This window comes from Cyprinus carpio, chromosome B9 (assembly GCF_018340385.1).
Source record: "Cyprinus carpio isolate SPL01 chromosome B9, ASM1834038v1, whole genome shotgun sequence".
Classification (NCBI taxonomy): Eukaryota; Metazoa; Chordata; class Actinopteri; order Cypriniformes; family Cyprinidae; genus Cyprinus; species Cyprinus carpio.
The window spans coordinates 16,667,999-16,740,087 of record NC_056605.1 but is presented as its reverse complement, the minus strand read 5'-3'; the positions used below and the strand labels follow the sequence as shown (position 1 = coordinate 16,740,087).

The 72,089-nt window shown below is 37.8% G+C and overlaps 1 protein-coding gene across 4 annotated transcripts; it reads right to left on the bottom strand.

Moving 5' to 3' along the window:
- Positions 1–12,253: 12,253 nt before the first annotated feature.
- On the bottom strand, positions 12,254–57,481 carry acvr2aa (activin A receptor type 2Aa). Of its 4 annotated transcripts, none has more exons than XM_042731179.1 (12): positions 56,348–57,481; positions 41,245–41,455; positions 38,910–39,061; positions 32,647–32,801; positions 26,812–26,835; positions 22,329–22,472; positions 20,711–20,854; positions 19,932–20,077; positions 18,245–18,359; positions 17,432–17,570; positions 16,191–16,321; positions 12,254–16,097 (listed from the first exon to the last, which is right to left on the bottom strand). In XM_042731179.1, exons 1-12 carry the CDS (start codon positions 56,400–56,402, stop codon positions 15,903–15,905), a joined length of 1,611 nt encoding a protein of 536 aa, XP_042587113.1. In that variant the 5' UTR covers positions 56,403–57,481; the 3' UTR covers positions 12,254–15,902. The 4 variants fall into 4 exon arrangements, with proteins under 4 accessions (XP_042587113.1, XP_042587114.1, XP_018929717.2 ...); XM_042731180.1 differs by having other exon boundaries at positions 38,952–39,061; XM_019074172.2 differs by lacking the exon at positions 26,812–26,835.
- Between the last annotated feature and the right edge of the window lie 14,608 nt (positions 57,482–72,089).

Genomic DNA, 72,089 nt, shown 5'->3' with positions numbered 1-72,089 from the left:
ACTGCTGACATTTGGTCTGAGTTGAACTCCCTCTTAATTTTTGGGAGCCCATATGAACACCAAGAAGATTCCCTAGGGTAGAAGCAGGAGTAGAAGGTGCAGTTGGTAGATTTTTCTAGGACTTAGCGAATCCACATAGTGTGCAAATAAACTAAACACCACCTGAATTATATATTATGAGCTACGCGCATTCACTGAGGGGGAACGGTGAGACCAGAGGCCTTAGTGATATTGTGACGTGCATGGGCCACAGGCATTTACTAGACCCAATTTCATCTCAGCTCAAGTGTGAACGTGCATTCACTGTGCAATGTTTTTAGGCAACTTTTTGGTTACGTGATATTGACATTTCAGTCTGAAAGTGTAAAGGGAGAAAAGTCACCGCTTCTATTCAAGATTCAAGCTGTTTTATAAAGGATTCTCATTGCCAAAGTATTGGTATCTTTAAAAACATACACATTTACAAACAATTAAAAAACACAAATTAACAATGAGAGGTGATATGCCAGTGAGAAGCACAGCCAGTTCGATATAGCTGATTATGGGTCTATTATATTCATCTGTACTGCAACACTTTATGAGTTTAGGGGTTATAATTTTCCATTTTGCAAGTGGAGAGGAGACAGTTTTCCTTTTTTTCACATTTAACCACCAAACACAGAAATATGCCTTCTGGATTGGATATAAAATGTCCTTCATAAAAACTGGAGACTGCCTAATACATATTCAGTGGTGGACTTTGCTCAAAAATCAACTAGTTTATTGATAAGTTGACTACTGAAACAAGATCTACATTTTTTTTTGGGGGGGGGGGGGGGGGGGGGGGGGAGGTCATGTGTTTATGTTGTATCCTGTCATGATATGAATTTATGCACGTTACTGTTTTAAGCACATTTCCAGATCTCTAGTTGTAGTTGTAGTAGTAGTCTAGTGGTTTGGACAGTTGGATTGCAATAGATCGAAATTACGATATATTGTGGTGGAATTAACATTTGGCTTTTCAGACAGCTATCTGTTCTGCCCAAGACAAATAAATACATTTTACGAAGTTCTCGCAAAGACTAAAGTCTCAAATCCAAAGAGATTTTATAAAAGTTAAGAATCAACCCCCCCCCCAAAACAGCTCGTTTCTACCCACCCCACATCTCTTTGTCAGTATGTGGGAAAATTTGTATAACGCTGCCTAAATGTTTACGCAAATAAAGAAGGCGTAACTTTTATTCTCTCTGTTGCTGCTGCTGTCATGTTGTGGAGTCGCTGTGGGTTTCGTTGTGAAAGTGAAACTACTTTGTTTGGCCTTCCAAAAGAGGTTACAACTAAAAATGAGTGGTTAAGTTGTATTTCAACACTGTTCCAGAACAGTCCAACCCAAATATTCAGATGTGTGCTGAGCATTTTATGGAGGATGAGGACTGTTTCCTGAACCAGTAGCCTGCAAAGCGTCTGTGGCACAACGGCTGTTTCTATAAAGTTGGGCAGTTCAAACTCTGCAAGGACAGTCTGGCGCTTCTGACTCACAGCCTGTAAGTACATTTTTTATATTTAAATAATTTTCCAATGATGATTCAAACACGAGTTTTGAGCAGTGTAGAGTAGCGCTTGTTGTTTGTTGTTTCTCAGATCACAAATGCAGACATGGTTTTATGTTTACGCAGCGTGATACAAAACACATAAAAATACAGTATAAGTCATTATAATCAGTAATTATATCCCCACTGGATGCAACAAATTTTTTGTTTGTAATGGGTATTATTGGTTTTGTCTCTTCTAGTGATGTCTGGATCACGAACGAATCTTTCTATTTAACCGGATCTTCTTAGTGAACCGGTCGAACCAGTTCACCAAATCGAACTGAATCATTTGAAACGGTTCGCGTCTCCAGTATGCACTAATCCACAAATTACTAAAGTTATTTGGTTTATGAACATGCCTTACACTCCCTCTGACACGAAATAATCCAATATCCTGAGTTATTTAGGTACTCCTAACAGTAAATTGACGGAACTTCTAAAAGAGAACCGATGATGGGATGTGCCGTTTCAGAGCAGCTGGACTGAGTCTCGTGCTGCTGGCCTGGGAGGGCCATGTTAAGGGGCGTAACATTTCTGTCACACGCTTGAGGCATTCGGCCAATCACAACACACCTCGCTTTTTCAGAATGATGAGCTTTGTGAAAATCAACACGTTTCAGAAAGGCGGGGCATAGAGGAGAAACAATATTTTACATTATATGGAAAATTATGTGTTTTTTGAACCTTAAACTGCATAAACACATTGCATTACACCAAATACACAAAATAATGTTCTTTTTAGCAACATCATGTGACCCCTTTAAAATAGCTCGCCAGCCGAGCGGCAGACCAGGTAATTTTGTCCCTATGATTGTTAATCATTTACTGTTATCCACTGTAATCAGTGAAACTTTCCTCTTACACTATTGATCTTATCTACAAAACAAATTAATCTTATCCATCTTATCCATCCATCTATCTAAATGCTACATGTAATTTTAATACAGGTATTGTGCTGGTGAAAAATACAGAAATTTGTAATAATTTCAGTGAGTCTTCTACGCACTTTGTGTCTTGGTTGCATAATGACATTTACATACAATGATGTTGCAACATTATTTAACGACTTTAGCAACAAATGACCTGCCTTTGGCGATTTTACCTGAAAATTATTTGGCAAAACTGGTGGCCTGCATTGCTAATGGAGGCAGCCTCGTGCTAGCATATGCTACGAGAGCTGGAGGCCCGGCTGCATACGGCGCTGCGGCAGGAAGAGCCACAGTGAAAAATTGAGCCGAAGCAGGAACCGAATGAGATCTTGCTGCAGTGAGATCTGGGCTTGCTGAAGGCCTGCCGCTGCGACCCAATCCTCAGGAAGAGCCGGATCCTGTATGGGGGAATGGGGGTGTCGAACGCAGAGTTTGAGGCCTTGCTAGTTTTGCTCGATCTATTAGCTGCCTGGGACTAGAGTTGATTTGGGAGTGAGGCTGGCTAATTTGCAGGGTGATGAATAGATCGTACAGATCTGCTTGTTCACCCTCCGTGAGAACTGTGCATCGTAATTAATCAGCGCTTGCCTCTGGCTTCAAAGTTTCCAATCAGAGGAATTTTTTGGTTTTGCCGAATGATAGAAGAATCCCGGAGAAGAAATTGGAAGTGTCTCTGGTGTAGGTGAGGGCAGGCCTCTGTGTCATGGAAACTGTGTGGCTTGTCGAGCAGAGCGGCGGCCGTGATCATGCTGGAAAACTGTTGTGGGGACAGAAGTAAGTTGGCTGTGTGTGTGTGTGTATATATATATATATATATATATATATATTATTACACACACACACACACACACACACACGTTGTGCTTGTTAAGGTGATTAGCTAACAAGCTCCACCAGTGCTGAATTGATTGATTATCTGATTGTGCTCCTCCTGAACCTTGTTAATGAAACGTCATTTCGATGTAACATGGACAAATGCATTTCATTCATTCGTTCGTAACCACTCATATCCCACTTCACTGCCACCCCAATCCATCCCCTCCCCACTGCCGACACAGTTTTGCAAATGGCCCTCAGAAGTCTAAGATCGGCACTGGTCAAAATAAATTAATCTGCCAACACAGTGGCTTCTGCGACAGTGGTAGGCTTATTTCATTTATGTGAGTTGCAACACTGTCAGTGACGATGTTCCTAAATTGTTCCAACAGGAACAAATCTCACAATTCCTCAAAAGTACTTACATTAGAAGCGGTGCACCGCCGATCAAAATGTGCAGTCAGCTCTCTTCCTACTTCTACATGAGTTTGACACTCTCCTCTCCACCAGTTTCTGAAACGCTGACGATACATTTCTGGGACTAATTTGTACACTTTCAAAATGGTAGACTTCTCTTTATAATAATCTTTTCGATCCTCTACTGTCAGACTGTGAGCTCTACCCTTAATAACACTTTGAAGCATCACTACACGATCCGCCACAGGCAAAAACGTCCAGTTCGCGCTCATTAAATTTAGGAAGTAATTTTAAATTACTTACCACATCAAATGTACGCAATATATTTTAATTGGATGGTGCACCATTCAGTTCAATTCAAGTTTATTTGTATAGTGCTTTTTACGATACAAATCATTGCAAAGCAACTTTACAGAAAATTAAGTTTCTACAATATTTAGTAGTAGCTTATCAGTGGTGACTGTCAGTTTATGTGCATATGGCAAAAATGTTCGGAAAAATTAATAAAAGATGTAAACAAACAGACGATTAACACTATTAACAGCAATTATGAAATCAAACTTATAGCAAAATGTGGTAGTTCTGTATGTTGTCTCTGGTTTAGCATCATCTGAGGTCCTCTGAGGGGATGGCATCATCTCTTCTCAGGTGTTCTGGATCCAGACTGGAGCTTGTGTAAATCCTAGTTACCACGGGACTCAACTTACCCATGAAGAAATGTCAACAAATCTCTCCTCCCACTGCGACGACCAGCCCAGTGCCTCCCATGTCAACCCCTGGCTTTCCTCCAGCCAACAATACCAGCACCACAACCACTTCATGGAGTATCAAAAGAGTGACTGATGGAAAATTCTGCACCACCACTCCAACTGGGACAGATTTGACACCATCTTCTCCATCCTTTCCTTCTCCAGAGAGCAACTCAACACCGTGCAGGGTCCAGGGACTTTCCATCTCTCCCTCCACTCCACCAACCAACCGGATCGATGTGCGGGAACACCAGGGCTTGCTGTATTGGCGGATCCAGAAGGGGGACGACATCTTCAACATCCAGCTTGTCGTCCCTAAGACCCTGGTCCAATGGACGATGCAGCACTTCCACCAGAGGACAGCAGATAAACATCATGGGCGTCTAAAGACCCCAGATCCTGGAAGTTGCCGGGTGGCCCTCGATTTGCAGTGAAGTCTGGGCATTCGTCCGGGGTTTCAAGTCTTGAGGGGTGGAGGCCAAGGAGTGTGCTGTCATCAACCCTACCAAGAAACCACCTCATCATCCACCTCATCCCACATAAAAGTTTTTAGCTAAGGGTTAAAAGGTAAAACCTATTCACAAAGCTGCTGAGACAAACTTTTACTAAGGAATAGACAGAAGTCTGAAACTAAGATTAAGGGCGGGGTTGACCTTGTTGCTATGGATAATGTCAGCATGCTTACTAACTATGCACACCGTGATTGGCTGATAGTCTCTGTCAGAGATTTATTCATAGAAATATTGCATAGCACAATATTATGTTGCCATATTCAAATCAAGGTTTTAAAATAAAAATGTTAATTGCCACATTCAAATAAAGATTTTAAAATGCAGGCTAAGTGTCACTAATTAAACAAGTAGTCTATATATTGAGCTAATTGTCAGCCTCTTATGTTTCTCATAAACAATTAGTCAATATGCATTAGGGTTGCCCTCACTAAAGATTTTTCTGGTCGACTAGTAGTCGTTCATTTTAAGCATTAGTCGACTATTAGTCACACTTTTATTAATAAACTATATAAATCATAATGATGAGCCTTTAATTGCCTACATAGCCTAATAAGCACCCAAGCGCATGCAAAAAAGGCTTGCCACAGCGCACCAGCAAATATAATAATTATGAACGTGTTAGGGAAAAACAGCAAGTACACTGCATTGACGTTTTAATAATTTATTATTTCACTAGTGCTTTCTTTGTTTTCGGTTTAAGAGATGAAGTCGGCGACACTGACTCGTCATCCCCACAGTAGGCGCCTGTATGCATGTTTCATATGGATTACATAATCTGAGAATATTTGTTTTCTGTTTAAATTGGTTCATTTAAATGTTTCACTCTCTATAGATATATTTTTCATGTCTGTAATAAGGCAAGCATAGACAAAGTTTCGAAGTGACGCGCTCAAATTCACAGAGACCGAGACGGAAAAAAAGCGCATCCTGTTTGCTTTCATTATTTTACGAAAGCACAACGTTTCATCGTTATTCTGAGTGTACACAAATAAACGTAGAGTCTTTACAGATAAAAAAGATGCATTACTCTTATCTGTATGACCAAAAATGAAGAAGAATTTTAAGAGCAAATGACCGCAGCGGCACCTCCATCTGAAACCAAGCATCCAAACCGCTCTACTGTTCAGCTTCCACACTCTGCACAAACAAGTGAACTGCGCAATTTTTTCTAGGCTAACATAAAATTGAGATGCCATATAAAGTTGTTAATACATATTTCAGATGATAAGCCATATTTGAGGTCAATGAATGTTAGGTGAGCATATGGATGTCCTGCCCGATGTACTATAATACTACACAGACCAGCCATTGAAGATTTGTCCGTCATGGACTGAGTGATTTCGCCACTTCATGTGGAATTTTTTTTTCTGCGACTAAACGACTAATAAAATTTTGGTAATATGCATATAAACAGACTTTTAGTTAGTAGAGTAGAATAATCATGGCTGATAGACATGAAAACATAAAAAGAAAACCAAACTGGATGCGAGAACAGCTGTATATTACAATAAAAGTTTGGAGTTGGGATAACCTCCAAACCAAAGGCGATACCTTTTTAAAATCTCATTATTGTTAAATGTTTATATTCCAAGGTAGATTGCTGGCAACAGCCATTTTTGGATAGTTCAGATTTGCTTTTAGTGACTTAGGAGTTCTCTTCACTACTCCTAACGCTTTACAGATTTAGGAGCTAATTTTAGTGCTAAAACGCTTTGTGAAATAGTCTTAGAACAAAAATTTAGTTTAATTTAGAGTCTAAACTAAATTAAGGACTAAATTAAGGACTGACACACCGATTATTTTTAAGATTTTCTCCTAAATCAGAGAGTTATGAGCTACTTTTAGCAATTAGATGTTTTGTGAATGCGGGCCAAGTTTTTAAAGTTCTTTTTTTTTTTTCAGCTACTGAAAACAATTTTAAATAGCTAGTTTTAACTAACAATAACAGTACTGATGTTTGAATTTTGCAAAGGAGTTAAAATCCTCAGGTGCATCATGTGAAACCTCCCGTGACCTTTGGAGATGCTGGTGACAGATGTGTATAGAGCACATTGGCTTTGAGCTGCCCAAATGATTCTAGAGTCATGTGTTTTTCCCAAGAGGAGCTCATTGTAGATGTTAATTTTCTCCTCCATGGATAATGGCTTTCTCTGATCAGGTTATTATCAACCATTCGGTCTCATAAGATGAGATGTTGAACCAGTAACGATGTTCTTAATACAAATTTTAAATTCTGGACTGTGAAATTCAGAAAACTGAACTACATCTGACTTAAAGTCACTATAGATCAGCCTCACAAACATGTTTATTTTTTTACATTTAAAAATATGTAAAATATAAATATAAAGCAAATTCAAAACATTAAAAAAACTATAATAGTACAATGAAATGTACAGGTAGATGGAACACCTGTTAGGCATCACTGCCGGTCGCACCTCCTCCGGTGCCCAGGAGTCAGCTGCAGGGTCATCAGCCAGGAACCACCATTCACCAACATTTCGCTCCTTTAATCCTGGAACGTCTCCTGGTGGCGAAGCAGTGACAGGGACGTCTCCATGTCACCCCCTGCAGCTGAAAGATGTTACCCTCTGCAGCTGTTGTCGGGGTTAGCTGTTCTTTCCCCAACTCTTGTTTTTCCTCCTCAGCCAGAGCCAAAAGCTCCCCTTCTCTGCCTCCTCCACTACATCCATCACTACCTTCAAAAAGATCCCCCCGTCAACTCCTACCCCCATATTAAGGCGTGTGGTTGACAGCTCCACGTAACCTCGGCATCCAACCTCCACTGGATAGATAGTGGTCTTCCAGCCAGCCTCCCGGCACTCAGCAGCCAGCTCTGAGTACTTGACCTTCTTACGTTCATAACAGAGCTGCCTGTCAAGGTCGACTCTCATATTCCACTCCTGGTCAGAGGAAAATGGTCTAGGTTTTTCTTGGTCTGATGTTTCTTCTCCCTCCGTCTTCATTGACAAAGCTGATGTGGTTATGGTTCTCTACTGGTGGTACTCCTTTGCTGCCCTGTCGACGTCCCTCTAGCACCTCGGCTAGCTTTCTCAGGACCTGGTTGTGGCACCATCTGTAGCGTCCCTGGGAGAGCGCGATCTTACAGCCTGACAAGATGTGCTGTAGGCTTGCATTAGGGCTATTGCAGAGTGTGCAGCCTTCCTCACTCCCAAACCACTGGTGAATGTTTCGAGGACATGGAAGCGTGTCGTAGGTTGAGCAGATGAGAAAGCTGAGTCTTGCCTGCAGGTGATGTTTCAGTTTACAACTCCCTCCCAGGTTGTCCATCTTCCCTGTTGGCCCTGTGACACGGCCTTGATCCTGTAGCACTCCTCCTCCATTTTTGTCACCTCCGCCACCACCATCTCCTTCCTCTCTTTGTGGTTGGCCTTGGAACAGAACAGTGGCGCTTCTCCCCACCCTAGCCCTGCTCCTCCTTTCTGGACTTTGCCGACAATCTCTTGGTTGCAAACGACTGACGGCTTGGTCAACCTCAGTTTGGGTATTCCACTTCAGGTCTGTCAGAACCTTGGGGTTCGCGTTCTTTACAGCCTGGTCAGCGGACTCTCTCAACTCAAGAACAAGCCTGGTCTTTTCCTGCTTGTAGCCCAAACTGATGGATTGAAACGGCAGCTGGAGGGTGTTCCTTCTGAAGAGGCACGTTTCAGAGCGGCACCATGGCAGCCCTAACCACTTTCAGATGAATGTGTTGGCTTTTCCATCCATCTTATTTGCGTTGGATGAGGGGATCTCACTCATTTTCAGTGGCCACATCACCCTCCTGTAGAGCGTAAATTGGTAGCACCAGACCTTGTACTTCCCTGGCAGTTGGCTTTGATTGATCTTTGCCAGGCCTTCTGAGAGCTGTTTCATCACTGTTCTCACCATCTGTTTGTCCGTAAGCTCTACCGTGTACTGCCTCCCCAGGCTTTTAATAGGTTGCTCGAAGAGGAAAGGGATTTTCTCTCCCCCCACAACGAAAAAGGTGCTGTCATTTCTGACTCCTCTTCTTAATCCCTCCAACCATCTGTCTTGCTCCGACGAGGATTACCTCAAAGGCTGATACGAACAGGATGGGAGAGATGGCACAACCCATTGCAATTCCTACTTCTAACTGTTGCCACCCGGCGGTGAAATCTTGGAGGGCAAAGCACATCTGCAGGTCATTGAAGTAGGATGACACCATGTTCTTTATGGAGGAGAGCATATGGAAGAAATCCATGGCATAGTTTATCAGCTGGTGTGGGACTGAACCATATGCATTAGCAAGGTCGAGCCAGACAACGTGCAGGTCTGTCTTTTCCCGCTTGGCCTTCTGGATCTGGTCCCAGATCATTGTAGCATGCTCTACGCACCCTGAGAAGCCTGGGACTCCCGCCTTCTGGCAGTTGGTGTCGATGTAGCCATTCTCAAGCAGGTTGGTGGTCCTTTTGGCCAGCACTGAGAAGAAGATTTTTCCTTCTATGTTCAGCAGAGCGATGTTTCTGAAATGGCTGATGTCTTTGGACTTCGCTTCCTTGGGGATGAAGACCGCCACAGCTCTTTGCCACTCAGATGGGATGAGTTGCTTTTTCCAGGCAGTTCTCATGAGGTACCATAGCAGCTCTAGTACCTTGGGGCAGTTCTTATAGAGCTTGTAGGGGATTCTATTGGGGCCTTGTGCTGATGAAGACCTTGCCTTCTCTACGACCTGCCTGACTTCACTGAGTTTGGGGGATATGATGTTGAACGCAGCAGTCGGAGGTGCGGGCTTAGGAACGTACCCTGGTGCTCCTAATGGGACGTTCCTTACTGGATCGCTGTACTGTTCCCTGATGTGCTGTTCCAGTTGCTCCCAGGTGGTTTCGAGCTTCCCGCTCTTTTTCTCCTCCAGCGGCTGTCTGGCATGCTTAAAGGGATCTTTGGAGAAGCTGGCTCGTTCTTTCTGTTTCCGTTTACTGCGTTTGCGGATATGTTCAGCCCTGCGAAGACAGGACAGTCTTTGCCTGACCTCCTCCCACTAGGCTTTCAGACCCTCTTTCTCTGCCACCGTTGCCTTCCTCCAGTTCTTTCGTAGTTGTCGGTACCTTCGCACTAACTGGTCAATCTCCTTTTCCCTCCTTCCCTTCTTTTTTTGGGCTGTCCTCTGGTTGGAGGTCACTTCGCCAAACCTGTTCTTGCAGGCCTGGTAAAGGATATCGCCAATCTGGTTGAGCTTGGATTCCGCCCTCCCTCACAAAGATCCCTCCAGTGTCTTAGGTCGTTATCCAGTGTTCGCCATGCCTCTGTCTCGCTTGCTTTTGGCCATTTGAGCTTTCCTCTAATAGTTGGTTTCTTTGTCTCTGCTTTTGGCTCTGTCCTGTGTGATTTGGTGGCGACTGGGTCTTGGTACTCACGTGGGGGCTCTCCCTCCACCAGTGGGCCTTCTTCCTCTGTGACATCTTTGCCTTCTGCAACATTGGGTCCATCAGCTCTGTGGTTTTCGACCTGGCTTTCGGTCCCGCTTGTCTCACATGCTAAAGCAGTGCAAGGTTGCTGTTGGCCCTTCTGCCCACACTTTTGCTTCCCCTGGTGGATTCGCAACCCACGGAACTTGGTAACTTTTTCCCATCTGCATCCACACTTCTGGGGGATCTTCTCTTCATTTTCTGGAGTTGTGGTGTTCATCTTGTTGTCCGTTTCCATTGCCATCGTTACCGTATAGTCCGTCCTGTTAGGCCCATCTATAATCCCACCTCTCGGAGGGCCTGCGGGTTGTTTTTTCTTAGGGTTCTTTGTAGCAAAGGTTTGGGTGTGCCTCTTCTGAGGTACTAGTGGGTTGGGTAACTAGCCGCCCACTCCCGGTGCGGTCTTTCCCTGCTGTCAGCCAGTCTTTCCTTGCTGTCCTCCAGTCTTCCCTGGACTCCAACTGCCCTATTTGCAGTAGTCACTGGTTTACCAGAACTTCAATGAAATGTACAGGTAGATGGAACACCTGCTAGGCATCACTGCTGGTCGCACCTCCTTCGGTGCCCAAGGGTCAGCTGCAGGGTCATCAGCCAGGAACCACCATTCACCAACGTTTCGCTCCTTTAATTCTGGAACGTCTCCTGGTGGCGAAGCAGTGACAGATACGTCTTCCTGTCACCCCCTGCAGCTGATAGATGTTACCCTCTGCATCTGTTGTCAGGGTTAGTTGTTCTTTCCCCAGCTCTTGTCTTTCCTCCTCAGCCAGAGCCAAAAGTACATAAATAATCTCAAGATGGCAGCCTTGTTATTGTACTTATTCTCAGACTTTAAGGCACGAACATCTCACCTAGTGGATGCATCATAGTATTTCTTATGTTCATTTTATATATAACCTGTAGCGGTGAGCGTTCATTCCTGGCTGGACTGCAGAACTGCTGCTGATGTGCCGCTGGAGTGCCAATCCATTTTCAAAAGAGAAGGCCATGACACAATGACAGCAATTTTAAAAACACCTGTAAATTAATAATAATAATAATAATTAATCGGGATGTTCGAATCCTGACTCGAGGACCTTTCCTGATTCCTCTCTCTCCCACTTCGCTTCCTGTCAGTTTTAATCTGTCCTATCATAATAAAAAGGCGAAAATGCAAAAAATAAATCTTAAAAAAATTGGAATATATGTAATAATAATAATAATAATAATAATATGTGAAAAACTACCAAAAAACAACACATAAGTAGCACAGGTATATTTTTAGCAATAGCCAACAGTAGGCTACATTGTATGGGTCAAAATTATCGATTTTTCTTTTATACCAAAAATCATTAGGATAAAAAGTAAATACAAAAATAAAAAATAAATAAAAAAATTACTCTTATGACTGGTTTTGTGGTCCAGGGTCACATGGTATTTGATAGCTGGAAGACACATACACTACTATTTAAAAGTTTGGGTTCAGTAATATTTTAAAATCTTAGTTTATAAGATTTTAAATAATAGTTTTGAAATCTCTTATCAGATCAATTCATACTTGCTAAATAGAAGTATGAATGTATTGGTATTAGTCATTAAATAGCAATTATTAATAATTAATTCACTGAATATAAGTATTAAAAATAATGTTACTGAGCTCAAACATTTTAAATTTAGGGGAAAAGAGAAAATCTTAGTCAAAATGGGCAATGGCCAAATGCTGACATCTAGTGGTGTGTTCACACATAACAGCCATTCATTAAATAACTATCAGGCTGGACAGTACTCATCCCAGCATTGAGAAAATATGAATATGAATGCAAGAATTTTTAGGTAAGTTCAGTGAGACAGTACACATTTGAGAGCAGTCACTATACTTTATTTGAGGGGAATGGTAGCATAAAATTTAATCTGTACATTATGTAACAATTACGTCTGATCAGGCCCTGAATGCGTTATATACTCAAGAGAAAGGTGGACAAAAATGGCATGTCCAGCACAACAGTAATACAGCTGCTCGCACCTAAAATGAAGAGTTTTGGTAAAGTGGAGACATTCACTCAATGGTGTAGTTGAGAAGAAACATGGTCACTGAAGACCGAAAAAGTGTGTCCGAGAGAAAAGACAGAGAGAGAAGCTGCTGGTCGAATCCCAGAAGCAATACTTGCAACACTGCACCATGTTGTCTGTCGTGCTACACTGTTTGTTAAATCTTTTAAACGCTGTGAGTGGAAGTCTGAGGTAAAGGATTGATTCTTAAGTAGTGTTTTATCTGACCAGTTTTAAAAATAGCATCACTTCTCATTGATCCAGAAAAGAAGAATGACAGCTGGGCCATGATATAAATTAATAAAACTAAAATACAGATGTACAAAATTACCATTAAAATATTTAATAATAATAATAATAATAATAATAATATCAATAAAGGATTTTTTTCTTTGAGACATAAAAAAAGCATGCTCTTTTCACAATCTAAAACAACATTCATATGTACATACGGTGCATTATCATCCAAGTCTTCTAATAAACACGGGGCTTTTAAAGTTTGGCTTTCCATCTTGTTTAACCTTCCCCCCAGATTCCCCAAATAGAAAACCAAAAACAGACAGGGAACAGGACAGCACCTGGTAAAAACACTCTATAGGCCAGCAGCAGTCAGCTTATCATCTATAGCGTTCAGTCAAAAGTGAATCATAAGAACCTCACGGAGATGCTCTCAGACCTGAGCGCTCATCCTGCAAATGAACCATGTACTTCAGCTTGATGTTATAACCAACTGACCTTAAATGCAATGACCTTTGCATCTACAGAGTCCAACTGAGGGCCTTTAAAAGATGGCACAGGGCCCTGTATTAATTTACCATCAGATGAAGTAAAACAGAATGAGCTGGCTGAGAATGCTACAGTAGAGAGATAGAGAGCTTTCATTGAAAGGGCTTGATTGCATACGGCTGTATGGACCTGAACATTGTCAAATGCATTACATTGTAAAAGAATTGTAAAAGCAAAATGAACCACTTAATCATACTTCATTTGTTCAGACAGGCAACAGAAATCAGATTTTGTATCAGACTATCAGTCATTTCAGATGTTCATAGTCTGAATGGATGAAAACAAACAAACAACAATAACAACAACAACAACAAAAAAACACATGAAATGCATCGTTTACAAACTGGAATCAAACCACTGCCATGTGGTTTGAAATCAGATTAAAATCAGGTTTTTACAAATGTGTTGAGTCTGAATGGTCAGATCAGATCTCAATTCATTTTTCATTTTTTGGATTATTTGTTCAGACAGGCAGCATATGATTTAGTATCTGATTCAGTATCTGATTCAAATCAGTTTAGTTGTTTGTAGTCTGAATGGGGGGAAAAAGCACATGAAATCAGAATTTTTACAAACCTGATACAAATCACATGAATATGTTGTTTTAAATCAGATTAAAAACAGATTTTCAGAAATGCGTTCAATTGTCAGTTCAGATCTCAATTCATTTTTCACTCTTTTGGGGTGCAATGTAACTAGAATATTGAAAGAAAATGAACCAAAATGAGACATTAGTTGTTTGTAGTCCAAAAGTTGAAAAAACCCTCATAAAATCAGATTTTGAACAAATAAATATGTGGTTTGAAGTCAGATTAATATCAGTTTCAGTGTGAACAGTCTGATCAGATTTTAAGTTTTTTTTTCTTTTTTCCTGGAATATAGATTGACTACACTGTCCAAACAAATGAAGCTGATTTCTCGCAAAATGATTCTAAAGATCCGATTAGAAAATCAAACTGGATTCAAGTGCAGTGTGAACGGAGCCAAAGAGGAGCAGCAGAGAAGCTGTTCTTTTGAAAGACTCTGTTGGCAGAGTTACTGCATGTGTTCGGTCCCCATTACAGCATATTATTAGCTTAATACTCTCAGACAACCGGGCGTCATAACATATGCATAGCCTGACGTCGACTTCAGTTTGTGGTGTACATCATGGTCTAAGCAAACTGCTAGGCGCTTGGATTTTTACCACACTGGAAGTGGCCTGTGAGCTGTGAAACAGTCCCTGCTTAGGATGTTATTGCACATAATATGACCACACTAATAAGGTGTTATATTAAGGGCCCTTGCATACATAATATAACAAGGGTCACCAGAATGGCACCAGAGGGCTCAAAGCAAAGGGAAACGCTTCCTGAGACATACTGAGATACAGTTCTTGTAGAAGTGTGTAGAAGATCGCCTGGCTGCTGATCTGAAACCAGTTTGATGTGTCACTCGTGAGGTCGGGCTTCATGAGTAGGCTGGTTCAAATGCAGCGCAACAGAAGCGGACAGCAAGAAGACCCCTAGAAGACCAAGATTTGATGAGTCCAAATGGAAATGAAACAAAAAGAGTGACGCCCTGAAGACAGGAAATACTTCAGATTAACCAATAATGAAGGGGTTTCCATGACTGCTAACGGGATCTCATGCACAAGCTCCACATGATAAAGGTTAGAAAAGCTAAGAAAATTAAAAATGAAAAAGAAAAGAAAACAAGGCATGCACATACATCAAAGTTGTGAGGACACCGCAAACCTATATTGGTAAGTGCTTCTGTATTATGTTCACAAAATTCATATTTTCAGGGATTTTTCTTCTCAACAGGTCTCGATAAAGGTCAAAATTTGTTTGAACAAACAAACGGTCACAATGCTTAAAAAACAAAAAAGTATCACATTTTAAACTGCAGGGCAACACAGAGAACAAGTAAAAGAAAGAAGGCAGAACACTGGTTTATGAATGGCCATCGTTTCTTGGCATAATCTGTCATATAAAAAAAGTTATCCCCGTATTTAAAAAGCTTCCGTGCCAAACGGAGGTCATCGAAAAGCCTCTTTTTTATATCATTTAGTGTTACAAAACAAACTTATTATTAGGATGAGAAACTGAGGTATACCTTGTCGAGAGGTTGGTGGTTATCTGACAGAAACTCTGAAAGCTTTCAGAGGAAACGCGTGTTGATTTGGGTTGTATCGATCATCACCCTTTCTGTTGATATCTGTACAGCAGCGTCACACTACACATTCAAAAAGCTGTTTCTTATTGGCATTACAATAGTCAATCATACGAACACATTAAATGTGTCTTTTTTTACATGGACATTGCCCTTTTTATACTGAAATGACATGAGCCCCGTGCGGAGGAGGAGTCTCGTTTACTCCTTGAATGGGAAAGTTTTTTCTCTGAGCAGAGAAACGACAACAAGAGGTTCATTTTTGATGTCGGTTTATAATCCATCCGTCCTTACCAGAGCACCCATGGTACTAGTTTATATATACACAACACATACAATAATGTAGCTGGCTCCAGGTAAACCTGTTTTAAACCATTGTCTGCATTTGCTCCAGCTGTAAGTACAGGACGATTATCCAGCATGTCTAAAGCCAGCGGTCAGAACAGCAGTCCACCAACATCCCCGACGCATCTTTTCTGTTCGGTCAGCCCGCAATTCACATGCTGATATCCTCTAGTCATAGGCTGGACTCCTTAGGGGGATAGTCCACGTTGGTCACCATTGTTACAACAGTGACTATTTCCTCCGGGGCTGAGATGCTGTTCTGCCGCTGCATTTGGATCACACGTTCCTCAACGCATCCCGCGGAGAGACGCGCCTCAGCCTCATGGTCCCAACATTCCTCTATAGTCTCGCACAGCATGGCCAGACCCTGAGAGACAAATGAACATGTTTTATATCACGAATAATATTCACTTAGTTAAAAGCTTCAGAGTAGCGCTGAAGTTTAATGATGATTACGTACCGGATGTTTCTGCCAGCACTCCCTGAGAGTGGGCCGAAGCTTTTTGTGGACCACAACCTCCTGCATGTCCTCTAGAGTGGGGTGTTGGCCCACCTCCTCCTCAAACGGAAGCATGTACTCGTCCACTGGACCTTAAGAAGCAATAAACAAACATCTGCTTAGGAAGTTCTACCATTGAGGGGTAACAGACATTTTCAAACTAAGGTCCAGAGACTCCAGGGGTAAAATGAAATTGGCAAGAAAAAAAACAAAAAGTTTTTTTTTATACTTTAGACAGTAGATAAATGTGGTTATGTAATAATTTTTAACATTTACTATATTATTACGGTTTCATTCCTGATGATCAGCCCTAGTTTTTAATAATTTTGAGCAGTATAAAAATAATTTAAAATACTTTTTTGTGTCATCATTTACTCATTCACGTTGTTCCAAACCTGTATGACATTATTTCCACTATAGAACACAAAAGAAGATATTTTGAAGAATGTTGGGAACCAAACCGTTTCTCAAAGTATCTTTTTACATTTCACAGAAGAAAGTCTTTCAGGCTTTGAACAACATAAGTGTGAGGAAATTATGACAATTTTTCATTTTTGTGTGTACCTTTAGTGGTTCTTGGCATTAAAGTTTTTAAAAACCCCTGGGTTAGAGTTTTGCTGGGAGAATAAAAATACATATTTTGCCATGGGCATCAAAAATGAAATGAAATAATTGCTGATAAAAACTGATGGGAATAAATCCAAGATAGTATAAAAATTTTCAACATCGAAAAAATAACATTCTTCTGCATTATCAACATGAAACACCAAACAAATGAGGGAGAAGACACTTTGGAGAAGAAGTAGCTAGACAGAATGCCGTTTAACCAAATGATCTGCCATCACACTCTGTCACTCATTCAATCCCATCATGCACTGCACTCAATGAGGTTGTCACACATGATGACCCTGTCACAACAGTCCCTGAGGTCTGCTTCACTGTCCACACCTGATCAATATTGTTCCATTAGACCAGACACCAATAATCGATAATAGTCAACTTACTCCACTTACAGTGACAGGCTTATTCAGGAGCCCAAGTAACAGGAAAAAATACCAGAAATTTGTTTGTGTGATCAGGGAGTGCTGCCAGACCAGATTAAACTCAAATGTCAATCAAATTTGTACTATAAGATAACTGATATAACTGCATAGTTTGATGTCAAAATGGTCTACGAGGAACAGCAGCTTATGCATACGTACCATCAGACGCAGTGCAACGGGCCGCCAGCTCCCACAGCACCAGTCCCACCGCATACATATCTATCCTGAGGAAAGAATCTCGCTGGAAGTTGATGGCTCCTTCCAACACCTCCGGGGCCATGTAACGTCTGGTTCCCACCTGGAGTGCACAGAGAGACCCCCGTCTGGTTAGCAAAACAATCTTTCTGCTAGCACTGCAGTTAATTCATGGTTTAAATATGGAGGGCCCATCAAGCTGTGATTTATAGCCTAAAAACAAATCAAAATGTAGAATTTTATATTTGATTTCTTTTGTATTTAAATAAATTACTGAACGTCTACCTGAATACTTCAGACTGCTGTTAAAATACTTCTATTTAACTTGCATTCTTGTTCTATTGTTTTAATTGTTCGATTTGTTCATGATTTTATTACTACCTGTTTACTTGAATAATTTCTTGGAAAAACTTCAAGATGTGATTTCTTAATTAAAAAAACCATGCCACTGTTTCAATTGAATTTGTTAGCATTTATATTACTATTTAACTTTTTGCACAAAATACTTTTTGTGCTCAATAGCATATACATTTTTGTTGAGGTACTTAAAAAGAAATTTCACAGCTGATATGGTATCGACTACTGGCATCTTGGTGTCGTGACAAGTCTTTTATGTAGGCAGCACATTAGGTTTTGAGATACAGCCTCTGATACACCTCCATAGAATCATATTCATATTTAATCACACTTCACAAAGCCAACCCTCGCACAAAGGGCGGCACTTTACGACCAGCACAAAGCTTTAGAGGATCTGAACAGTTGTCTTTCAACACTTACCTGACCATGTGTGTCCCCAGCTGACTTTCCTGCCTCAAACTTCAAAGCCAGACCAAAGTCAGCTATACAGGCCGTCAGGTTAGACTTCAGCAGCACGTTCTTGCTCTTAATATCTCTGTGCACATATAATACAAATTTAAGTAAAAAGGCTTAAAATTAGTGTTCATTTTGTCAGCTATTTTCAATTTTAGTCTTAGTCCCATGTTAAATGTCCTTTTTAGTTAGTCATATTTAGTCAACCTTATCCTATTTAGTTAGTCAATTTTTAGTCGACAATGGCCTGGTTTCACAGACAAGGCTTAGACTAAGCCAGGATTAGGCCATAGTTCAATTAAGATATTTTAAGTAATTTTAAGATCAATCAGTGCAAGATTGAAACAGCTCAGATTTACATTTAATCTGGGACTAGTTTTAAGTCTTGTCTGTGAAACCGGGGGTAAAAGTCTCAACATTTTAGTCTAGTTTTAGTCTAAGAAAACCTGAAGTATTTTAGTCTTGTTTTTATCAATGAAAACATGAGATGTTTTGCAATAAGATTATTACTAATTAACCATACACTTACAGTAGTATTAATTTTGTTAGCCAATTTAATTTAGTTTTACTCAATTGTACATTTTAGTTATCATATTTATTCAACCTTATCCTGTTTTTGTTTAGTCAAGGTCAAGTCAACAAAATGTATGAGCATTTTAAGTCAGATTTTAGTCAATGAATTCTTATTCTTAGTTTTACACTGGTTAAACTGGTAAAAATGTATTTTTGCTCAAAATTATATTTGTAATGATTGTTGTCATTTGAGAAATGTACTTTTGCATTTCAGGTATCACACTTTCACCAGTAAGCACAAATTAATAGAATGTGGACTCTTAGGCCTACATGGTTTATTTTACCTCATCTAGTCTACTGATTTAATTATAGGCTTTTTATTATAAATATTAATACCAAAGATTTATGCACTCTCTCTATCTACATTATGAAAACTGATAAAACAAATGGAAAATATGATAATAGTGAATTCCACTAATTCCAAATTGCAATAGCATATTTTTCTATTAAAACAACATCAGTTGAGTAAGTGGATTTATTCAGCAACCCCAATTGCCAACAATACAGTCGAGATCTCATGACAGAACACTGTAACAGCGAAGCTCTGATTCTGGGATTTGTACTCTGGATATCTGGCAACCGTATGCACACACAAAAGCTTGCGTAGAGGAGTATACAGCAGTCTGCAATAACATTTTGTCTCCATTTCTGACATTAATAAAAAGAGGTTTTTGGTAATTTTTTTATTTTTTGGAATAAATTTTAGTCTCGTCTTATTTTGTCAACAAAATCGCAGGTTGATACAGTCAGTTATCGTTTATTGACCTTATTGTCGTCTCGTCTTAGTCATGGAAAAAAACTCAAATGAACATCTTTCTTCAGTTTTCCTTAACGAATTAATTGAGATATAAATTAATTTATAATTTATAAATTAAAATGCTCACAAAGATCCTTTCAATATGGTTTCAGCTGTTTTTGTCTAAAAAATTAAAGCCAGTGGGATCCAAAACTGCCACACTGACTCAAAAAAAAATCCTCCCAATAAAAATGTGTTCCCGCACAAGAAAATAAGTCATACAGTGTTTTCTCTTTAATATATCCAATGACCATAATCATTGTTAAAGAGTTGCACATTTCTAACCTGTGTGCGATGGCTGGTTTGTGGCCGTCTCTGTGTCCGGGAAAGTCAGAGTGCAAGTAAGCCAGGCCCCTAGCCATGGTTTGAGCGATGTGACACAGCTCATTCCACGTCACTACGTTTGCCTTTAGGTAGTCCGTCAGGGAGCCCTGCACACAGACATGCGGATCAATCATCGCTGTATATCAGCCTGCAGTGCAAACAACTAAAACCTTTTCAATTCACAATAAAAGGAAAGAAAAGTATTAACTCAGCATTAACACTGACTGTGGATACTTTGGGTGCTACCATGTCACATATTTACTCGAAAATCTTGAATGATCTTTTGATGAAAATTATTTATTTAGCATAATTGCATCCTATTAGGAATTAACATGACAAATAAAAAAAAATCTTTTGTAATGTCCCTTGAGAAAATATCAAATAGAAAACCTTAGATTTTTTTTTTTTTTTTATTTATGGATAGACGCATTTTACTACATCAGTAGCATTCAAAAATTCTCTTTCTCATTTTTTATCATTTTTTCTTTTTCATGTTTATTTCTCAGTGTTCAGCAGCTGGAATTGATTATTTCATAATGCAAAATTAAAGCCTCTAGTATGATTTTTAAAATTCATATAAATAAATAACTTTTTAAAGTTTATTAGCAACATTTGAAAAATAATACAGCACATAATCCCTGCTGATTATAATAGCAGAAATTAATTTGTAAACTTTGAGAAACTAAAATGGATCTAGAACGGTTCCGCCAATACGGTCCAGCCCTCATATATCTCCACACCTTCTCATGGTAAGCTGTAATGAGCCACAGCTCAATGTCCAGGTTACTTCCTCTCTTCTCTGCCCCGAAGAACTGCAGAACGTTTTCATGCCTCATGCCAGGGAGATTGTAAATGTCATACTCATTCTGCCATGACAGCTTGTCCTGAAAAAGTACACAGTTATTACAGCACACCGGCATGATGGGCAAACCCCTAAAAAAACACTGATCCATTAGTAAGTTGACAGCAGTAGGGCTGCTAACTGACCATTAAAACAATTGATACAAGTTACAGAGCTTTTGCTGACATTCACAGACAACTCATATGATGTAAGCAGTAATTTACCAGAGCAAATTATTACAAGGTTGATTGATGGATGAGACAAATGATTTCCCTCACACTAAACTCTAAGCTGTGGAGCGAGACAGCTTCTGTTAGCTCTGTTTCTACTAGGGGTGGGGGATATGGAAAAAATATTATATCACAATTTTTATTTAGAAATATCATGATTCACAATTTTATTTGACAGCATTAGTGCAAAAGTTAACTTCAATAATCAATAAAAAAATAAAGGTCCAATAATCAGGTGCTGTTTGACAGGCTTTAGTGTGTGCACTTCGGGTGTATGCGGCGCTCAAAAAAAGCACAGCTCAGACCAGAATGAAACATTTAAAGCACAAGCAAATAATGTGAGAGTAACTCTACCGCTGGGTTAAAACTGCTGTGAATGCATGTGGAGTTGTACAGTATATGATGGAGGCGCCAGAACTGCAGCTGACAGAATGTGCGCTGTAGCACGATACTATGATATTTCTTCAAAAGCAGACCGTGGAGACATCTTTATCATCCACGTTCAAAAATCATCATATCGCACACCCCTAGTTTCTACAGAGGATGCAAATTTTTCTATTGCAATATATTTTAAAACAAATTATATTATATTTTAAATAATCAAACAAATTATATTTTAAATAATTTGTTCCTGTGATGCAAAGCTGACTTTTCAGCAGCCATTACTTCATTCTTTAGTGTCATACAATACTTCAGAAATCATTCAGATATGCTGATTTGGTGCTCAATTCTTTGATGAATAGAAAGTTCAAAAGAACAGCAGTTATATGAAATAGAAATCTTTAGTAACATTATAAATGTCTTTACTGTCACTTTCGATGAACTGAATGCATCCTTGCTGAATACTAATTTATTTTAAAAACAGTGCCCACTGAACACTGTTCTGTTCATATTCTGTTTAAAGTCATAGTTAATAAAACAAGTTGCAATATTTATTTGATTAATTATATAATTTGTGTATATTTAACTATATAAATATTAAACACTGACATAAACCACTTTTACAGGATAGGTTTGAATATAGAAGATGTATGGTTTCCTGTTCACATTCTGTTTCATAAGATTGCATCATCTTTGCTGTGAAGTATCATAAATTAGAAATATTTTACAAATTCAGTTTTGTTTAAATCACATTATGTGCTAATGTTGTACATGCAGTGCACGTATATGTACTTCACAGGCCGACACATGGCTCAGCTCCAGGTTTGGCTGTGTAATTGTTTAAGCAGGTTAGATTAACTCATCAGCTTTAAGAGCTGATTCTCTGGCCTCGGGTCATCATGGTACCTGAATGGGGAAAATCTTCACTGCCACATAGTCATTGAGCAGCTGAGCCTTCCACACACAGCCAAAGCGCCCCCTAGCTTTGATTTCCAACAACTGCAGAGGCTTCTGGACCAGGGTGGGAGACGGAGGCATGGGTCCAGGGTCCTGCAAGACAATAAATAAGGAAGTGTAAGCCATTGGGTTGGCTGAACAGAGCATCTGTAGGTGTAATAACTGCTGTAGACTTCATCACTATGGAGACCATCGTCACCCAGCTCGTTTCATAGCGACTCTCTAAATCACAAGCTGGCTGTGTTGATTTCTGAACAACCTATGCAGTGCCATCACTAACCACCATAACGTTATTTCAATAAGATGCGTGTACAAAGAAGGGCCATCCAAAGTGCCCATTACAGAAGGACACCGTCTGGAAAGAAGACTCTGGATTAACCCGTGACTCTTTAAATAAAACCTCTCAGTTACGTTGATTGCTGGTATGTTAGGATTCCCACTTTAAAGGAGTTAAGGGTTGGTTCATGCTAGATTTTATATTAAATTTCATATACATGCAAAGGAAGGGGGAATGGGTACACAAGCACATGCAAAGATTTTTTCTTCTGCTAAACAAAATACTCTGACCTGTGAACCTGAGAAAATTTGTTTGACCAATAAAAGGCTTAAAACATCTAAAATTGAGGAAATTCTCATTTTGGAATCCTGTGTTATAGACACTACCATTTAAAAGTTAAGGGTTGGTTAGAGTTCAGAAGAGAAACTGCATGAATTTAATCCATTAATCACCAACAATAAAATTGTAACTATCATAAAAAAATTTTTTGAAGTAAAATGAAATAAAACCCCTTTTTTATGTAAAATGAGCACTTTACAATGGACCACACCCACTGTTATAGGAGAAGGGAAGTGAAAAGAATGTAAACCCAGCAGAAGACCTGTTCATTGCATTAGGATTGTAACACATTGTGAGAACACTGAGGGGTCTCATATGGCCATTATAAATACTACTGTGACAGATACCATAACTTACATGAAAAAAAAAAAAACATGCAAATAATACTGGTTGTGGTGATGTGTTAAATGGGGTCAAGGTGGACCATGTCTTGCAGCTGAACTGCATATAGCTTGGACAGAAGGGGCTTATGGGAGTTGCAGTTCAGAGCTTGTTAAACATAATCCATAGCTTCTGCAAGTGGACCACAGATTTAATAAGCAGCTGACCTAGTTTGTAGGTGCTGTGAAAGACACTGGCATGCCATTACACCTTGAAGGTTTGAACCTTTCTTAACATGCCTCATGTAAGCAGAGACCATTTAGTAGTTCATCTAAATGCATGGGAGTGCGCTCAAACCTTGTCTTACACCCAACATGACCTTTTCTGACCATTTACCCTTTATCAGCAAAACACAATAGACTGTTTCCCGCTTATCAAATAAACTAATCCCAATTATTCAAGTGAATCAGTGCAAGAAAGTGATATAGATGGCATCTGTAGGCATGGATCCAACCTCTGCCGGTGTGCATGCTGTACTTTGCATACAACTCTCCTAATACTCAACGCAAAGAGTGAATCCACAAATTTCACATTAAAAAAAATATATTTTTGCAATATATATATATAATGTGTTAAATATATAATGTGTTTATTTATATAGGATAAAAATAATTAAAACATAGAAATGTATATAAAACAACAATTTGTTTAAATCAACTTAATGCCACACTGCAACACTTTCTTTATGGTCCTAAAAAATATTTTCTTTTTCTCTTTAATCAAATTAGTTAACCCTAACCCTAACCCTAAATAAGTAAAATTAAGCAAAATATAGCAAGAAGACAAATTACCTGAACACATTCTTCACAGGTGTCTTGTGAAATTCCCCCTTAAAACTCTGTAACAACCTACTTCCCTTTGTTAGTTGTAAGTGCTCGAATAGAGAAAAAGAGCTTCATTTGGCCTCCTTCTGAAACAAATGGCCAATAAGTAGGTAGGATGAAGAAAGACTGTCCACAGAGCACCTGCTGGAGTGTGGTTTGGAGTTCAGGCAAAAGTAGGACAAATGCAGAACAGGCATGTTTTTATATGTGGCCTACATTTCCACCAACTGAAATGGGGGGGGGGGGGGGGGGGGCACGATTGTTCTGAACTGAGACTCCTTAGCATATGGATCTGGGTTGTTAACTAACTTTTTCCAAGTCCTCAAGGAAACAAATGCTGGAGAAAAGTACATCGCATGACTGTGGGTGGGAGGAGACAAGGTTAAAGAACAGAACATCCATCACACATAGAAGAAAAACACGAAACGGTAAGGACGCAGGTGAGAAAGCGACTACTTCGGAGATGGCAATGCTTTGTGTCGACGTGAAATGATGGAGAATGGAGGTATGGGAGGGACTGAGCTCCTGAGGGCGACGTAAAGAAAACAACCCTCACCCTGACCTCACACACCTACACCCACAAGGGTCAAGGTCATGTTTACTTTTCCATTTGCCTAAACGTCAGTCACTAAGCAAACACCAGTCATAAACAAAGACAATAGGTCTAATGGGAAGTGTTTGCCCCTAGGGCAGCGGCCGTGGATGGAGGCACAGTCTGACATTTTTAAAGCATTCCTTTTCTAAAATAGAGAAAAAGAAAAAACAACACAGGTAATTTAAGAGGGCTATCCGTCTACCCAGACGCCTGTGGAAATTTAGTATGTCAGAGTGCAGGTTACTGGAGTTGTTTGGTTTATTCAGTGCCTGAAAATAAAGAGAACAGTGGCAAAAGTCCAGTGGAGACAACTGTTTTGCATGTGACTTTCCATGTGAAGCATTCATAGAGGACGGGGCTTCGTTATTTTGTCATATGTCAAATACCTTCAATTCAGACGTATTCATTGATGGACATTTTTATAATGATTCATGTCTGAATAGTTTTTAATTCATCGAATAAATTAAATCTTTTTTTAATTATTATTATTAGGACTGTTATTAAGTCTACTCTAAATATGTATGGAAAAAAATAAGATTTCTCTCACCTAACAGAAAGACACTCTAAGGTCCATGACTGTTTACTAAGACTATACTTTAAAGAAGAACGCATAGAATGCATCTGGGATAGCTTGAAAATTTGGGGCCTTGAAAATTTAGTGGGCTTTTTATCTCTTATGAATTATTTCCATACAGTAATTAATTTGGAAGACACATTTAGACTAAAGCAATACACAACGGTTTGCTGTAACAAATGGAAGCGTAGGCAGCGTATATACAATGTAATCCAGAGCTAAATCCTTACAGAACTAAATGGACTTCTTAGTGTCAGAGTGTATCTTATCAGTACTGGCACACAAGTGGATAAAAGCATCAATGCGATGTTTTATATTAAACCTTCAGGATGGACTAAATCTTAAGAGGAATCAGGCAACAATCTTTGGCTCCAGAAACACTGAATGACCAGTTGATTTCCTTTACTTGGTCTTGGGCTGCCCAATATTACTGTTCAATCATCCTCTGGCAACACAAAGCGATTTAAAAAGGTTTTAAAAAGGGTAATATCTTACACTTCTGCAGCATTTTATTTCCCCCCTTAGGTCCACTTATAATGTTAGTCAAGGTTTCCTGGTCTAAAAGTTAAATATCCTGGTCATAATTCAGTTTTTCCTGACCATTTCCAGCTTTTTTTTTCTAGCCCCAAGAAAACAGGCTGCTTTCACAGTTAGTGTGATATGGAAAGTGATTTCTGAGTTTTACATAACATGACCCTTTTAAAACTAGCAAGGCATTTTTATATTTTGATGTTGTAGATTTATTTAGCTCATGGACAAACATATGTCAAGAAGCACATCCATGCAAATGTAAATACAGCTCAGGACTCAGGGAATAATCTTAGTTCATTCCAGTTTTTAAGAGCTTTGCCTCTCTGGCCAAAACTGCAAATGAGTGCCGCAAAGACCCACAGCCTAACATCTTTCAAAGGTATTAAACCACTGATTTTTCATGTGTATTTTGTGTGTGCTGAAATGGAGAATGTCCAATGGGTGACACTGATGCAATATGACACTTTGCCATGAATCTTTCAATATGACTGCAAATGTTTTATAGGTTAAGTACAATAAAAGCACTTTAAGCTGTTCCCCATTCCCACATTCATAACATTCATCTTTGCATACATTTGCTGCATGCTTGGAGACGTGCATTTTTAACCTTAGTACTGCCATTTTACCATGCACCTAAATCAAGGGATCTCTGCCTGAATCCTCTGAATCAGAGAGGATTTCGTTTTTGTTATCCGTGCACTGAAAGTCAGAACATAACAGATTGATGAGGCAATGTGGAGGGATAAACGCAAAATAAAACCAGTGGCACATTATAGGAAAATGTGCTAACAAAAACAAAGGGGTGCTTTTGATTGCAATGAAAAATAGGTTTAAAATGAGGTTCCAACATAATCTTAAAAAAAAAAAAAAAAAAAAAAAAAAAATAGATGAATGAGTCAATCTTCTCTTACCTCTATCATTATATGAAAGGCGTGCTAGTTGAGGAAGGAAAGAGGAAATCAAGTGTTAGTTTTAGTTTAACGTATATGAGATGGAAAGACGTGATGGGGAATTTAACGATTTCTTCAAGAACGAGTAAATGTGTTTCACTATTTCTGTAGGAACTTTCACTTGCTGGCCAACACAATACCATTTTACAGGTTAACCCAATTATGTCTCTCCAAAAGATTTAACATTTATGTCAAGCCAAAAGATAGGAACACTACTTTGCTATACTTTTTTTTATTTTTTAAAGGTAAAATACTTTCTTCTACTTTCTTATACTTTAATGTGTAGAGACTAAAAGTACGGCATTCAGAGGTCATTCTTGTCTGAAAATGTCCCGACATAGAAACATTTACTCATCCAATGGCTTGTGTTCGAGAGGGGACAATCTATTTGTCCAACCAATGATTCGGGGATTTTTTTTTATTTTTGCAGTTCTGTTTTGTGCTACTTATGCTGCTAAAAGCACATGCTTCACAAGATAAAACTGCAAAGACTGATGCAGGTGTGGGCCTCAAGTAGATATTCTGATTAAACATACTGCTTTAGGTTTTTTTTTTTTTTTTGGCTTGTCTGTGATTTTAACTGTGTAAGTGAATAAAACTGGAAAGAATGAACCTTCAGCCCCAAGGACACCACTTACTGGTTGCCGCTTATACCTGAGGCCAAATCTGCATGTTACAGCAACTGCCAGACTTGTACAAGTTTCTGAGAGACTTTTCCAAATAAAACTGTCAACTATGAACAATTCCGAATATTTCAAAAGAAAACACAAAAGATTTTAAAGAGTTCAAAGCGAAAGTTTAAAAAAAAATTGTTACCATTCAGTAAGTAAAACCGATCTGCATTCCTATTCATAGATACAATATAATATTGTACTCTTGTCAGACAACCAACACAGGAACAGGAACAAAATAACAATAAGAAAATAGTGTTTTCAGAGCTGTGGTGCAGCAGTTTGCATGTCTTCCCTCCCCATATACCAAAACATTTCCTGTCTAATGCAATAAACAAAACCACAAAGAATAAAAAAAGTGAGTAAAAATAAAAACGGTGATTTAAATAAAGCTAGATGAGGAATGAGTTTAGGAACATGCATAAGAGCTAAAATATGAATATACATATACATATACATACACACACAAACACACATATATATATAAAGGAAATTCTGCAAAATGCGTGCAGCTGCCTGAATGCCCTTTCCTCGCAGAAACAAAAAAATTCCCATCCTCACAGTAAAGCCAAGCACTTAATGCGGTTAAAGCACACTGTGCTCTCTCTCCTGAGGGGCATGTTAGGTCTTGGGTCCTCGTAAGAAAACCGTTAAATAATCAAGAAGCTACTCTCTGCTTTCTAAATGGTATGAGACTCTATAAAGTGGAGACTGGGGGCCAAAAGTTCCAAAAGACAACATTATTTTTAACTACATGCTTTAAATGGCCTGAGAATTGATGAGGTAACATTTCAATCAGTGCCTTTCAAAACAATGTTGATGACAACTGCTAAGGGCATCATAAAATTATTCTCATCTATGTTGATAAAGTGCCCAATGAAAATGCACACAGCAACCACCATCAGGCCACCATGCACAGTTAAAAATGGGCCTATCTAAATGAGATGTATCATGCATTTCCGGCTTGCAGTGTAAATGTTTATAAAGATCATATCAGTGAGTAAAAGAACAAACTGCCTAAGTTACAGGAAAACAAGAGCGGAGTCTTTAACCAAATAAAAAGAGCAAACCATAATAAATATAAAGTCAGACAGCTCTCACGTTACTCGTATTTAGCTTGAGCTGTACAAATAAGTTGTGAGAGTTTAGCTCATCTAGCTTAGCACTGAACAACAGAAAGAAAGGTTATATCACAAATGTAGCAACCACCCTGTAATAATAGCTCCTCTGAAAGTCCGAAGAAAGCTAAATGTTATTTATCAACAGACAATGAGCAAGCTTTTGACAGTAATGGTTTCATCACTGAAGAAGAAAGAGAACTAAAGCCTTTTTCTGCACTCAAATGTCTTAGTCGATGAAACAGATTTTCAAAGAAATTACATTTCTAAGCATTTCAAAACAAGCAGATTTCTTTGGGGCACTTTGCGAAATGCCACATTTCCTGTCAACACGTTACAAAATCGTTTCTGGCAATCTTGCAATGTTTGTGACGCAGTAGAGTGACAGCTAGAGCCAAAATTCTACAGAAAATTATCGATCAAAACAAAAAGTACATTAGTATATAAAACTACCATTTAAAGGATTGGGGCCAGTATGATTATTTTGCTCACCAAGACTGCATTCATTTGCTCAAAAATACAGTAAAAACAGTAATATTGTGAAATATTATTAAAAATTACTATTTTATATTTTCATTTAAGGTATAATGTGTGTTTTTTATGTGATGGCAAAGCTATTTTTTTTTTTAGCAGCCTTTACTCTAGTCTTCAGTGTCACATGATCCTTCATAAACCATTCTTTTGCACTTCTTCCCCCTTTTTTATTTTTCAAGATACTTTGCTGAAGAGCAAGTTCAAAACAGCATTCATTTGAAATAGAAATCTTTTCTAACAATGCAGAACCTTTACTGTCACTTTTGATCAGTTTAATGCGTCCCTGCTAAATAAAAGTATTAATTTCTTTCAAAATAATAATAATAGCAATAATAGCAATAACAATAATAATTAAAATAAATAACAGAATAAAATGTTCTATTGCTCCAGAACAACTTTCTTTTTCACCAAAGCCCCCATGTTTCCATATCTCCTGCCCAACCTGCCAACCCTCTACAATTTTTCTAGCTGATATACCATTAGGGAAGTTGCAAATGCAGTTTCATATTAATGTAGAATAGAATTAACTACCACATCGTGTTGTAGTGGTCCCTGAGGCCTTCTGACAGCTGTATTAAGAGCTAATAAAGTTCCCTACATATCAAAAACAAGTTTGGGCTGATCATGATACTCGATATCAGCAGCGCTATGGGGATGGTTCATCTGTCAGATCTGGCCTACATAATGCTGAAACTCAATCGGGGAATTCCAAATGCTCACCTGACACCAAGGTAGGGGTAGGCAATATGGCAAAAATATCATCACAATTTTTTTTTTCAGGAATTTCACAATTTACCATTTTATCACGATTCTTTGTCATGTGGATTTTATTATTTTGTTTGAGCAGTACAGCTGATCTAATTCCCCTATTTTAAAAACAAAGCCTTACAAGGTAACAAAATATATAAAAAAAAAAAGAATGGCAGAAATTTAGGCCAAAGATAAAAATCTTTGCCATTATTTTACCTTTTCTGTTAAAAAAAAATAAGAACAAAGATCACATTACAAATACACATTACACACAGATAAAACAGTGCTTTATTTTTAAGGTACAGCAGGTGTATTTAGCAGTAGCATTCAAGATTGAATCAACAAATATAAAAATACAACACTATATTCACGTCACTTTATAAATTATACATAAGCCCCTTTCACACTGCACGTTGGACCCGGAAAATTGCCGGAACATTGCCGGGTCACCTTCTGTGTGAACGCAAACACGTCCCGGGATTAATTCCGGGATTGATCCCGGGTTGGGGACCTAGTAACATTGCCGGGTTCAGTCCCGGAAACGAGCTCTGTGTGAACAAAAGCCAGAACTAATGCTGTAAAGGGTGTGTCGTAGTGATGATGCACGTTATCGAGCGACTCTTTTACCAGGTGTCTTGAAGGCAGATCAGCGTTCGCAAAAAAAAATAAATAAATAAAAAAAATATGTGCAAACTGTAATGAAGCAGAGATCAGTTAGTTCCTCACTTTCCGCGCTCACGCTGAGATCGTTCGCCAGCTTAAGTGAAAGTTAATGTACCTAAAGTTTTCGACTCGTACATTACACATAACATCCTGATGTCACGTGTCTTTACGGGACCTTTACGGGTTATGTGTGAACGCACGCACATATTCTGGGTAATCACTGGCAGTGTGAAAGGGGCAAAATCTAGTGACCTGGGAACAATTGCTGGGACACATTACCCATGTATTTTCCGGAATCGCAGTGTGAAAGGGGCTATAGATTCTTATTAAAGCACCTGTATTAATATTCTTCGGTCAAGAGCAGCGAGTGACTTTTCTTTTTGTGTTTTGTTTTGTTGTGTTTTGTTGTTTTCTTTCATCTATCTGATAATTCTGTCATTATGTTTTATTATTATACCATTATTTACTCATTCTCAAGTTGTTTTTAACCTGAACGAGTTTCTTTCTTCTGCTGAACATAAATATTATGTTTAAAAATGTGAATAAGCAAACAGTTTCTGGTCCCCGATGACTTCCATAGTATTTTTTACCTACCATCAAAGCCACTACCACTTTTTTCCATCTTTTATTATACTTTGCTGAACAGTAAGTTTAAAACAGCATTCATTTGAAATATAAATCTTTTCTAACAATGCAGAATCTTTACTGTCACTTTTGATCAGTCTAATGCGTCCTTGCTAAATAACTGTATTAATTTCTCTCAAAATAATAAGTTACCATCAAAATACCATCAAAGTTAATGAGGTCCAGCTACTGTTTGATTACCCACATTCTTCAAAATATCTTCTTTTGTGTTCAGCACAAGACAGAAATTAATACAGGTTTGAAACAGCATGTGAGTGTGTAAATAATGACAGAAATTAAATTTTTGGGTGAACTGTCCCTTTAATGACAGTCGGCAGCATGTTTAGCACTGTCGCTTTAAGACCTGCATGCATCTAATATATAGGCGCGCATCTGTTTTTCTCTCAACTGTTTACTTTTACTTTAGACGTAACCAACTGTGTTTATATGTACACCTTGTGTGTTTTCGACAGTATAACTTTATACTGTTATACTAAAGTTAATTATAAGGCTTTTTAGTTTTAGTGAATGTACTATTTAACCAGCAAGGCTTTAAAATGCATGCAAATAATGCACTTTTGTGATTGCTAATAAGTGTAGTGTCCCGTACTGCTGAGTTAACATTTGATATAAATGTACAGTTTATTGAGAGGCACCAGACCTGCATCTGAGAGATTGTGCGCTGTAGCACAATACCACAATATTTTTATTAAAAGCAGATTGTGGAGACAATTTTATCGTCCATGATCAAAAATCGTCATATCGTCACCCCAACACTAAGGTAACCCTTTGTGCTACCACACAGACCATATATCAGCCCAGCACACATAAATGCATCTGCTCTGAGCTGCTAAAGATGTCCTGCAAGGCTATGGATAAACAGTAAGGATTTTTTCAAGCTGACCCAGCAGTTCAGATTTTGACTTCACTAGTTAAATCTAGTGAAGTCATTTCTAAAGCTCTATTGTGTAATTCAGGAGAAGATGTGTATCTCAACACTAGTCACACACGGGGTAAAGGTCACCTGATTGCTCATGTCTTGTGTTATGTCAGCTCTGTTATCTCGTCTTTCTGGTGGGAGAAGAGGGCACTGAAACACAACCGTATCCTGACAGATCTAGTTTGATTTCAGCTGACAGTGTGTTTGAGCTTAAGTGAGTGTGACATTGAGCACATTAGATCCCTGAAATCACTGTCATTCACATCAACAGGAGGTGCTGCGCAGGGGAAATAACAGCTCCCAATAGCACCATTTCTAGTGGCATGAAAATGTTCTGATACACTGAAACTCAAGAGCTAAGGTGATAAGAGCAGATGACTGTGCTGCATGTGATTCACTGACATGAGGGTTTCACTTCAAAATATGGGAATACTTCTCTCATTTTACTAAAAGTGAATTAAAACACATGCATTATACAGTAGAGATATCAATTTACCTGGGTAGGCACCAGAACAGGTGGATACGCCAGCTTGTGATGTCGATACATCCAGAAGGAGAGCAGGACAATGGCCGTGATGCCCATGATGGGCACGATGGAGTACAGAAGGGTACTAAACAGTGGTGGCTTCTGGGTGAAGGGGTTAGATGTTGCTAGGGAGAGAAGAAGAATGAGAGAATTCAGTACCCATCAGCACTTTTTATTAGGTGCACGGTACAATATTGTTCAAAAGTTTGGGGTCGGTAATTTTTTTTATGAAGTCTCTTTTGCTCACCAAAGCTGCATTTAGTTGAACAAAATACAAAACAGATAAAATATAAAAACAGAACTGCTGTGAAATAATATTAAAACTCATAATACAAAAAGAAAAAAAAACCTACTTTAATATATTTGAATATATAATTTATTCCTGAGATGGCAAAACTAAATTTTCAGCAATCATGACATGATCCTTCAAAAATTATTGTAATATGTTTATTTGTTACCAAAGAAACATTTCTCATTATTAATGTTGAAAACAGTTGTGCTGCTAAATATTTTTCACAGAAATCTTTGATGAATAGAAAGTCAAAAGTGGTTAAACAATCTTTACTGTACCTTTTGAAGAAAAAATAATTTGTTTTAGCCATGCAAATAAATCAAACAAATAAGGAAATATTTTGAAGGATTTCTCACATGCATATGACAGTTTTCATATACAAGCATGCTTGCTTATTGTATTCTACCACTTACGACTGTGTAGATAGATAGATAGATAGATAGATAGATAGATAGATAATAAAACAAGTAGATGAATAAAATAAAGGTTAATTGTATCAGGCTGTTAACAAGCTGTTAGTTATCAGTCCAGAAACACTGTAATTTGCCTCCTAATACATGGAAACCCACACTATAATGGTCTCTATTGGCTTAATATGTGACATGAATGTGAAAAGGGATGACATCAGCATTTGACAGAATGACTTCAGCTTGCATTAGCATTACTAAGCAGAACCTCAGATGAGAGTTTGCTCCTAATTCCCTCAAGAGGAACACAACAGATGATGGATGTGAAGTCTAGCACACACCTTCTACACGTCACATTAACGAGATACATGGTGTACATTGAAAATCTCTCACTGCATACTTATTTTATGTCCCACACCTTTTGAACTCGCTAATTGCATCTTTCACAGCAGCCTTGAAACAAGGTTGGTTTGATTACTTGAAGGCTGCTGACAGATCCTGCCTTATGCAAACAGATTTATTCCAATGCACATGCTTCTATGCAAAAGCAAATTCCTGTTAAGAGCGGTTCAACGGAACTGCACGAGTGTGCGCTTGAGGGAGAATAGCATGCATGCTTAGTGTGCACATGGTGGCCCTCGGTTTCTCTGCATCTAGTGCCAGAGATCGGATTGGGCCATGGCTGCTGGCCAGAGATGCAGTGATCCCTTGCACTTATGTTATGGCAGAGCACTTCCTATTCGCCCGGGCTGACCACAGGACCATGTGTGCGACCCACCCAGTCGAACTTCAGCTGAACCCGTAATAGCTTCGGTCCAGCAGAGTGAGATCTCATTCATGATGCCATTTCTTCTCTCTCTCGTGCCAGCTATGGACTTGGAAGTGGGTTAAGGACTCTGGATTAATCCTCAAGCACAAGAAAAAAAAAAAAAAAACACAGACATCTACCCCCAACAAACACACTCTCATCCGACCCTACTCCACCCTTCCCCCACTCAGCGGGCAGAATGGTCACACGCAGCCGTGGGCCATGAAAGTACCCGGTCACAAGGTCATAAAAAGCACACAGCTCCATGCTCGCAGAAAGCAAATTCTGAGAAACTCCAGTGTGCTTTGTGCAACTCTTCATGTCCCTGTGGGTTTTTGCATTTCATATCAAGATTATTCCATATGGAGTGAGTCAGTGCTGGAAATAGACCCATTACATAAGCACGAGTGAGACCCCCCCCCCCCCTCCTCTGCTACTGAAAAACTGAAGACTCTTCTACCCACCGCATTTGCACTGATACCGACAGTTGTAGTGTCAAAACTCATCAGGCGAAGCGCAACCAGTACGGCACGCAACTAAATTGGGCCATGTTTTCAAGAGACCGCGGGCAGATAATAAATCACGATTGCTGAAACGTATAACTGCCCCCCTGCAGAGAGCTGAGAGCACTGGGCCTGTAGATTAGAACCGCTGGGTCTGTATTCGATGACATGCCTCCATCCCTCATTTAGTTAAGAGGATGTTGATGCCAGTGTTTACTCAGAAGAGATAAAGCGACCAGATCAGCCTCGGTAATCTAAAAGACACGGTCATCTTTGGGGCTGTGAGAGCATGTTACGCTGTTGAAAGCCCAAAGACAGCAAAGCAAACTGATTTCTTCTATATGATATGCGCCACAATCTTCTAAATGTTTCATTTAAAAGCCAAACAGCTCAAAGTTGCCAAATTATAGAATTGCTCAATATAGATGGTTGTTCAGAAGTCATGCTCATGTTCATTTTATGTATTTTGAGGATCTACTGCAGCGGATGAAGATGGTTCAAAATCTGTAATGTTACGCTTACATTTCAGAAGAGAAACATAATGTAAAACTGAAGTACTGCTATTTATTCAATCACTCCATTGCCAAAAACTCAAATTCAAAATTATCATAAAAATTCAACATTACAGCTGATTCAGCTTTACAATTTGGTTTAACAATGCTAAACAATAAGTAGTAGGCCTACTTTTAGTAAAATATAAAACTGCTTTCCATTTTTATATACAACAAAACTGATGGGAACGTATTTTTTACTTAAAGGTATGAATAATAATAATAATAATAATAAAACAGATGCATTTCGGCCTCTAAAACACCTAGCAAACATTCTGATCACTTTTACAGCTACTCCGTGATTATTTTCCAAAAAAGATATGAATACGAGCCAATGTATAGAGTAATTAACAGCGCTTTTGTCAGTGGTGATTTGGTGGCTGGGTCAAGATAAGCATATCTTTTAATCAAAGAAATATAAAATAATCTGAACAAAATGAATGAATAAATCCAAGTCCCTAACATCTTTTGCTTAAAAGCAATCTGTAATTTGATATTTACGAATCAACTGTTTAATTCAAGGTAAAACTACAGAAAGAAGGCTCAATGAACTAACTGGAACATCTATTCAAAAGCTAAATTGCACACCCATGAGATACTATCAAACTCAAATAGCTCACAGAAACCGAACCTTATCAATGTCACTTTCCTAGTAGGATACTGAAAACACGCAGAACCAACTTCAGCTGCAATATTCCAACAGGAAATAATACTGAAGATTTACACCAAAACACTTTAGAAAACCAGTGCCTAAACAGCCAGTTAATTTAATATAAACATCATTAACATTAATATGTTATGATGTTTTGCTAAATGCATAAAGGATGTTAAATATCATAACAGTAATAGAGAAAGTGCATACATTCTAAGTGGTCTTCCTAATATGCATGTTTTAATTAAAGTTTTTCATTAAAGATTCATGTTCATAAATAACATGTAGCACACAACACTGATGTACAGACTCTATGCACTGTACAGTTACACAGATCATATGCATTAAATTGTGGCAAAAAAAGGTTGCAACAAATAATTCAGGAATAAAACAAATTGAAAACAACAACAACAACAACAACAACAACAAAACACTACAATGGAGAGGAAAAAGAAGTGAGCCTGTTATGATTTTTGACATGAACAGTCATGAAAAACGCCTCAGAGGTTCTTCAAGGTAACTGATGATAGGGCTGGGCAATATGCCAAAAATATCTTATCGATAATCACCTTTAAAAATATTGTCCCACCTCCACCACGCCCCACTCCCGCCAAGACAATATTGCCGAAATCCACCATAAACACACACCATGTTCAGTTTTGGTCTTAATTATTGCCACCATGTTTGGTTTTACTTTTCTTAGTTTGTGCTTAAACTAACAGAAAACATGTTGCTAATAATTTCCACTCTGTTCTTGTCAAATTTGTGTTTGAAATTAATTTAGTTTTGCGAGGAGAATTGCTGAGGAAAAATAACAGAACCCAATTTTAAGTTCATCATGGTGAAGCTGGTAGGGCTGGACCAGAACATTTGATTATTCGTTGATTCGTTTGAAATTTTGAGATTTGAATTTTCTTTTTTTTTTCTTGAAAACCTGGCATCCCCCGTGAAATGGTTCTCATTCGCACTTGAATATGAATCGCCCATGAGTGAACGTCATGATTCATTTAATCTGGAAGAGAAGGCAAAAATGCAGAACACCTCAGCTGTGTGGGAGCACTTTAAATTGAGTGAGGACAAGACAAAGGCAGTGTGCCAAATATGCGAAACTGGCCTACCACAACAGCTCATCAAGTTTGAAAAATCTGTAAGTAGTACGCTCAGGGATGGAAATTAGCACCCGCCACCAGCCAAATGCGGATGATTTTGTGTTGTGGCAGGTAAACTCGCTTCACCTATTGGCCACCGTGGTGGGTAAATAAAAATAGCATACTGTTTCACCCGGCCGGTGGACAAAAAAGTTAATTTCCATCCCTGGTGTGTGTACAACACGCAATAAAGTGTAATATCATCCAAAGCAGCTCTGTGGAGAAAGGTGGTGTAAACCGGGTTCGAAACGGGGGCGTTGTTCACAGTACAGTGTTTGCAGCTGAAGTTAGTGCCGCTGGCGAAGTGATATATTTGTTGGTTATTTACAGTATGTTTTAAAGCGCTCATGATATACAAGATCGCGTGAAGAGTTGAATTTGTTATCGCGCACAAATTTCCGCATACTGTCACGTCTCTGTCAAACCCCGGTAAGTTCATTCTCCTCCAGCATTCTGCAACATTTTAGATTATATGGACAGTTTGTGTTTATCTTATTGTTTTTAACGGCATAATAAGCAAACTAACAAACAGTATTATCGGTGTCTAATAACTGATGTCTGGGGGATGCAGAGTTGAGTGCAAAGTTGAGTGCAGTGTATCATCCGGTTGGGCTACGGAGTTGAGAGAATGAGCTACAAGAGTCGGCTGTTTCAAAACCTAGTAAGCTGCCTAGATAGGCAGCATTTTTGAGCATCACTGAAAGAGAAAATGTCAGTATTTCATTGAAACTTACTGAGATTAAATAAACTGCTTAAGTATTGTAGATCTTGAAGTATTAATTTTCACATGCAGTTACACATTGTTGGTTAAAAACAAAAAGGGGCTGGTAAAAACATTGAGTAACTGGTAGATTTTGAAATCCACCAGCCACAGTGGCCAAAAAAAAGTTAATTTCCATCCCTGAGTACGCCTATAGTATATTGTGGGTGCAAAAAAAACAAACAAAAAAAAACCAGCTACTTTTATCTGCAATGTTAATCAGTAATTTTACACATGATAAAAACATGCACTTAATTTGCTTGTAAAATACTTGCGAATACGGCAGTCATTAAAAGAAAATTTGTACAGTAGCCCAGCCTAATAATGATCTGTCTATATTAAAGGAGACATATTATGCCCCTTTTTTACAACATGTAATATAAGTCTCTGGTGTCCCCAGAATGTGTCTGTGACGTTTCAGCTCATAATACTCCACATATCATTTATTATATAATTTTGAAAATGCTTATTTTGAGTGGAAGCAGAAATGCGCTGTTTTTTGGGCCTGTGTCTTTAAATGCAAATGAGCTGCTGCTCACCACCCCCTTTACCAGGATAGAGATGCGCTAATACAGCTCGGACCTGCTAAAAACATCACACAGAAAACAGAGTGCGAGTTTAGAAGTGAGTTCTATTTCATCTTCCTGCAGTTGAATCTTTTGAAATAACAATAAATGTGCATACAGAAATCGAGAAGCAGAATCGAAATGTAATTTTATAACAAGTAATTTGATTCCTGACCTTACGCATCTGATCTGATTTCCGAAAATTGGAATAGCTTTTCAATTTTCGTATTATTTCATTCTTGCATGCAAAAAGACCTATATGGTGATATATGGGGCTATGTAAAATATTTTTTTGCAACTTACTAGGTTTACCCCCCCCCCAATAATGTTCATAATCGTCCGTTACCTGACTGCTGACAATGCGATACTTACGAGACATCATCGATATATGATAATATCGGCATATCGCCCAGCCCTAATTAATGATTTTGATAACGAGGATATGAGGTAATACAGGTTATGAGGAGACAAAGACATAAAGGAGGGTTTCACATCGACAGCACAATTACATCAAAGGAAGGGGTATAACTGAAGAACTTCCAATACCCTTAAAGACTTTGCTGTTTGTGTCGCTGAGGGGAGCCTTACTCTGAACTGGCTGTGTGTCAGGGTTATAGAAAAATTTCTCGTTGCACATGTTGCCCTCGCAGCAGCAGAAGAACACATCCGGGTCCTCCTTCTTCTCAACACACTCAGTGCTGTAAGATAAAGATCAAGCAGATCTGTCAGCTCACAACTGTTGTTCTTTTATGGACATTTGCAGAATAATTTTTAATTTGACATACTAATAGAACAAAATACAACAGTCATTTTTTCCACCACTGAAACTTCTGGGGGACAACATATTTTCAATGTTTCATAAGTTCACGAAAAAACACAACAAAGGTGCACAACAGTACATATTGATTACATGTAATTAATTCAATTAAATATGTTATGTAATCAATTTGATTTAAAAACAATGAAAAAAGATAGATTGGCAACACATTTTTTTCTGAATCATTAAAATAATTTTGGCAATAAAACAAAGATGGCATCACATTTGGAGATAATTAAGATATGCATGCTGCAAGGTTTATTTGGATTTTGCCCGGGTTAAAGAGCAAACAAATGGATAAATACACATGGGCGGAAAAAGCCTATGCCAAAGAGATACTTTTTTAAAATCTGGCAGCCCACATCAAAGCAGAGCTCTCAGGTTGGCTTAAAGAAGATAAACAAAGCTTAGCAGCACACCAATAATCCTTAAGATATACACACACAGGTGCAAATGAACAAATAAGAGGGGAATGGATGACATTTCAGAGGCATTTAGTCAGAAAAGTGAGTCCGTTCCTGCTTGCGACGCACACGCGCCATTAAGTGTTCGCAATACTTGCTTAGCTACCTAAGGACTTGACATGGCAGTGCAATGTGCATGAAAAAAAAAAAAAATCCTTCCAACAAATGAGGTAAACGGGCTCAGCAGCATGTTAGGACAAGAGAAGTGCTGCTGCCTTTGCACGCTATCAAAACACCTCCGTTCAGGAGAAACGCTTCCTGATCTGCCAGCAGTGCTACCTGTTGCATAGGGGCAGATGCACTGATAAAACTGTTTTTAATATCTCCTCTATCGTGGATGGAGGTTACAAGGTTCACAACCAATTCTCAACATGGAAACATGTTTACACAAGTCTTTATCTGAAATACTGTGAAATCTTGAGAAGGAAGTATTTGGTTAAATGAATGTGTGGAGTAATCTTTCTGTAATGTACGTATCATTGACCATGGACAATTTAGACCATTTAGGCAATTTTGAAGTTAAATAATGCTTGGGGAAAAAGGAAAAAAAAAGCATACACTACTTTTGAAACGTTTGGTGTTGGTACAATTTTTAAGTTTTTTGTGTTTTTTGAAAGAAGTCTCACCAAGGCTGAATTTATTTGATCAAAAATACCGTAAAAAACAGAAATGTTGTGAAATAATATTACAATTTTAAGTCTTCGGTGTCAAATGATTCTTTAGAAATTATTCTAATACACTACTTTGATGCTCTAAAAAAAAAAAAAAAAATCTTCTTGTTAAGGTTAAAAACAGTAGCCAAGTTTTTTTTTTTTTCAGGTATTGACAAAAAGTTTAAAAGAACAGGATTTTTGAAACTGAAATCATTTGTAAAATTATGAATGTCTTTACTGTGACTTTTGATCCATGAAATGCATATTTTCTATATAATAAATGCATTAATTTAAAATCTTACAGAGTCCAAACTTTGAATGGTAGTGTACCTCACGATGCAATATTTTTAGCACTATAGTTAATATATTAATCTAATTTGACAATAATTGCACAAATGTTACAGATGTCAAAACAAGTGAAAAACTGCATGTCAGTAGCAAAAACATCTTCACTACAGTAACAGCTTTGGAAACAACGATACAGTCAAAAATAAATGCTGATTGTATGTGTGCTGCTGAAAGGTTCAAGCAAAGCCTCTATAAGTGAAATCAAAACAATCGATATTCAGAGGGAAATATGTAATGTGACTACAGAACCTGACACTTAAAATGATGTTGACTAACAGTGACAGAGGTCAAAAAGCCTCATACACTGCTGGATTACCAGTTTGAATCATTCTAACAAATTTAGTGAATTCGTCAGAGCAAGCACTGAATAAAGTTAATTCAAGTTTGTGCAGTTAACTCTCAATGGTCCACATTATGACAATGAATAATAATAATAAAACAAACTATAAAACTGTTACATCCAATTTTATTTGAACGAATATATAAATTTAAAAAACTCCCAGTCAATTAATCAGAAATCCTCCCCACTTCAGTTATTTGTTTCAAACTATCTTGGTTTCTTGGTAGTGTCAAACAGGCATAAAACCACTAGAGATTACCTGTCATAGCAGTTGACATCATCAAGCCAGCAGCCTTGCTTTACTATTTCAACCGATCCTGACACATTTCGCCAAGTTGCGTAGCAATGAAGCCTCTTGTCCTTCTCTCCCATGCAAGTCTCAATACTGCTGCGATTTCCTCGGTTCTCCGAGCTGGGGTTGTAGTTGTAGAACACACACTCTTGTTTCTCTGATCGGCCGAGAATGGCACCTGGAAAAGAAAACCACAGGGGAGGCCGGTTAAGACATGGACTGCCTGCAGTGAGAGCGGAGACCTGCTTCATTGATCACTCACAAGACTTTACACTCAACCCAAAGTATAAAGCACAAACCACAACCAGCAGTCACGGATTGGCAGCTGAATATCAATCGAAGATGTTAGATATTGGAGGTTTATAACAGATATAAAAGTGGTTTAATATAACTCAAAAAAGTGAGATCCACAGGTGGGACTTCATATTGTTTGCAGAAGCTAATTCACAGGCAACCATACGGCTGAAAAAAAAAAAAAAAAAACATTTGGCTAGCAAGAGTTTTGGTTAACCAAAACAACAACCATAAAGTAGTGAGCATGATTAACACAGAAGGGCTCTAAAACAGGATGTGGTGGAGGGTGGTTTCCCAACTTCTTCCTGAAACAACCACAACTCAGATTGAGTTCAAGTATGGCACTGAAGTGATGTGATGAGTGTTGTGAAATTATTCAAAACACACACCGTGTCATCACCATCACTTAAGAGACAAGACCAAAAAAAAAAAAGCACAAGAAGCAAATAGTGGAATGAGATTTTTACTTCACTTGCTAAGCTTGTTCAAAGACACTAAGAATCTTGTGCAGGTTGAGCAGACTTAGTCTCCTTCTGAACGTTTACAAAAGATGCTCTCTTGCACTCAAAAACATTTCAACGGAGCGTAACAGAATAGAACGGAAAGTCAAGAGTTAGAAACACTAGATCGGCGGCAATCTTGCATCTATGGGAACCTCTGTGATCCAGACATTTTGCAACGCTTGAGCTGATGTTTTTTTTAGCACAAGGAACAGTTTACGCTTTGGGCCAGGTATTTGAGGACTGGTTGAACAGGTTTAGTGGTGGCACCGTGCTGGGTACAGTTGAATGGAACAGAAAACAATACACGTACACTGCAATAAATCAATTACAAGAACATTCTTCACATGTCACAAACAGCACTTCTGTATGCTCCAAAAATTCTTAAGCCACTTCTTTTAAGAAAAACAATTAAGTGTATGCACTCCATGACCACATATACGGCATCTTCAGTCCAAAAATTTCATTGCACGTCAGTGTTTTTATTACCACAATGACAGCAGAAATGGCTCATTAACACCTAATGCACGTGTGTATGCATGTGCGCATAGCACAAACTAGTGCTTCCAACATCACTATTTAGGAGTGTCACAGTGAAATAAACAAACTAAATATTACATAAAATAAAACACACACTGTCAAAAAGCTTACTTTTTGGAATAAATTAACATTTATTTATGATGGATGCATTACATTGACCATAAGAGACAGTAAACATATTTATAATGTTACAAAAGGTTATTTAAAAAAAAATACTGATAGTTTATGTAGTTTATGCAACTAAAATTTTGCTAATAATGAGAAATGAGCACAGAATCAGCATATTAGAATGATTTCTAAAGTGTCATGCAACAATGGTAGTGTATGTATGTAAATACATGGGAAATGAATGGTGTGGTTCTTTTACATGAATTAGACTAAACTGAATCTTGGACAATCAAAGACAACTCACTTCTTTTACTGGAAAAGCTTGGATGACAGATTTGCTGACAGAACTGAATTTAATTTTCCTATTACTACAACTGAAAGTAGATTTATTTGTCCGATTCGAAAAGATATGTTATTGAACGGTTACAGTTATGTGTAATTTTTACATTTGACAAAATGTAAATCAGCCTATATTAAATGGCCATGCATATGACAATGTATAATTAAACATATCTGCAACAAGTTTTATTTTATTCACTGGCAATTTAATAAAATGAAACAACAATAATTTGTTGGAAAAAATAGGTATTGCTACTGTTTATCGCACTACAAAAACAAAATCCTCAAGGAATATTATTTTGGTTGGAATTAATTTGCTAATTGCCCTTAGTGGGGATAAATCCTCAGGATTTGTTCCAGAGACACAAGTCACTGTTATTGGGATTAGAAGGAAATATGCTAGAATTACTGTCACATCAAGGTAGAAAAGAACGGTGGTGCACAGGATGCACATCAATGATCACCAGAGGAAGAATTACATTTACTTATTTTAAATAACAAATGGAGCACCCCAAATTGCTCCAATGCCTCCAGCATCTGTTAGGAAACATCTAGAATAAATTAAAAACTAATTACAAGTGGCAAACATAAGGGAATTACTCACCTGCCCTCTACACTAACAAGGAGATGGCTCAATAAATCTTTGACCCATATTCTACAACTGCTCTTCCTGACAACAGCTCTTGCCCCTCCGCTGAGCTGCTCTCGGTTTTTAATATGAGACACAGGAATACACAGGCTCCTCTGAGTCAGCAGGGTTATACGAGGTAAAACAACAGGGTAAATATATCGAGCTGGTAGAAGAGGCAGCTTAAAAACACTCTGAACACAGCCCATGAATGACAGCCAACACAGTGAGTGAACAGACCATACGCCGTAATGTTAATGGATCACTTATGGTGGTTTCCTACACAAAACGAACTTGATGACCAACACTTTGCCTCCACATTAGAAACAAAGGTTTTTTGAAAGGTTTAGAAGTGGGCTGCTGATGGCATATTTAAAGTTCACCATGCTTGCATTTTCCATCTCTGACACATTTAAACTCTTAGCATAGATAGAAAGAGAGATTACAGATTACACATAACTGCATTATTGTACATTTGGATTCAGGTACATTTGTAATGTATATACAATAGGGAAGTAATATCTGTGACCAATAACGAACATGCTTCTATATTGCATCCGTTCCCACCCTGTGGTGAAAATCAAGTTTTGAATGTTCTTTACTTCTCTATCTGGTGTTTTTAATAGGCATAAAGACAAACCATGATCAAAATCATCAGTCAACTTGTTAAAGGGGTCATATGATGCGATATCAATTTTTCCTTTCTCTTCTGAGTTTTACAAGCTCTTGGTGTATAAAGAAGATCTGTAATGTTGCAAAGACTAAAGTCTCAAATCCAAAGAGATATTCTTTATAAAAGTTAAGAGTCAACCATGCCCTCCTAAACCGGCTCATTCTAAAACGCCCCAATATGTCTACGTCACGATGTTGGAAGATTTGCATAACACCGCCCAATGCGTCTGTGGCACAACGGCTGTTTCTATAAAGTGGGGCAGTTCCAAATTTGCAAGGACAGTCTGGCGCTTCTGACTCACAGCCTCTAAGTAAGTTTTTTATAAATAAAGAATTTGCCAATGACGATTCAAACGCAAGTTTTGAGCAGTGTAGAGTAGCACTTGTTGTTTGTTGTTTTTCCGATCACAAATGCAAACATGGTTTTATGTTTACACAGCGCGATACGCATTATATGTATCTGTATACATTATACATATGTATACTGTGACGAGTCAGCTGCCTCCTCCCTGATAATCACCGGCACCCCGTCCTAAATCGCCGCCCTTCACCAGGCTCCCGATAGGAGTGGGTGTGTGAGAGAGGAGGGGCGCTGGACGAGTCAGGGCTGGCGGCGTGTGATGGGGCACACCTGAAGGAAATGGAGCCTCATCACCACCGCTGTTTAAAAGCCCAACGCGCCTCTCCTCGGGAGACCGGTCTCTTTCCCCGTGCATGCACACTGGTGTCCTCGTGGGTCCAGGAAGGGTGCGTTGAGGGACTCCCGCGCCACCACCAGAGACGTGAGCTGCCGGACCCGCGGTCCGGTCGAGAACCGCACCCGTCTACACGGCCGTCGGGCCAGGATGCCGGGCCGTCCTTCCCCTACAAGCGCCGCGGCCAGCGAGGAGGATGAAGCCGCTAGAAGAAGCCGCCGCCCCTCGCGCCCCGGACCGAAGAGGGGAGCGCGTGCGGCCGCCGGACTCCGCCCCTTACCTGGACCCTTCCTCCATGAACACTGCCAGACCCCCACGAGCCCCGCAGCACGACGAGGACACCAGATTCCCTGTTGTTTTGGACACTCTTCCCCTTTTGGACACTTTATTCCCCCTTTGTTTGGTTTTTCTGTTAAATAAAAACCTCTCCGAGGCCTGACGCCACGCCCACTGTGTCTGTCGTTGGCTCGTCCCGTCACAATACATTATATGGAAAATAATGTTTTTTTTTTAACCTTAAACTGCATAAACACATTGCATTACACCAAACACACAAAATAATTCTTTTTAGCAATGTCGTATGACCCCTTTAAGCATTTTCTCCTTAAAACTGCAGTGCACCAAAGACAGTTTCAATAATGTGGTTTGAAAAAGCCCCGTTTTCTACCGTCACAAACATATGCCAGTTCTGTCAATTTCCTGGAATATGGTTTGTGTAACGTTAGAAACACATTATTAGCTGTTTGATAACACAATCAAGCCAAAGCATAATGTTATCAATTACCGTTTCAGATTTAAGAGTGATCCAAAGAGCATCTTGTGCTTTAATGAAAAAACCACATCTGACCAACTGTACGAAGTTTCACAAGATCAATGTCACAAACTTGATTATTTGCTTAGTGACCTCGAAGTGCAGAATGCAAAATATTTCTTCATTTAACGTCACAACGCTTCAGTTTTTAAACTTCTTGTGCTGTAACAAATGACAATACACCCAATTTACTATTAGACAATGCTTAATGTTTAATTGATTCGCTTTATAACTGTTTGTTATTCCTCTTACTCTAGTCATACACTTCAGAAATAAAGAGAACTTCTGTATTTTTTTTTTCTTTTAATAGAGGAACTTTTGCCCCTCAAAATAACCTAATGCATTCAAATTTATATTCCTAACAGTCTTTTTCCATGAAGCATTAGAATGACTTATGAATTATTTAAAATACTCTATTAAAAGCACACTGCAACAAATAGCTTAAACTGTGTGTCTTAGATCATAAAAGTTCTATTTGTTTTTCTAAATGTGATCTACAGGGCTGACTGTCCACACATTTGCATGTGATCAGGCTAGGGCTGCAACAACTAATCGAAAAAAATCGATTATTATCAATAATGAAAATCATCGACAACGATTCTCATTATCAATTAGCCGGTTGCGTCAAATTACAGCACTGAATTATGCATTTTTTATGGACAAAATGCATCTAAAAAATAGTGGAGGAAACAGAATGAGATGCTGCAGGAGAAGAACGTGACAAAAGCTGCTCAAAACATGAGATTCTTTATTTTAAAGGGGGTTACGATGCGGTTTCATGCATTCAGAGTGGGTTACACTGTTAAAGAGTTGGATTATCATGCTAAGCATGAACAAAGTTTCAAAAAACAATTTGGACGTATGACTGAGTATTTCTGTGCCAAAAATCTTACTTCCGGGTTCGTACAAGTTTCCAAGAGTTTTTTTCGATCGCCCACACCCATCAACGGGCTTCATCCGGCGGCAGCACTGCACTGGACTCACTCGGGAAGACTTTCCAAAGAAGTGTGTTTTTGGTTGTAAGGGGAAGATTACTTTGTTCAGCTTCCTAAATAACCCAGCGTTATGTTAACAGTGGATGCAGTTTGCTTTTCCGGGACAGCAACAGAGTCACAAGTGTGTATGTTGACGAACGTTTTATAAACGGTCCAGTTCGCTGGATTTGATCATCATTTGATACTGAAAGATGGAGCGGTCCCAGCGATAAAAGATCCCAGTCATGATTCAGAACTGCAGACTGTAATTGAAACGGCATCAAATGTCTGTTTTGTTGGCATTCTGCGATCAAGTGCTCGTCACTCTTTAGCTCCGGCCATGGTGCGCCTCCAGGAGCTTGGCTTTTTCTGGAGAGAATCATAAAGCTGTATCTTTCTTTTATAAATATGATAAAACTAAAGACTTTTTGGAGATATGAAGGATGGAGTGCTACTCTATAGGTACTCAATATTAACATGAGATTGGGTGAAACTGTGTGTGTTATGCCCCCTTTAAGCTCTAAGCTAATGCATTAGCGTAATGTCTTGCACTGTCAGGCAGTTTGACAGATGCGTGTGCATCCTCAGCGCAAAAACTTTCAGTTTATGGTCATATCTTTATCTGTAAATGGAACAAATTCACACAAGCATTTCCATTTTTGCATAAAGGCCCGCCCCGACAGTTTGTGTTCAGTTAAAATTTTTACTGAATGAGCGCTGGCACGGCGGACAGGCGGAAGATGGACAGAGGGAGACAATTAATACTAGTGGTCAACTGATATATCGCCAACGCCAATATTTGGCATTTGCTTGGCCGATGTGTTCGAGGCAGTACTTTTATTTTGACGGTGCTGAGAGTGGCAGCGCCTGAGCACACAGTCCTCACATTCCCCCTCTTGTATACTGTCGTTGTTTCTGTCTGAAAGTCTGTCTAATAATCCAATAGAATTGTTAAACAAAGGAATTAATGTATACAGAAAGTATTATATATTATGATTGCTTATATATTATTAGTAATAGAAAGGTAAACATTATATTACTTTCTCGTTTGCCATCAGCATTAAGCAAATACACATTTATAGAATTTAAACAAACCTTTGAATGACTAATGAACATTTAATTTCACAAACTTAGTCGAATCCAGCTGTGAGATTTTGTGAAGTGTGCATGTGTATCCAGTAGGGGTGTGACGAGACACTTATCCCACGAGACGAGACAAGACACGAGACTGGTTTCACTAGAACGAGACGAGACAAGATTTTTAGACATTTTTAAAGAAATCCTCGATGAAAAATACTGGGAAAAACAGTCTTTTATTCAACTGAAAAACTGTAGGTGCATTTTGAAATCAACTAGGAGTACACGATAAATATCGTCCAATAATTAATGCGCATCTTGTCCGTAAAGCCGGTTCTCTAATCAGCAGTAAATTCCATCAGGTGCGGGATTTCACATAGAGCAGCTGTTACTACACAGAGCCGTTGTTAACTGACAAGCTGCGCAAATCCACGTTCATTATCAGCGTTCATTGTCAGTTAACAACAGAAGAATAATGGTACATTTAATAAGAGTACAATATATACCTTTACTATATAAAAAAGTTGATTTTGCAAGTTATTGTCGTCAATTAAATAAATATTGTAAGCTTCCCAACTCAAGCTTAGTGCTATACTATATATTAATGCAAAACAATAGTAATGTTTTTCATTTCATATATATTTAAATAATAATGCACTTTTAATATCAAAGCATTTGTCAGTAATACATTTAAAATGGGAAAATATGTGAACGATTGCATTGCGGGCTGATTTAAGGTGTGCCCCTAAATTTTCTGCTTGTGCTCATAAAAAAAAAAAAAAAAAAAAAAAAACAGTCAGGGGCTACAGTGCTCCTAGTTAAAATAGTTAAAATAGTAAGTCTGGAGCCCTGCTTCAGTATGCAGACGTCAGTGTTTAACTACCATACCTGCATACATCATAAGACACATAGTGACTAGATGAACTCACATAGTGCACTGGCCACCAATGAGCCTCATTACATTTGGAGTTAAAAAGCGTGTTGAGTAATCAGCTAGTTATTCAATTGATATTCTATTGGTTTAAAGCACATAAAATTGTCCATGTAAACACACCCAAGAACCTTTATGTGGTTTGGGACAATTTAACTGCAATCAGACAGCGATCCAATTACTTGATATGCACTTTAACGGCAAGAGCAAACAAGACCCAAGCAATGGAGGAGGGTGGCATGAGGCGCTCTATTTCAGGCCACCCTCAAAACTGGCATCAATAAAGTAGAAATGTCAATGTGCCAATTCATGAATGGTCAGCATAAAAAGAAACTGCATGGACAATTTTGTAGATCAGGATGGTTTAATTGATATAGAGCACTAGAGATTTCATAGTCTTTAATATTTTGCTTTGCAATCTCTGGAAATCTGGATTTCAATCATCTACTAATGTGAAGTCGCAAATCTGATTCCATACATTTTATGTTTGCTATTCTGACCACATTCAAATAATCATTTGTCTGAGATATTCCAAAACAGTTGCACTGCCACTCGAATCAGAGTATTACAGAGTCTGTGTCCACTGCACATTGTAAGCCAGTTTTCAACAGTTCAAAGGACTAAACTTTATATATAATATGAATAAAATATATCAATACATATGCAATGTTGCATATAAATGCTGAACCTCAGTTATAAACACTCTATAATAACTCCAACAAAACATCTTTTAAAGATTTTTTCACTGCATAATTGAGCATCTTAGGCTATGCTCCAACTGAGAAGCTCAGACAAAAGCCCTCTCAAGCAGTGTGAGACCTTGCACTTTACCATTACGAACACAATTCCTGGCATTCAAGACAGTTCTTTCGGATATGGATATTGTTAGAATGAAGCAACTATTTTAAAGGTGACATATCATGAAAATCTGACTTTTCCAGGTTTTAAGTGGTATAATCAGGTCCCCGGTGCATCTAGACCAACCAAGGAAACGTGAAAAAGATTAACCCAGTTACTTTGTTTTGGTAAGCCTTTTTCTGCAAGCGTCTGAAAAAACGAGCACGTCTGATTTTGCTTCCCTAGTGACGTTGCAAAGGGATCTGATTATAATATTACCGCCCCTTAATCTGCACGATTCCACCCATGGCGTCGTCATTTGATTTCACAAGCGACAACGGTGTACCAGCTCTAATGCCATGGCAAAAGTTTGAGCAAAACTTTGGCTGCACAGATGAGCACAGAACAGTGTTTAGAATCCCAGCCTCAGAGGAGACAACAGAGCAGTGGATTTAATGATTTATTTATTGTATATTGCTGCTGCCACACAAATTTAAAATAAACATGCGATTTATTTCCAAGATGTTTACCTTCACTGACATAACTGACTGTTTTTGTAACTTGTGTGTTTTAAATGTAAACTTGAGTGAATGAGAACTTAGTTTAGTACTCACATGCTGTGACAGCCGCTTTCTGTCCGTGTGCTTCAGATGTGTGCACTCAGAAAACACTATATGAGAAAACTAAAATCATATAAAACAAAAGACCACAACTACATAAACATAAACATCACAACCAAAACAAAAACATATTTTTTATCATTAGCAGGCACGAACTGTAATGTTGCAGCTGCATTCTGGAAAAGGGGGCGGGGAGCAGCAGCTCATTTGCATTTAAAGAGACAGGGCCGAAAAAACAGCATGTTTCTGCTTCCACTCAAAATAGGCATTTTCAAGTTGATATAATAAAAGATCTGTGGGGCATTTTGAGCTGAAACATCACAGACACATTTTGAGGACACCTGAGACTTACATTACATATTGTAAAAAGGGGCATAATATGTCTCCTTTAAGAATTCTTACATATTCTTGCCAATTGTTAAGCCAGTCTTTTACTGAAAAACACTGTTTTATAAATATTTGCAATGATTTCTTCTGCATTGTAATACAGCAAAAAAGTAACTACTAAAGTTAGTCCCTGGATATACAGTAAAAAGATGAATTCAGAAAAAGGAATGTACACATTTAATCGTTTAGAAAAAAAATATGAATCATGAATATCATGAATGATAGTTAAACAAAACAAAGTTAAAATTATTTTACATAAAAAACTTGAAAAAAACAGTAATGAGGTCTATAGAGATCCTTTTATGGTTTCCTTGTCACATAACATCACAATTTTCGCAAAACAAACTTCTGTATTCTGTAAACTAGGATACACTATTTAGGTCCTCTGCATGTGCTAAGTTGAATAAGGCACTATTTCACTAATGATGCATTCAGGAACTACACAGTAGAAATCATTGTTAGGATTATCCCTCTGCTGTTAATTTATTTTAAATTTTTCTTCTTTTCACTAATGTCCAGATAGTTGAATAAAGACACAATAAAAAGCATTAATTAGGTTAGCTAAAACTATATAGCTTTCACAGTTGGTTCATCTGGTGTTACCACCTTCTCTGACAACCGGATGAGTGAAGAGCAGTTTTTGAGTTTGGTCACATGATGTTTAACAAACCCTATGGCTTATGAATTTGATTTGACAGCCAAACTTTCAAATATTAATATTTTTTAAGCTATAAGTCTACTGTCTGTATGAATTATATTTTTGTGCAAATAAATCTGGACACACCACTGACTCGCCAATGTATACAATTTATAAGTCAATCAGCTGTCAATCATGTTTAACACACTTTTTGCTGCAAATCCTTTTAATCTGCTTTGATTTCCCTCCGCCCCCCTAAACCAAACACCACCACAGGACTATCTGAAAGCTCTGGTGCGCATGATCACAGATCTATGTTGCATGAAATGAACGATCACATTCAAGAAAACAAGCTGGATCAGCCTTTGTTCCTGTGTCTAGCTGTCAGTAGGCAACTTGACTTTGTGTCACACTCCGAGTTGTTTGCAAACACATTGAAATTCATGTACAGACGCGAAATAAAACAACATTTTGGAAGACACTTGGAAATCTTGTTCAGGGGTTGACAACGCATCCAGGGATGACAGGTTTAATCTGCCATTCTTTGAAAAATCATTCATATACAGAATATTTAGGCCAAGCAGCTCTTAGAGCTAGAAGCCTTAAATACATCTACAGTTAAAGTGAGAAACAGATACATTTACTCGATCACGATTTAACCACGTCTGTCACAAAGAAACAGGAAAACTATGGCACAGGTCAAAGCAGACTGTTAGAGGACAAAGGCAGCACATTTTATTTCAAATAGCCCTTCCGTCAGCAGTGGCCAACCATGGTTGTAAATTATTCACAGAGGCATCTGCATCTTGGGCAACAGTGGCTGCAACCTGCCTATGTCATGGAAGTCCAGTTGGCAAGGATCAAAATACACTGCGAAGCAACTCAAGGTCAAGCTATCAATCACACATTAGTGCTTTAGGCAAAATAAAAAATATGGCAAGAATCAAATTATAATGTGTTTGTATCATCAGGATCACAGAGATCAATACAAAATAACTTTAATTGAAAGACTTTCCATTTTTGAGCCTCTCCTCCTGTGTATGGAAAGCCATTCCTCTTTAGTCCATCTAGCCTGCTGTTTAAATATTAGTGATGTGACTTTACTTAACGGGGTGAATGAGTATTGTTTTATAACAGTGTGACAAACTGAGCTCATGGGTTTATACCAACATTTGATACTGGGCCGAAAACTCCCATCCAATTGGCATTAAAGAAACATGGTGGAGCCGAGAACACTGATTACATCTGGGTAAAGATTCTTTACTGAGATAAACCAACTAAACTAAGAAAGACTAAAGTCAAGTACAGCAAGCCAGAAGTTCTGACACCACTTATTTATGCTGTCTTCCTAACGCATCAAGAATGAACGATATACGACATTCCCACATTAATCAAACACTTGATATTGTAAGAACAAAAAGGAAAACCTGATAAAAAATTATAATAATGAAAATGTTTCATTTTTGGATGCCAGTCTTTTTTTTCTTCTTTCAAACATCAAACCATAGACAATTTATTTTAAACTAAAGCTTCTCTTTTGTTGACAACAACTTTCATTACAACATTGGAGAAGGTGGTTGGCACATGCTGCCTCTTCTCATGCATGCTATAAGTGAGCCAAACTCACAGCACTTACAGAATTCATGGGGAGCAGCATTTACTGTGAACCAAGCCTCTCAGAGCCACTGAAAACACTGGATTAAGAGCTGCTCATGTAAATAAAACAGTGCCATGCTTCACTCTAAAACACACTGTTCATCAGACTATATATTTTAATAATTAAATCACAGCCTTTCATAAATCACACCAACTGGCAAGTATCACTGTCTTAAGAAAATATGGAAAATCCCTGGTACACTTCACATACAAGTCAACATGAAAACATGCTCATTTAAAATTACAATAGGTGTTACAATCTGTTCCTGATCATCAGTTCTGCGCAATATCCCTCAGGATTTCCAGGCATACAGATAACAGATCATAAACAATAAAAGCACTACAGCACACACAATACACAGATCTAATCAGCTGCAGCATATGAATAAATAGTGAACTGACCTTAGGCTAACTATTCAACCTGAAAACGTAATACACTTCAGGCTATGAACTTATTTTGTTGATCCAAATGAATCCATATAGTAGGGGCTGAATGACTTCAGATTTTTAAAAATCAACATTTATGTGATGAAAATTGAGTCGACATTGACTAGATGATGTCATTAATGATCAAATAAGCCTGAACCTGGAGCTGACACTCGAACACCTTGTGCACTTCCCTATTCTGTAAAACAGGTCACGTCGCTTTCAGTTCAGGTCTTTTGGATGTGCTTCGTTAAATATGGAGCTGTTTTACTCAAAATGCCTTCAATAGAGATATCACAGATGAGCATAATCAATCACCTATGCAGACTGAGATCTGAAAGTTTTTTTTTTATTATTATTGTTTTTATTTTTCTTACTAACATCCAGATATTTAAACTGAATATAGATATCACCATCACTTCATAAAAACGGATGTGATAAGCTGTTTATTCCAAATGCACATTTATCGATTTCCCCACCAGCAACCCTGTTGCGGCTGTACAAAAGATGATTTCTAGAGTAAATATATATTATCACAAAATGTCCTGTTTTGGGGATTTGTTTCAGAAAGTTGTGTTGCTGTACAATGACCCAGCTAAGCTTTCTGGCTTTTATACAAGTGAAATAAATGTTCCCACAACAGCTGTGCTGATAAATTACAGTGAATAAGACACTGGAAAAGGAACCACCATTACTTCCATACTGCACTCCAGTCATGATGTAGTCTAAAACACTAACACAATCACAAATGCACAAAACACTGTGCATAAATGTGTCATTTTAATACAAACTGCCAAAATGATAATGCGTTCTGTGAGGAACACAAACTGATTTTTGCTTGCTTTAAATGCTAATCTTGCAAGACACTCAGTTCCACCAAAGCTCTTATGAAAACAGCTGACCATGGCATGTACTTTTAATAGCTGGTAAATGTTTACATCAAAAACAGTAACAGCAAACAAAGCCACTGAACAAAGTTCGTAAGTTCAACTAAGATGTTTGCAATCAACAATCTAAGGTCAAATAAAGCACATTACTTCCAACTTCTAGTATGTCATCCATTACATCTGAGGTACTGTGTAACACTCACAAAGTGTTCACAAAATCATAATAATAACAATAATAATAGATGTATCTTGTATCTGTTGTATAGGTTTACAAATTGCTATTGGTGCTAAACTATAACTTGTCTCATGTCAAAACTACAGTGTAGATTTGTAATGCATCAATATCAGACACAAGTGTAAGCTTTTCACTCTAATGCTTTAATTAAAAAAAAAAAAATGCAGAGAGTTCAATCTAATCATTTCTAAAAGGATTAGACTAGAAATTGGAGGGGGAAAATATTAAAAATTATACATTTCATTTCACAATTCATGTTATCTTGTCAAATAGACATAAAAAATAAACTGAAGAATAACAAAATAATACAGCACCAACTAAAATAAATAAATAAATAAATAAATAAATATCTTTTTCTGTCATTCAGCATTGAAAAAGCAAAGGAATTTCCATTAAACAAATACAAAAATTCAAATTCCTCTTTATGCTTCCTATTTTTCTGTGTGCTTTGGTCAGATGTTGCCAGTTGTGATTTATTTTAAGAGTTATGACGTTTAAGGCATAATTTACATTTGACTGGGCAAGCGTTCAGACTTGATTCTCTCAGCAGTCATAAACTCATGCCTGGGCAAAACTTTTGTGATAGCTTAGATGTAGCACACAAAATCAAACTGTTTATTTATATCCGGTATATGAACAGTAGCAAACAAGGTCCAAATACAGACAAAACATCCGCTGACATCCTGAAGTATCTCTAATGGACATTCAGTTGAGTAATGCAGCAATACAACACAACTCAGTGACTACGATCTTAATCGTGGCTGAAAAAACACAACTACACACATAAAAAAAAGTGTCTTCATATCACTTTGTGCAGAGGTCTTCAATGGATTATGCTCATCCCATTAGTTTACACCAGTTCCTCTCTGAGAGAGCATGTGCAATGTGACCCAAAAGATATGGTTTCTTATGTTACCCAGATGCTGCTGAATACTCCTGCCTTAAGACTGATATAAATACCGAAGCGATGTGCTCAAATATAACATTGTATTGATTAATTGTCTCTGTAGCCAAAAGAGCACAGGGATGTGTAGGCAAGTGAGATCCAAGATAAGGGGTGTAGTGGGAACACTGAGTACAGGCACAGACTGTGCCTCTTATGCATTTTTCAATAAAAGCAAAATTCAAACCTTGATCACAAAGTCTGTTAAGAGACATCCGACGTTTGACTTGCAGCTCCTTAAATATCCCTGAACAAATATAACATTAAGGTGCATGCTCATGTGACTCCAGCATTCATATCTTATCTAATCTTCTCACATGCAAATATGACCTTTGGCCTTGCCGGCCTCATTAAATATTTTTTTTTCTTTCTTTCTTTTTAATCACTCATATAATAACATGTAACAGTCCTCATCCATGAATAATAATAACAATAATAATAATAAAAAAGAGCTACCAGTAGAGGGGGTTTACATGCAACATATAAAACATGCATGCATGAGCAGCAGCAGCCAGCAAAATGTTATTGGTTAATATTATTGGCACTAACAGTAGTTCAATGCATTACTAGTTTTCTCAACTCCACCGAACAGGTCTTTATGTTGGGGAATCGTCAGACCAGTTACTGAGGAAATAAGCTGCAAAATCCTTGCAGTAAACGCTGCTCCTGTATGGTGCATGCTCAGATTATATTCAGATGGTATTAGGTAGCTATTTTACGAGAAACCAGTGAATTCGATCTCAATGCGGTGTAACACGAGAAACAGCCTCCGGTGGAACATACATACACACAAAAAGAGACATGCCATGACACAAATGTACACTCTGTATATGCATATTGCATTTAAAGGGGTCAAAGCGTATTAACACCCACCTGAGGAGCAGGAAATGAGGAAGACTCCAAAAGCCAGTTTTGTTGCAGGTCCCATTTTTTAATCTTCTGTCTTGTCCTACAAAATCCAAAAGTCTTTGCATTCAAGTTTCTCCTCGAACTACTGGTCAGCAGTCAGTGTAACACAACCATGTCACCGAGTCAGTGATATATGGCAGTGCAAAAATCCAATGCCAGCTTGTAGTCCTCAGATTCGGCGATTTAGAAACGACATTAAAGTGTCCACTGGTGATAGTTCATTCAAAGCAGACGAGCTTTTAGAAATAAAGTGATCTGTGACTGTCTATGCAGTTTGCTTTAAAACCCATAACAATAACGAGAAAATTCCAATGCGTAAGAATACTGTATCTACACAAATGTTGCCCTGCCGCGCGCTCAGAATAAACGAGCTCGTTCAATAAACTCATTCAGTAAATGGGCCAGCTCCCAAACCCAGTGATCAGCACAACTGGACAACCTATGCATAGAACCCGCCATACAATATAGAGATAAAAAAAATGTTGTTAACGCAAAGGAACTAAAATTTCAAACAGCTCAATGCCTCCGAACCACCTGGAAAGTCACTAAATGCATGCACATTTACGGGGATAAAAATGGAATTAACATTCCTAAACGATGTTTCCACATCACGCTCACTTCGCTTTATGCTTAAATATAATATATGTAGTACAACAGATCATAGATAAAGTGAAATAAATGGGGTCACGCGCACGATTGAGCGCACGCGCGAGCTCAAGTTGACAGTGGAGGACTTCAATATGGCCAAACGCGCTATATCAACATTCCCTTCTGGTGTTAATGACTCAAACCTGCAATTCCCGACCTCATAAAGCTTCTCCAGAGCTGCTAAGGTATGTAGTTAAAACAAACCGTCGTTTTCAACTAAGACATGTCGACGGCTGAATAAAGCTTAGCACGTAACGTTACAGCCTCCGAAATAACTTCATCAGCCAATATGACGCCAGATATTAGACGGAATTAACAGATAACGTCACTGAATGTAATCCTTCAACATGTATTGTCCCGTTGTTCGCGGTCGGTTGCCTTTTTAGAGCGGTCGGAACTCAATTTATCGCGATTTCTCCTCTCCGTTGCTGTCAGTCGCCGTCTTACAACATTAAACAAGAACGACTCCATGAATTATTGTTTTTGTTTTTTCTGTCCTCCGCTGCCTTTACCCGCCCATTTCTTTACGTAAGCGCGGCACCGTGTTGATTGACAAGCGTTTTACCCAATCAGAACAACATATGTAAAGAATTGAAACCAACCATAGAGCTGGTTACACATAAACCCAGCCCTCTCTGTGAGGGGTTTGTGTGTGGCAGTAGAGAGAAGTGCGTTCGGAATTTGTGTAATTATGTTGCATTTACATACTGGGTAGACCAATTACAAAGGTGTGTGTTTTCTGTAGTAAAGGTTTTATATGTTGGTTTTACCCAGACCAACACCTGTATAGTTTTTGACCAAACTGTTTATTTATTTATTTTTTTTGCTTTTGAACATTTATGCTGTGTTATGAATTGTTTCATAGTTATTATGCAGTTTAAATTTAGCTGAAAAGCATATAATCCTATTGTTAAGTCTGATGTCAAACGTCACCAGGTACAAACAAAACCAGATGCTTAAAGCAAAAAAACTAATTGTGCTAATATATACTCACTGTGTGCAGTAATTCTACTGAACAATCACGATCCTAACTTTTATCTCCATAACTCCTTAATAATCTCAGTTGGCCAGACAGTGATTCATCATTTCTGAATCATTGAAACATTGGTGTCCAGGACACCATGAGTTCGGAGACTGTAGTGTGTACTGCCAGATTTTAAAAGTTTAGCTTAAAATGAATAGTGCTCATAAACGGCTTTTGAGATAGTATTCACACTTGAAGCAGAGAGAGAGGACTTGGTAACAGTTGGATGGGTTGTTTTAATGGCATGTCCCACTGTGACAACTTACGCCATAATTTAACAACATGCCCTGCTATTGATATGTGTTCAGTAACAATATCCTTTCCCCCCTGGTCAATAACAATGATAATGTTCCAATGCTTTAAAAAGAAAAAAAAAAAAGATTTTAAGATATCTGCATATACAGTAATTAATTTTCAGAAATAAACCTACCTTAGAAATATTTGTAAAGCATGAACAGGAATCATGAGAGAGAAACCATTACAGTTTTGTGAAAGACAAAGAGGCAGTGAGTGATGTATTGTTTTATTCTTACTAAAAACCATTAAATGCCTGCAAGGTTAATGAGAAATCATTCGCTATTGTTGTTGTCAGTCTTTGATTAACGAACGACAGCTGGACGTTTCACCTTAATTGCATTGTTATTGATTTGCCTTTAAATAAAATATCATTCATTATTATTTTTGCTTCATCAGTGTATAAACCCAATTAATTTTTTTTTCAGTCATTTATAGGTCAGGCATTTTGACAGGCACTTCTGAATTTATAACAGAGATGAAAGTGCATTGCATTCATACTTGAACTTGCATTATAAAGTGGATTCTTCTTGGCATGACTCTTAATACTAATTTGAACACCTCTGCGCTATACAGTAAATTATTTTATTATGCTTTTGTACATTTTAAATAACTACTGTGATGTTGTCATGATCAGTAGCAGCTAATTGTCTAATATCATGCAAAACATTTTTTTTAATTATTATTCAGACATTTACTCAGATATAAATTCAGGAATAAATCATTAGTACTATAAGATAATTACTAACCAGACCATTTTTTAAATAAATAAAAAAAAAAAAAAAACATAAAAAAAACATCATAAATCTACATCACAAGGTCTCCACAGAGGACTGTTCTTAGTGATTTGTGTTCTGCTCTCATTGTAACATAATAGCAACTCCCAACCTGGCCCAATGCAGCCTATGTAATCTGATCCACAAATATTCACACATAATCCTGATGCCCTATTTAACCATAAGCATTTTTTCCCCATTGCTGCAGTGATCTGAACCTTTGTTGAAGTCCTTCAGTTTCCACATTCAGTGTCTTCAATGAAAAAGCTGAAAGTTTTGGTACTGAATGTATGAAAAGAGCAACCCTGGAGCATATTTCAGAATGAAATGTCAATTTTCCACTAACCAGAGGTGACTTTGGAAATCTCCAAACTAAGCTACTGTGAAGGTCAAAGACATGTGATCAATGACAGTGCCCACCGCACTTTGTCTCCCTCTCCTGATATTTCAAACCCGAGAGAATGCTGAAGAACGCTCTTTTCTACCAACCTCCACAACCAACCTCTTCTTTTCTTTTTAAAAGGGAACCAATACAGTTCCAGATAAATAGATATAGATAAACAGTCAATAATAAAAATGCATAATAGCATAATGTCTTACTAAATCTAATTTATTATTATTATTATTTTTATTATTACTTGCATATTAAAATGAATCTACTTTTCACATCTGTTTTACTTTTTGTAAAAAGGCCATGTCAAAAATAATATATTCTACTTTTTACCCCAAAATAAAAAATTATAGTTGTAATAATAATAATAATAATAATAATAATTATTTATTATATTATTATTATTATTATTATTATTATTATTATTTAGTGGGTTTTTATTCAGGATAATATATAATTTTTTGGCCATGGTTGAAAATTTTCTTGCAATTGTGAAAAGGAAATTTACAGCATGTTCAAACCACAGAGCATCTTTCCTACCATCTCGCCACATCTGCTCTGTGCTGATCAACAGGAATTACTTCTCAGTTGCTCAAGGCCAGAGCAGTGTTGTCAAGCAATTACAAAGAATCCATCCCATTGTCATTACCAGGAAACCTCTTTGGTCCATATTGTGCAGTTAATGATTTTGGAATTGTGGTTTATAATCTAGAATGGAATTTCTCTTTTGTGGCCTTTGAGGGATTGTCAACTTGACCATGAGAGGCTGTTAAGTGTTTATCTTCTCTCCAGCTCATTGTAATTAAGAGCTAGGAAATCGGAATTTATCTACAGCAGCCGTGTGCTCCCACTGAAGGTCATTACAATAACCCATTTAAACAACATTCCCTCACGTGCCATTTTATCGGCCTTGTGACACACAGGAGCCACTTTGCTGAGTCAATCACTCGTCCCGCACAATGCTCGAACGGATACTTATCACATACTTCAACTGACACGTTGTCAGCACAGTGTCTCAGTGACAGCAAGCATGCATTCTCTCTACTGGACCATGAAGAATATTTTGCCATGCCGAAATTCTACAGATGCCTAACATATCTTGTCCTGTAAATTCATTAACTTTTAATCAAAGTTCTAAACATGCTGGAGATTATCCTGATAGATTTCAAAGAGAGCATGTGAGATGGCAACGCATCTGTCAGTGCTTGTCATCCCCGTCGAATCGGGCGTCCTTGGGCAGATGGACCTGTGGCTCTTCTGTGTGGCTAATTAACATTTCCCTTGGTGCTTTGTCTGCCACTGCTGCACAATAATTATGCACAACCTACGGTCATGTGCAAAATCCCAGTCACAATGGACCTGGGTGTGTGTATTTGTACCAACATCAGGCTAAATCAATGAATTACTGTGTCAAAGATGAAATCAGCCAGATTGGGTGGCTGATGCAAACATAACCCCTGCTTGGAAAATGAGCTCTCAAAAACTAAGCCACATTATTACATCTTGTATTACCTCTTCCTGCTTGTGGCTAAGCGCACAGCCTAAGCACGGGCAAATCACATTACATCCTGTTCTCTTAAAGCACATTAATGCTGAGCCTTGACACGTGGCAAGAATACCCCTATTCATTCACCATAACAGCAAATCAAGGCATCATCTTCCATTTTCCTTTCATTTTTTGATGTAATTATTTTATGGCAGGTTTAATGAGGCCCTATCATTTACCTCTGAAAGCTGTAATCAAGTCTCAAATGCTAAATTACAGCTGTTTTGCTGATCGACGTTCAACGATAATATAGCAAAGATCTGAAAACAGTTCTGAAATGTATGGGGAATTGGTATTGGGGAAAAGATTGTACGTATGAAGTATGCTTAAGATGTCCACAATGATGTGGATTTAACCATGCATATGATAGTGTAGTGAATACATTGTGCACAACAGCGTCAGAGGATAAGACTCTGAAAGCATATATTATGTCTCCACCTCTGTATTATACAGTAACCTTTAAAAAATTATAAAAACTTACTTTGAAGAACATCTAAAATTCATTGCATTAAATGAGGCAATGTATCATTTCAGTTTTATACAAATGCACACTGTGTCAATTTTTACATCAGTTTTAGCCTGTATATAGTTTTTCTTTTCATGTTTTGTTAAAATAATAAAAAAAAATCCATATATATATATATGTATGTATGTATGTATGTATGTATGTATGTATGTATGTATATATATATATATATATATATATATATATATATATATATATATATATATATATATATATATATATATACATACATACATATATACAGTATATGAGATTAAGTTTATTCATTTAAGTTTAATTTTTAGGTTTTTCCACACAAAAGTTTCTTAGGTTTTTGAGTAACCTTTCAATAGGCTTTCATTAGTTAACTACGTTAGTTTACATGAACTAACTATAAAAAGATATCTCTAATGTTAATTTCAGCCTGTAGAATACATTATTTCAAATAAAAGTTGTATCTGTTAATATTATTTAATGGACCTGAGCTAATATAAACAGTTATACTAACTAACATTAACAAAGATAAATAAATACTGTAACATTGAGCAATATGTTTGTTTATTAATGCTAATTATTAAATAAATAAATAAATAATGGGGTGTTGTTTTGGATCCCAGTGACTTTCACTGTATGTATTAAAAAATTGTTAAAACATTCTTCAAAATATCTTATTTTATGTTCAATAGAAGAAAGAAAGTCATACTGGTTTGGAACAACACAAGGGTGAGTAAATGATGACAGAATGTTCATTTTTGTGCAAGCTACTCCTATACATTCTCAGTAAACAAGTCTTAATATGTGATATACTTTACATTTCAAGTACATTTTGTTTTAAAGACTCAAAAAAAAATTATTGCAGTACTGCAGTTTTACTGAACCTCAAAAAAAAAAAAAAAAAAACAGATCACAGGCTCTTTACAGCTGGACTGTTTCACAGCAGTGGCTCTCTTTTATGCATCTTTAATGTTATGCTATAAACACAAAATTATACATGTCAAACATAAAGCAATGGCATAACTAATTGACCAGCATTTACTAGATGAAAGGAGCACTGTTACTGCATACTGCTGTGAAAGAGTAGAGATTAACGTGTACGTGAAACAGATTTGTTTTAAGTGCAGAGGCTTAAGGTTGTTGAGTGTGACTATCTCAGAGACTAAAGGTGACTAGAGATTACCTGAGTGACCCAGGCCAAAATGACACATGCCCAATTAGCTTTAATCTCACTAGTGCTGTGTGTGTGTCTGAACACGTGAGTGATGGGGCGGCATTTAAAAAAATGTAAACCAAAAATGTTAAAATCATCTAGGAATATTTAAATAATTCAAACCCAAACATATCTTATCAATGTTCCAACCCTAAGGCATTAAAATGCAGCAGGGTCTTTCTATTCTATTCTATGTGTTTTCAAATATCACTGACCTTGTCATTGTCCTGGTGTCTATATCTCTAGCTCTACAGTGTGAAGCTGTGTTAAATTAATCTGAAAGACATATGGAGAAGCTGGCGCCTTACAGTAAACACATAAAAAGCAGAAAGAGCTCTTAATTATTTTTCAGTTCCTGGTTGGAATCAGTGCCTCTGGGCCACAGACACAGGAGGAGGAATAAATGACTTTCCCCTTGAGGATAAAACGTCTTGTGAAAAGGTAGGAAAATAGTCACAGCATATGGTGAAATAAGAGCCCGCACGCCCCACAGTTTGACTTCACACTCAAACATACTCTCACATTACATTTTGCAGCCTCTCTGTTTTTACTCTAGTTAGAGCTCATAATGTGTCATAGCAAGTCATGGCCTAGTGGTTCAGCCACATGCTTCAGCACATTGAGCCGTGGTGGCATGCAGTGTGATGTGAGTTTCATTCCACTTTCAAATCCTCTAAGGGATATAAAATAGCCCCTAAAATATCAAATGAGAGCAAAAAGGAGAAAAAACATTGTATTTCAATAAGTTTGTGCTCCCTCAAGAAACTTAGCGTTCGCTCAAAATACATTTGCGTTTTCTTGCAAAATTATTGCATTTCCCCAAACTTTATATATTACAAAAAATATATATATATATTTTTATATTTCAATACTTCTGCATTCTCTCATAAAACTTTGCATTCGCTCGCAAAACATTTGCTTTCTTTTAATCTCAGTTGCAATCGTTCACTCAAAATTGATTTGCGCTTTCTTGCAAAACTATTTTGTGCCCTCAAGAAACTTTGCATTAAGCAAAAAGTCTATTGTTTATTGCCAATAGTGTAGAGTATGAAGCACAGCTCACACAGAAGTCATTTTCAAACCAAGCAGCTTTCTATTGGTCAATGCGGATTGAACACATTGCAAAATCTGCTTGGTGAAACCTTTTGGCCTTTGATCATGTGGATTCATATTGGAATAACTGAATCTCGCCCACAAAAATTCAATGAACAATGGTAAAAATGGCCGCACCTTTACGCACACATTGTATAATTTAAATTTATACCAAATGACATTTACTTTCATATTAAATGTGAAAATAAACAGTAATTTATCTCTACATTAGGGGTTTTGATGTATAACAAATTATATTCATTTTTAATATGCAATTAGTTATTTCAAGGTATGAACAAATTCTATTATCATTCATATTACATTAAATTGTTACTTAATTGATTTACGTATGTGTCCATGTTTGATGACATTGCAGGACAAAATGAACAAAAGTTATCAAAGTGAACTTCTACAGATATCCTCTTCTGTATGTGTACAGATTATGTCCACAAATAATGTTTGTACCATATTTTTTACCTGCTTTGTGTAAGACACAAAGTCACAGCCAATCAACCAAAAGTTCCCTTTTAGAGAGAGACTAACTGCAGGTTTCACTCCCTGATGGTTTGGTTTGTCCATGGCTGAAATGAAAAGCTAGTGGCCAGTGCCAAGTGGGGTTTCATCCAAAGACTGGCAGCTTGGCTGGGCAGAGACTGATGGAGCCATAGTGATAAATTCCTCACAGCACGAATGCGTCTGTCACTAGACATGCTGTTCCACTGGACATCTTCACTTCATTGTTATCTTGACCACTACTGACAAACAGTGAAGCACGGAGACATTTGTTTTGTAAGAGCCGAGGCATAATTGATTCCCCATGTATGTGACAGTGTTTCCACGTTGGCACTGCTACTGATGAGAAAAGTTTTGTTAAAAGATTCTATATCTATCTATCTATCTATCTGTCTGTCTATCTATCATCTATCTATCTATCTATCTATCTATCTATCTATCTATCAATCTATCTATCTATCTATCATCTATCTATCTGTCTATCTGTCTGTCTGTCTGTCTGTCTGTCTGTCTATCTACTAATATATTATAATAATATTATATAATGGTGTTTAATCCATATATTGGTAATATATTCCTGCATGTAAATTGAACCACAGTAGCTTAATAGTTTTGTAAGTGATGTTTTCCTTAAAACTCTCATAAACAGCTCACATCGGGAAACAGAATGGTTGTGACAGCATGACTTTCAAGGAAAGCTTGCCTGATCTAGCCCCGCTTTAAAGGTTGTGAGCTGCCCCCTGCTGCGGTGTCGCCCCACACCTGGGCAAAGCGGCAGGGGGTCACTTTTGTGTTTGTCTTAACCTGGTGGTAGTGGGGTTGATGGCTATGTTGTGACTACACGACCTGAGAAAGTGTTCCTGGCTGTGCCTCTTGACATCCACTAGACCCAACACAGCTAAACACTTCAGACACTGAAGCATTCTGCCCTCATCTACACTATTTAAACTCTTCAAGAGTGGTGAAAGAACACTGGAAAAATCTCAGACATATATTACACAAGACATATATAACAGTACTAGAGCTGTAAATCCATTAAAACGAATATGGTATTAACTGCATGATATGTTAATAATTAATCACATCCATTGCAATAAATTGAATAGCAATGTTTGCAATTATAAAATGCCTTTTAACTGCTTAAAATTATTATTATTGTTTTGTATGATTCATTTTAATAAATAATCATCACAATGACAATCTATATGTTACATATACTACACAAACACGAAAGCAGTCACAGACTTACGGGTAAGGTTATAACAAGAGGACGTGGTGTCTGTGGGTAACAAAAAAGACAGGGGAAGTGAAATGGAAAGATATTAATATCTAAGTCAGCATCTGTTCAAAGTTAGTTGTTGCTTGAAAACATGAGCAGTAGAGAGCAGTGTGTGTGAAATTATATAGTACATGTTTGTACTTTCATTGCTGCAGCTTTCTTTTGAAACCACAAACCTTTCATGGTGAGTACTAATGATTATTGCAGCATTATGGGTTGTAAAAGTGTCATGGCAACTTGTGACTCAAATGTGGTCATAAAGAATTCTTTTATTGAATACAGTGCAGAACCTCACATTTGAACAATTCTAAACAGGCAAGGATTTTATTTTACATGTGTGGAGTAATTTACATTATTGAACTTTTTCGTGTGTGATGACTGAGACTGAACCAGATAGAATCTCTCGCTCTCCCTTACACAGTTTCAGTTTCTGCATATATCTCTTATCGGTAGCTGAAAACATTTTCAGTAAACAAACATGCATGCAGTAGATCTTTGTAAAAGACAAATGTTCCAATTCTGTGAAAATCTGCAGAGTTTTTTGAGCACAGATTCCATGTGGACCTGCTAATGACCTTCAAAAGCACAGCACAGATGGTACTGCATATCCCCCCCATTACAGTACTGCTGCAGTCTTTACGCCACATTTTTAGATTTACAGAACATCAGGAAATAAAGATCACAAGACGCTTTTTTATATTATAAGAAAGAAAGAATAAGGAATCAGTAAAATTGTAAGCTTAGCAAGGCTTTGAGAACTTGGGGTTTCTGTGCATTACCACACTTTGAAGAGTAAACAAAGGTAAACTTTCGAAAATGCCACATATGTCAGAGTTGACACATATAGCAGATGACACCAGAGTAAACTCTTCAGGAACATTTTGTTTACCCTCCTTGCGCTTTGTTTAGTTTTCTGACCCCATTACATGTCTTGTTGTCCCCGCATTTCATCTTGCCCTTTTCTGTAATTATCACGTCTACTGTCTGTGATTGAATCTCCCTGCTGTTTTTATCGTCTTTCTTGGCTTTTTTATGTTTTAATTATTTATATAGATTTATTTGCAGTGAAATGTGGTAGCGCTGGCCGAGCAGAGCTGGTTCCGCGTGGGCGCTTCAGTAATAGCCTCTCGCCTGCAATTAAAAAGCCACTTCATTTTATCTCCTTCAGTTGTTGTAATCATTGTTCACTCTTCAATGTGTCCAGCCCGTCAGGACAGAACCATCTCTGAATGGCTGGGAAATGGCTGTCCTCCAATACTCTTCCTCTTAGGTCTGTACATTTTACACTGGGCACAAAATTAAAGGAATAGTTCACCTAAAAATTTAAATTTGCTGATCATTTACTCACCCTTACAACATCCAAGAATTATTTATTGTAAACACAAAGCTTTTTGCAAAATCACTGAATTAGTGGAATACAGTACATGTCTGCCCCAACAATGGAAGATCCAGATAGTTTTCAGGTAAAAGATATGTTGAGTACAATATGTTTGAATATGTGAAGTAAAGCAAAAGTAAAATATGTTAGAAAAATGTGAAAGTAAAATATATGAATAATTGTCTTAATGATATGAAAATGAGAATGGCTGACCAAGACAGATGAATTATTTTTTGACACATTCATGTCCATGCTGTAAGGCGAATAACATGCAAAATATTATTAAAATCATTAACCGTGTGAGCAATAGTAATTTAACAAGTGCAACTAAGTACTTGCAGGCCTGTTTCAACTTACCTGTTTAGCTCAGGGGTGTTTGGGGAAATAAGGTGGGTATTTGCTTTCCCAACTCTTTCTCTGCTGAATGTACTTACAGGAAAATGCCAAATTCTCGAAGGACAAACTGACATTGCTCAACTCAGTCACATTGCTGTGCAGAATTTTTCTTGAAGGTGCCACACAAGAAATGAGCCAAACGAATTTAAAGGGTTAGTTCACCCAAAAATGAAAATAAGCCCATAAATTACTCACCCTCACGTCATCTTAGTTGTATACGACTTTCGCCTTTCAGACGAATCCAGTCGGAGTTATATAAAAAATTGTCTTTTATCTTTCAAGCTGTTCAATGTCACTCAGCGGGTGTTTGCAGTGCATCAAACCAAAAGAAGTGAAATAAAAAGCGCCCATCCAAAATAAAAAGTGTCTCACATGGCTCCGGGGGTGAACAATGGCCTCCTGTAGCGAATCTATGTGTTTTTGTAAGAAAAATATCCATATTCAAAATGTAATAATCACTTTAATTTAGCTTGTGCCAACAGTTGTACACAAAAGCAGGTCCAGTCAGATGACATATGACTTCGGTGTTGCACATGCGCCAGTGAGTCTTGTGAAAACCAACGTTTGTTAATAGGAGCAAAGGAAGCAAAGTTTCCTTAGTTTAGCAAAGGAAAACCAGTCTCCTCTTGGCTTATATCGAAATCCTCTGACAATCTTCTTTACAAATCCTCATTTTGTGCTTGTAATTAGTGACCATAGTTTTGTTTTGATCTCTCCCCTGCATTCCATGTTTGTCACTTCTAAGTGTTGCATGCGCAATGCGGACCTCATACGTCATCCGCTTGGAACTGATTCCTTGTACAACTGTTGTCTAGGACAGTGGTTCTCAACTCCAGGCCTCGGGACCCGCTGCTCTGCACATTTTGAATGTTTCTGAATCTGACACACTCAGTTCATGGATCTTCTCTCCTAATGAGCTGATGATCTGAATCAGGTGCGATAAATAAGGGAGACAAACAAAATGTGCAGAGCAGTGGGTCCCGAGGACTGGAGTTGAGAACCACTGGTCTAGGATGCCCTAAGTGTGAGTAATTTATGGCCTAATTTTCATTTTTGGGTGAACTAACCCTTTAAAGGCACAGTCAAACCTGCAGAATAAATATTGGAGACTATAAGTGATCAATGAGAAAATAAACTGTAAGAAAACCTGTTGATTGACCAATAGCACTGGACAGATGCCAAATGGTTTGGGACTGTATCCTTAAAATGCAGATACTTTTCCCTCAGGCCAACCTGATCGTATCTCTCTAGAGGAATGTTCTGGCCTGAATCCCCATGCTACTTCTGTCCTCAACTGAACCCAGTTACCAAATCGGCTATACGCTTACTCACATAAACACGCTTCTGAGAAACTTGTCCTGGCAGGCTGTCCTGATGTCTCTTTCAAGCGTGGCCAGCATCAGAGTCTCTTTAATCTCAGCCCATCGATCAACCAGCACTTTAGTGCTGATAAAATAGCCATTTCTCAAGTTCCTGCTTATCCCCTCCCCTCCTCGTACCTTCTTGCCGAAGTGGTTTTGTCCAAGGTAGTTGATCTAAATCACATTGAATGTATCAAAGTGGTCCATGTGAGAGCAAGGGCCAAGGGGGACTGGTGGGGTTGACAGGCCTCAACCATTACAGCCAAAGTTTGAAAAAGATATCGTTCAGGATGTCAGAGTGAGAAGCTTAGAAACTTGCATATGCCTCTGCTGTGTTGATTCATTGAAGCTGTTGATGTCACCGTGCAAACAAGCCTGCACTGGCCCTTTACGGGCCCACTTAGGGCTAGCCTAAGGGACCCCAATGGGCTGCCAGCACATGAAGGAGCACTTGATAATTACAGACAGGTTTGTTTCATCAGGGTTGGAACTGAACTCTGTAGGAAGGTAGATCTCCAGAAACTGGATGCACCTCGGATCTATAACAATACATCTGTTTCGCTTTAAATACTTTTCAGATACTATAACATATGATGTGATTTAAAATTTTGACTGTATGGGCGTAACATTTAAATCACACGCTTGAGCCATTCGGCCAATCACAATGCACTGGATAGCTGCCAATCACAGGACACCTCGCTTTTCAGAGCGATGAGCTTTGTAAAAATCGACATGTTTCAGAAGGCGGGGCATAGAGGAGACACAATAATGTACAGTGTGTGGAAAATAATGTATTTTTTTTAACCTTAAACCGCATAAACACATTTCATTACACCAAATACACAAAATAATGTTATTTTTAGCAGCATCATATGACCCCTTTAAGTCTTTGGGAAAATAATATATTATACATCTGAAATGGATGCAGTCACCACATAACTAATGTCTATATTGTCAAAAATGTACAGTAGTCAAAGGTATTTTAAATCAATGGATTTATTAAATACAAAATAGAAAACATTCAAGTCAGGTCAATATAGCAACATATAGCCAAAAATGTAAATACACAAAAATACCAAAAAAAAAAAAAAAAAAAAGAGAGCAAATAAAGCAATGTAAGATTGTAGGATTTCGTCATGTGAAAGTTGATGTGTGCGAAAGTCTCAATGTCCAAACACTGTCCATAGCTGAAGTTGGCTGATAGCAAATGAATAATCCAACATCTTGTAATGAAAACAAGCCACAGCTCTCAAACACCAGACTCTTCCTAACCAGGAACAAAAAATAGTCCAGACTATGGTCTCATGTCGAAAATAACGTTAAATCCATATTCAAACTGGACCATGATGTGATAACCTCACCAATAAAGAGTCCTTCTAAAATGCAAACAAATGCACGGTCTTAAAGTCTTAGCATCAATCCAAACATAGGCCATACATACATGTAGCACCTCTGCAAAAAACATCAGCAATGTGCACATTTAAAAAAAAAAAAAAAATCCTTTAGGCTGGGCTTAATTTCCCAACCAGGACACAGCACAGGTGTTTCAGCAGGTGAGCCATGCTAAAACAAAAATTCTTATTAACAGGCTCCTGTATGGCCCACACTGGGCCATCATTGGATTAATGTGGGTAGTTTCATAGTGTGGACTGCTCACAGAGAGCCTGCGGTGAGCTCAAAGCTGTGGGCCTTGTCTGGGAAAGCCCGCACTGTGCCTGTTTAGGTTTGGTGTGGGCTGGCCCTAGCCCACTGTGCCCGCAAAAAGCCAGCATGGGCCCCGCAAGGACATGTTTGCAGGGCAGCCATGGCCGCATTCTGGAAAAGTGATATTGTCAAGCCTGAAGGGTTGCCAGATGGGTTTCAATCCCCCATAGTGGTTTAACACAATCTGTTTTCTCAGATTCACAACGGTTTTATTTAAAATTAAACTATTTATGTGAAAAACAAACCAAAATGATGTATATATTGTAAAAAATATTGTAAAATATTGATTATAAAATGCTGAAGAAACTAGATAGAAAAGAGACTAAACGTCTCTTTTAGTGGCCTGAAGTATTCTGGCAGAAAAACTAAAATACTTAGTCATGAAATGCTATCATGAGCTAGAACAGTGGTTGCTAACCACGTTCCTAGAAAAAAAACCCAGTTTTCTTTTCTTTCTTTTGTTTTCTTTTGTCATACGTGGTCATTTTGGGTCTTGCTGTCTTTACTAATGAGCTGATGAGCAGGTGTGTTTTATTAGGAAGACATGCAAAAAGTGCAGTGTGGGGTGGATTAAGCTGTTGAACGGACTGCCTTCTTGAATAGTACTATCAGTAATGAGCCCCTAAAGGAACATAGCGATGTTTATAAAAAAAAACAACCAAACCAAGGGAAAAATTATATTTCAATGCTTTTTGCATTCTTGCACAAAACGTCTGTAATGGAAATACAATAGTAGGAAAAACTATATTTCACTGATTTTGCAAGCAAACATGAAGTTTCTAAGGGGAATGCAATAGTTTTGTGAGAGAATGCAAAGTCCATGCAAAATTATGACAACACAATTAAGTGATCTAATACAATACACCTTTATACAGAGTAATTCATATCACAAATTTCTATAAAAATGTTTTGTATTAATTTTAATGTTTAAAATGTATAGGTTATGGGAAATGAATATAAAGAAAATAAGAAATAATTAATATATATATATATATATATATATATATATCTATATATATATATATATATATATATATATATATATATATATATATATGTGTGTGTGTATATATATATATATATATATATATATATATATATATATATTATAATGTATGTATACAGGTGCTGGTCATATAATTATAATAACATCAAAAAATATATATATTTCACCAAATGTATGTATACAGGTGCTGGTCATATAATTAGAATATCATCAAAAAGTTGATTTATTTCACCTAATTCCATTCAAAAGTGAAACTTGTATATTATATTTATTCATTACACACAGACTGATATATTTCAAATGTTTATTTCTTTTCATTTTGATGTTTATAACTGACAACTAAGGAAAATACCAAATTCAGTATCTCAGAAAATTAGAATATTGTGAAAAGGGTTCAGTATTGAAGAAACCTGGTGCCACACTCTAATCAGTTAATTGACTCAAAACACCTGCAAAGCCTTTAAATGGTATCTCAGTCTAGTTCTGTAGGCTACACAATCATGGGAAATACTGCTGAATTGACAGTTGTCCAAAAGACGACCATTGACACCTTGCACAAGGAGGGCAAGACACAAAAGGTCTTTGC

Excerpts from the sequence above, each read along its gene's own strand:
- acvr2aa (XM_042731179.1), bottom strand. The coding sequence starts at position 56,402 with ATGGGACCTGCAACAAAACTGGCTTTTGGAGTCTTCCTCATTTCCTGC. Across the intron at positions 39,062-41,244 it reads GATGTCAACTGCTATGACAG|CACTGAGTGTGTTGAGAAGA; the intron begins GTAATCTCTAGT and ends TTTATCTTACAG. Across the intron at positions 20,078-20,710 it reads TTACAGCTTACCATGAGAAG|GGCTCCCTGACGGACTACCT; the intron begins GTGTGGAGATAT and ends GTCTGTGTGCAG.